Source organism: Elaeis guineensis, chromosome 12 (genome assembly GCF_000442705.2).
Source record: "Elaeis guineensis isolate ETL-2024a chromosome 12, EG11, whole genome shotgun sequence".
NCBI lineage: Eukaryota > Viridiplantae > Streptophyta > Magnoliopsida > Arecales > Arecaceae > Elaeis > Elaeis guineensis.
Genome location: NC_026004.2, coordinates 23,397,998 through 23,470,086, shown reverse-complemented (window position 1 = coordinate 23,470,086; position 72,089 = coordinate 23,397,998). Strand labels below are relative to the sequence as shown.

General features: G+C 38.1%; 1 protein-coding gene, 1 non-coding gene and 1 pseudogene across 2 annotated transcripts; all 3 read right to left on the bottom strand.

The window, feature by feature from the left end:
- Nucleotides 1-34,112: 34,112 nt before the first annotated feature.
- Nucleotides 34,113-34,218, bottom strand: LOC140853033 (small nucleolar RNA R71). Its single transcript, XR_012136111.1, has one exon. It is a non-coding gene; the product is annotated as a small nucleolar RNA R71 (small nucleolar RNA).
- A 10,846-nt stretch (nt 34,219-45,064) lies between these two features.
- Nucleotides 45,065-45,819, bottom strand: LOC105054666 (protein SMALL AUXIN UP-REGULATED RNA 51). The gene has a single exon (XM_010936239.3). The coding sequence runs from the start codon at nt 45,700-45,702 to the stop codon at nt 45,376-45,378; it is 327 nt and encodes a 108-aa protein (XP_010934541.1). The 5' UTR covers nt 45,703-45,819; the 3' UTR covers nt 45,065-45,375.
- A 5,356-nt stretch (nt 45,820-51,175) lies between these two features.
- On the bottom strand, nt 51,176-59,894 carry LOC105054667 (transcription initiation factor TFIID subunit 14b-like; annotated as a pseudogene).
- Nucleotides 59,895-72,089: the final 12,195 nt, after the last annotated feature.

Below are 72,089 nucleotides of genomic sequence, written 5' to 3'. Positions count from 1 at the left end.
ATAAATAAAGATCAAATTCTTACCTGATTATCAGCAGAATTAGAGATCAAATCTTCAAAAATATAAAACAAACATTCACGGAGATCTAAAAGTGCAGATCCTCTACTTCGCATACACGCGAGACAACGCAAGAAAGTGGAATGAACTCCGATTAAATCGCCTTCACAACCCAATCAAATGAGAGAGGAGAGGTGCTGGTGTGATGCCTCACACCAGCAAGGGGGACACCCAAGATGGATCCCACGCTAAGAAGAAAGGGACGGCCACAAGGGAGATGCCAAGGGAGAAGGAAGGGCTTCTCTCTTCTCACATCTCTCTCTCTTTCTCTCTTTTCTCAACCTAATTTGTTTGCTATGCATCCATAGATAGAGACCCTCTCTATTTATAGATGATTCTCATGACCCAATAAGTATAGGACTTTTAATTCAAACATACTTTGAATCAGTCCAATACTCATGAAAGAAGAATTCCTATATGAGATAGAATTGCTATTACATAACACAACCATATTGCACCCATTCCCACACCCACATGGGATGCCCACAATGAGCAAGATTTCAGGTATTGGTCGACCCATAAGAGAGAAAATTTTTAGTGCAAGTAGGATTCCTCATATCTCATCCAAAATGGATCCGATTCGAATTCAATTCGAAGCTGGTTCGAAACAATTTCGAAAGGCTGTCAATCCCAAACTTTTTAGGACTTTTGTACCAAGTCTAATTTAGATTTTTAGTTCCAATTAAGCTTAATTAATTCAGATCTAATCTAAAATTAATTAACACTTAAATCCAATCTTTTGTATGCTCTATGGATCATAGATCAGAAACTATTCATCCCTGGGATCAAATCTGAACCTCATGTGTAGTGCTAGCTAGACATAGTCAACTCTTCAATCCCGTTTGACCTATAACTTAATTCTCAATCAAATTAGCTTATATATTCAATCAAATCAAGTACTTCCAAATTGAATATATAAACATAGGTCAATACTTTCCTACGATGTCTAATTTGTATGTGTGACTCCGTAGGTTCAAACACTAAGTCGGTAGCACAGGAACCGATTTCTGTACTAATCGAGATACCATCTAGCAATGATTTTCGACGTCCAGATAGATCGAATTATCTTAAAAAAAATATTTCAGAACATCAGGACATGATTTTCGCATAATTCATCCTTTTGATCCTGAATGCTCTAGGATGGTCTCAGGTTAACTGTTAACTGAGATTGCTTCATCCACATTGTATTTCAACTTTAAATCCATCTCATGGATTATCCTGACCAAGACTTTACTAAATTAAAATACAACGATACATCAACTCCAATAATTTGGAAGGGTCAATCCCATCTTGATCCACATACAGACTTCGCAAGTACTTGACTGTACTCAATAGCCTTCTGTCACTGCATTAAAAATCCAAATAGTCTGATACTAAATCACAGTGAGTTGCTTGCAAATCACTATGGTGATCTCAGGTCTGAAGGATACTTATACCTATATGCTTCGCAAGCAGTTCTTGACAGCAAATCGTTCAGCAGATGAGCCACTTGTTCGGTAACGATGTACTCCTACATCTTACCTGTATGCTATACCAATGTCATCATACTCCTTGATTAAGAGGACAATCAACCCATATGGCATACAACGACCTCCACTCGATAAACGTCATCGTCCTACAATAACGTATCATTTGATCACGAATATATTGAAAAACTATACGATAAATTTTCTCTTTATCGTATACTAACATAGTTCTAAGGACTTTATAACAGCACAAGAGTTCAAGAAAGATATAACTTTGTGATAAAAAATATCAGAATAACTTTTATTCATTAATCAATAACTTATATAAAAAAAAATTTAATCATCACACTATTGATTTTAGGACACAATTTTCAACAACTCTCACTTGGACTAAAGCCAATCGAGGCAATATCTTATACCCATCTTTCATTTGAAGTCATCGAACTCTTTGATCCTGAGAGTTTTAGTGAAGGGGTCGGCTAGGTTCTCCTTTCCATCAATTTTCTAAAGCTCGACGTCATCTCAGTTTATGATCTCTCGCACCAGGTGATAGCGGTGCAGAATATGTTGCAGCATCTAATGCAGTATTATATTCTACTTCGCATACAAAATCGACCACAGTATGTTGCTTGAAACTCTTCCAGCAAACAGCTCCTCCATTCAGAGTAAATACGTAGCCCGACATGCTTCTGCTGTCATCACAATCTAACTAAAAATTGGAATCAGTATATCCCACAAGTTTCAGATCAGTGTCTCCATAGATAAGTCATTGATCTTTAGTATTTTTTAAATACCTAAGAATTACTTTTGCAATCTTTCAATGCTTCTCATTCAGATCAAACTAGTACCTACTCATTACCCCTAGTGAATAGGCCACATCCGGTCTCGTATACGTCATAGCGTACATGATAGATTTCACTATCGAAGCATATGGTATTCTGCTCGTACGCTCTCTCACCTCAGGAGTTGTCAGACAATCCTTCTTGAAAAGAGTAATTCTATGGTCTATTAAAAGATAGCCTTTCTTGAAATTATCCATATTGAACTACTTCAATAAGATATCGATGTACGTGGATTGGGACAATCCAAGCAACTTTCTTGATCTATCCCTATAGATCTTCATCTCTAGGATGTAGGATGCTTCTTCTAAGTTCTTCATAGAAAATTATGATGATAACCACAGCTTTACACTCTGCAAAGTTAAAATATCATTTTCTAATAACAATATGTCATCCACATATAATACAAGAAAGATGACTACAAATCGATAGCCCACTTATAGATACAAGACTTTTCTCCGTTGTTGCTCCTTGGATTGATTTTGATGATTACAAAGCATTTGAAGGGGTTACTAATGATTTTCGCTTGAAAAAGACTTTTTGCATTTCAGAGGCAAAATCGTAATTTTATCAAATCCTGATTTGAAAGCATCAAAAGCAAAAACAAAAGATTTGTGATCCATTGGAGAAAATTTTATAGTTTTTGGACATGTATTTTGAAAGATATTCGTGTTTGTAAACATGAGTCGACCTCCGCTATTTTTAGGCCAAAATTACAGAACCATTGTTTTCTGCTGTTTTCCATAGAGGTCGACCCCATAAGTCGACCCATGAGCATGAGTCGACCCCTGTGATGGGAAAGTTCCGCAACGGCCAGTTTTTAACCCGTTTTAAGTACATTTAATGCTCATTTAATGTGATCTAACGGCTCTATTTCAGCCCAGATTGCACTCCACCATTCCTTAAAGATATAAAAGGGACTAAAAGGTGGGAATCAAGCATAAGAGGGATTTTTGAAAAGATGATTTCAAGCATACTTTTCAGCCCTAAGCAAGAGCCCACTCAAAGCATTCAAGAAGCTTTTAATTCAAGTTCACCAACTCCTCAAGTGCTCATTCAAGTCTCCAACCACCTTGAGAAAATCGGAAAGAGCTTTCTTCTATTTGAGTAAAGTGTATTTAAAGCCTCATTTGCTCATTAAAAGAGCTTCTTTTGTATTTTCTGTGCTATAAATTGTAATACTCTTTTGAGTTATTATTTTTATTTTGGAAGGGTTCCAAAATATGGGAAGGTTGATCCGAACCTTGAATCGGATTGTATTGGGTTGACTTGTACTCGAAAAATAAGTGGACTAGCTTGGGATAGATAGAGTCGGAAGATCCGACGAGTGTATTCAAGTTGAATACAAGTTAGTGGATTGAAATTTTCAAGTAGGAGCTTGGAGAGTGGATATAGGTACAAGGTTGGCACCGAACCACTATAAATCATTTTGTTTGTGTTGTGCCTAATTGCTCTTCTTTAGAACTTTTTTATTCTCTTGCATTCTTGCATTTAACCATTAACCTTGAATCAACTATACTCTCCTTATTTATTTAGCTATTGTTAAATAATTTTCATAAGATATAAGTTAAGGTTAAAATTTTTAGAAACCCAATTCACCCCCCCCCCTCTTGGGTTGCATAGCTGGGTAACATCCGTTCCTAACGAAGCCATACATTTTAATTACCTTATCAAAATGCATGTTCTAACTCTTAGACGCCTGCTTAAATCCATAAATAGATCTATTCAGCTTGCACACTTTCAACTCATCTATATATGTGAACCCTTCAAGTTGTATCATATACACCTCTTCTTCCAGCTCTTCGTTATTTGACATCCATTTGTCAGATCTCATAATCTAAGTGTGAAGTGATAGCAAGCATAATCCAAATAGATTTGAGTATTATCACAAGAGAGAATATCTCATCATAGTCAATACCATAATGCTGACGGTAATCCTTGGCAACTAGACGAACTTTATAAGTCTCTACCTTTCCGTCTGCTCCTCTTTTTCTCTTGAAAATTTATTTACATCTTATGGATTTTATCCCTTCGAACAGATCAACTAGTGTTCATGCACCATTGATCTCCATGGATTCTATTTCGGACTTCATGGTCTCAAGCCATTTCTGAGAGTCGAGCCTTTGTATGGCCTCTATATAGGTGATCGGATCCTCATCGTTCTCATCAAGTTCGATGGGGTCACCGTTCTGGATTAAGAAATCATAGTATCTATCTGATTGATGCAGTACTCTATCGGATCTCCTTAATGGTGCTTCTACTGGCTTCGAATTTGATTCTCCAATCAAATCCAATTCTGTGTGTTAATCCTTTTACCTCATGAATTTCATCAAGTTCAATTTTATAGACATTATTTCCTTCACTAAGGATTTTTTTTTTCAAAAAGATTGTCCGACTGCTGACAAACATCTTTTATTCTGCAGTGAGGTAGAAGTAGTACACTTTAGTTTTCTTTGGGTACCCTACGAACAAGCATCTATCAAATTTCGATCCAAGCTTATCTATCTTTAAACGCTTGACATAAGCTGGACACCCCCAGACCCTAAGGTGTGAGAGCACTGGCTTACACCCAGTCCATATCTCATATGAAGTTTTATCGACAGATTTACTCGACACTTTATTCAAAACATAGCAGGCAGTTTTCCAAGTATATCTCCAAACAGAGATTGGTAGACTCACAAAATCCATCATGGATCGGATCATGTCTAACAAGGTTCGATTTCTTCTATCAGATATCCCGTTATGTTGTGGTGTCCCAGGAGAGATCCATTGTGAGAGAATCTCATTCTCTTCTAGATATGTCAGAAAGTCACTGTTGAGGTATTCACCTCTTCGGTCTGATCGAAGGGTCTTAATACTCTTGTCACTCTGTTTCTCTACTTCAGTATAGAATTGTTTGAACATTTCAAATGATTCTGACTTATGCTTCATAAGATATACATACTCATACCTTCATAGGTCATCTATAAACGTAATGAAGTAATAGTGTCCTCCTTTGATACTTATGTTTATAGGTCCGTATACATCAGTGTGTATTGGATCTAGGACATTGTTGGCTTTTTTATATTTTTTTTTTAAAAAGTGACTTAGTCATCTTACCAAGTAGATATGATTCACAGGTAGATAATGATTTACAATCATCTATCTCAAGAACACGTTCCTTGATCAACCTGACAATCCTATTCTTATTCACATGACCAAACCTATAATGTCAAAGGTAGGATTCATTGACATTATCTAATTTAGGATGCTTGCTGGATGTGTACATTACACTAACAGACCGTGATATTATGTATATGTCATATTTTAATTGTCTATGCATAATTACAGTATCATTTATAATGATATCACAAAAATCATCTTTTGTTATAAATTTGAAACCAAATTTGACCAAAAGGCCTACAGAGATGACATTCATAAAAAAAAAAGAGACAATAATGACAATCATCTAATATGACACTACTAGACTCGAAGATAAGCTGCAAATTTTTCAAGATCAGAATTGAAATAAAACTTCGATCTCCAACATTCAGGAACTGCTCGTCCTCATGAAATTTTCTACTTACTTGTAGTCTCTGTAATGAATTGCATATATTAATCAGACTTCTGATATCCAATATCCAGATAGTAGTATCACAAATAGAGAAATTATAAGGAGTTATCGTATAAGTACTTTGTGAAGCAACTGCTTGCTTCTTTCACTTGTTCTTAAGTCTGTTTGGGTCAAGGGTGGCTATGTAAGTAGGATAATTTCTTTTTCAATGATCTAGCTTCTTACAGAAGAAGTATTCTATCTGACTCTTATCAACTTTTGACATTTTGCCCTGCTTAGGATCGGCGGCACGGGATTTCTATATTTTTTCTTCTTTCTTCTCCTAAAGGATCGATGACCTACTGATGAATCTCCCACTAAATTTACTAACACCTTTTGGAGCTGATGATTCTTCTCAAAAGTCTACAGTAACCCTAGTAAACCATAGTAGTTCACCGTAGGCTTCATTATTCTATAATGATTGAGAAAGGGTAGGTAAGATTTCGGCAGCAAATTGAGGATAACATCCTTGCCTAATTGTTCATACAACGGAAAGCCAAGTTTGCTAAGACATTCAATCTGCTCAATCATGTATAATACATGATCGGTGACTGAAGTCCCCTCTCACATACGGGCATGAAATACTGCGTAGGAGATTTTCTGTCTCTCCACATCTTCTGGGATGTCAAAGGACTCATTCAATATTTGAATGATCTCCTCTAGTTACGCATCCTCGAACTTATAGCTAAGTTTATCATTTATAGCTACCCTCATCACACAACGTACAGTCATGCGGTCATTGAGCCACTTCACATAAGTGTCTCTCACGGTATGAGGAGTGTTGGCTGCAGGTTCTTCAGGTGTCTCATCCGTAAGGATATATAAAATCCTCTCGTACTCCAAGACAATCTTCAACTTTCGATACCAGCTATCGAAGTTGGATTCGGTGAGCTTGTCACTATCCAACAGCGTACGGAAGGATAGTATGTTGGTCATAACTGAAAGAAAAGCATAAGCCTATTAGTATATAAATTACTTTTAAATTTCAAAGACATGAACTTTAGTCTGAAGATCTTTCCATTATTTTTATGAATTGATAGCCTCTACCTCCAACTCAAATAATTACATTCATGTTTTAGAAGATACTAGAATCCATACAAACTGCATTCCAGTCCGAGTGTGGCTCAACCAATCCTAGTGTATCCATGGGTAGGTTCATAACCAATTATTTCTCTAAATAATTTCTAGCAATTAGGTTTTGCCCCAGGCATTCCTTCAACAGGCATATAGAGCCTCCACTAAGAATCCTGATTACGTCCAACCATTAACATGACAACACCAAGTGCATCCAACAAACGAATATTCAAGCTCGAGTGTGGCTCAGCCAACCTGAGCATTGATCTGAAGGTACATCATGATGGTCATATGATGAATGATAATTTTAATACGTACTAGACATCAGGCGTGTGGCGTCTCCCATGCCTATTTGGAATATTGGACTCATTATCATGCACCTTAATGGGAGGCTATGATCAAGTTATCTCATAACTATATCATTTTATGGATCTAATAATTTAAAAGATTTGATTTCATTGATCTGAGAATAAGAAAAGAAGATGACCTGCAAGCTGCAAATTCTCCCACTGACTTCACCAAGTCATGTAGGGGATTAGACACAGGCTGATTTAAAGATACCTAAATCAATCACGCTGATTCACCCTAATGGCATGGGTCTGCACGAATCAACTAGTGACCTAATCAAAATATAATCTACCATGTTGGCCAGGTAAGTGAGATCAGTGGGAGGGATGTACCCTTAACTCACCGTAAATGCATCTAAGTGAATAGCTCCCAATTAAAAATTACTTGAGCGAATCTACCAAACTTATCTTAGACACCAATTGGTTAATTAGTTTCGACTTAATCCATCAGAAGATTCAGGCTCAACCACGAAGCCATGATCATGATCCATTTATTAAGGTCAAACACACGGACTTAATCAAACTTCAACTATTGAGATTGGTTTAGAGAAATTCTGACCTAATCTAATTCAACACTTGATTAAATTTAAATAAGTTCTCCACTTGATCCATATGTATTTCTAATCTTAGGTCTAACCTATTATAAGGATCTGATTCAAGCTAACCCTTTATCCATCAATTTATGTGGTGTCTTAATGTCTTTAATTCTCAAATCTAAATCATTCAAAATTTAATTCAAAATTAAGTGTGTGAAACGTGTGTTTTAGTCTGTAGAACTATTCTACCAAGATTTCAGGTGAAGCATACTATATATTTTAATTTATAAAAATAAATTTTTATAATATATTTAATAATTAAATATGCATAGGTGTGATCTAAACTTCATATATATATCTCATGCATCATGACAGCTTTTAGATCAATACCAATTACACCTTATGTAACATGCTATTCAGATTTAAAATAATTTTATATCTAAATTTTATCTTATTATAATAAATCATAAATCACTTTAGATCTAATCTAAACATATTTATAATTAAAATAATATATAAAAATCTATTCACTTTTCTTCTTCATGAAACTGGATCACAACGACACCCCTATACATCATAAGAGAACCCATTGAATAAGCAGAAAAGAGATCAATCTCTTCGATCTCTTATGATCGGACAGTCTAGTGATCTCATCAATCCAAGTACTGGGCTACTAAGATCTAAAATCTAATTTCACATGTAATCGCATCAACATACAATTATTGATAAAATAATTTTATGTCATGAATATATCCTTGTTCTTATTAATCATATTCTTCATCTAATCTAATTAGATTTGATGCATCATATACATCATATTAGATCTAAAATAAATCTTATACTGATTATAAAATATTAATTTCAGATTTGATATCATATAAAAAATTAATTAGATGCAAACATAAATGCATAAGAAATAAATTTTTGATAAAATCTATTTTCGTATAGTGCTGAATTTCGATAAGATTCAGATCTAAATATCCATCAAAATGAATTCAATTCAGATCTGAAATAAGCCTCACTTTATAAAATAAAATTATATTAAAATTATATTAAAATAAATTAAAAATAAATTTTAATTCATGTTGTTATTCCATCAAAAATTCAGTAACAATAAAATTTTATTATAACAAACTTATAACAACCTTAATCAACAATTGATTAGGCTCATCTAATCTAATCAAAATTAGATCAAAAATTTTATATAAATAGATTTAAATTAGATTTAATATTTAACATAAAATTTTAATGACATATAATATATAATTAATCTAAAAAAATTCAGATCTGCATGCATGTATTTCAACTCTGCTCTGATACCAATTAAAGGGAAGAGAAACTGTTTCTCTTTGAATAGCCTAGGTTGTATCTAAAAATTTTTTATTAATCTACATGAATAAAGATCAAATCTTTAGCTTATTATCAGTAGAATCAGAGATCAAATCTTCAAAAATCTGAAACAAGCCTTCGCGGAGGCCTGAAAGTGCAAACCCCCTACTTCGCATACACGCCAGATAATACAGGAAAGCGGGATGAACTCCGATCAAATTGCCTTCACAATCCAATCAAATAAGAAAGGAGAGATGCTGGTGTGATGCCTCACACCAGTAATGGAGACACCTAAGATGGATCCCACATCAAGGAGAAAGGGGCGGCCACAAGGGAGATGCCAAGAGAGAAGGAAGGGCTTCTCTCTTCTCACGCCTCTCTCTCTCTCTCTTTCTCTCTTCTCTCAATCTAATTTGTTTGCTATGTATCCATTAGTAGAGACCCTCTCTATTTATAGATAATTTTTATGACCCAATAAGTATAGGACTCTTAATTCAAACATACTTTGAATCAGTCCAATATTCATGAAAGAAAGATTCCTACATGAGATAGAATTACCATTACATATGACAATCACATTGCATCCATTCTCACACCCACATGGGATACCCACAATGAGCAAGATTCTAAGTGTTGGTCAGCCTATAAGAGAGGAGATTTTTAGTGCAAGTAGGATTCCTCATATCTCATCGAAAATGGATCCGATTCGAATCTAATTCGAAGCTGGTTCGAAATAATTTCAAAACACTGTCAATCCCAAACTCTTTAGAAACTTTTGTACCAAGTCTAACTTGAATTTTTGAATCCAATTAAGTTTAATTAATTCAGATCTAATCTAAAATTAATTAGCACTTAAATTCAATCTTTTATTTGCTCCATGGATCATAGATTAGAAACTGTTCATTTTCGAAATCGAACTTGAACCTCATGTGTAGTGCTAGCTAGACATAGTCAACTCTTCAATCTTGTTTGACCTATAACTTAATTCTCAATCAAGTTAGCTTATATATTCAATCAAATCAAATATTTCTAAATTAGATATATAAACATAGGCCAATGCTTTCCTACGATATCTGACTTATGTGTGTGATTCCATAGGTTTAAATACTAAGCTGGTAACATAGAAACTAATTTCTGTACTAATCGAGATGCTATCTAGCAATGATTTCTGACGTCCAGATAGATCAAATTATCATAAAAAAATATTTTAGAACTCATGCACATGGTTACTATATAATTCATCTTTTTGATCTTAAATGCTCTAGGATGTTCTCAGGTTAACTATCAATCGAGATTGCTTCATCCATATTGTATTTCAACCTTTTAAATCTATGTCATGGATTATCCTAGTCAAGACTTTACTAAATTGAAATACAATGATATATCAACTCTAATAATTCAAAGGGATCAATCTCATCTTGATCCACACACAGATTTCGTAAGTACTTAACTGTACCTAGTAGCCTTCCGTTACTACATTAAAAAATCTAAATAGTCCGACACCAACGCACAGTGAGTTACTTGCAAGTCATTATGGTGATCTCAGATCTGAAGGATACTTATATCCATATACTTCACGAGCAATTCTTGACAATAGAATGCTCAGCAGGTGAGTCACTTGTTCAGTGACGATGTACTCCTACATCTCATCTGTATATCATACCAATGTCACTACACTCTTTGCTTAAGAGGACAACTAACCCATATGGTACACAACAATCTCCACTCAATAAACATCATCGTCCTATAATGACGTATCAATTGATCGCAAACATATTTAAGAACTATACGATAAATCCTCTCTTTATCATATACTAACATAGTTCTAAGGACTTCATCACAGCACAAGAGTTCAAAGAAGATGTAACTTTGTGATGAAAAATATTAGAATAATTTTTATTCATTAATCAATAACTCATATACAAAGAGAAACTCAATCGTCACATGATTGATTTTAGGACATAATTTCTAACAACATTTTCAGGTAGTGGCAGCAAAGAGCATCAGTATTATAAGTTGGGTAGACTTTAGGAACTTTGACTGCATCCAATCCATGCACAAGTACCTGAAGGTCGCCTAATTAAGGGGAGAGGATGCTCAAAGCCACGCACATGGATTTCCAAATTGTGGAGAAGAGGGGGCAATAAAAGAAGAGATGATCTACTATTTTTGATGATGTGCTGCATATAGCACAACCATCTAAAGATTTGCTAAACTTCTTTCCGATAGCATCCCTTGTATTCAATTTATGCTTCCAACGTAGCCATAGGAAGATTGAATTTTCAAAAGAATGTATAGACACCACAAGGTGATGTGAACCTATAGATGGTCCTAGAGGAATTGATAGAAAGAGATAGTGGAGAACTCGCCATTGTAAGAAACCTTCCAAACAAGCCAGTCTTTATCACTGCAAAGCATGATAGAGTTCAAAATACTTGAGACATGATCAAATTGGGTGCGTACCTTAGAGGAAGGATTTGGAGGTAGTTTGAGATGCCAAATTCTTGATCTATGATTGAAGTAACTTGCCATTGTGCCATTCTTGTTCCTACAAAGCTTGAATAGTCAGGAATAGAGTCTGGAGTGGGGTATCAGTGATCCAATTATTCTTTCAGAAGAGAGTGCAAAGACCATTGCCACAGCAGAAGTGAGTGCGATTCCAAAAGGCAAGTAAGCTTCGGATCACGTCTCGCCATAAGGAGGAGCACCTCCTAGGTGATCTCTAGGTATCACCAAGCCTGACTTTCTTGTAGTACGTCCACTAGACTTGCTTCTTCCACAAACCAAAGTCATTTGAGAGCAGTCTCCACACCCACTTACCAAGAAGAGAGGTATTGAGTTGGTGAATGTCTTTGACCCTGAGGCCACCCTACTCTTTCTTCAAGCAGACAGTGCTCCAACTAACCTTGTAGGATAAGTTGCTGGTAAAGGAGGATCCGATCTAGAGGAACGATCGTCTATAAGAGATGATTTTCTTTGCCACCCAAGTAGGCAATCTAAACAAAGACATGAAGTACAAACATAGTGAGATAAAGATAGCCAGGATGAGTCTATCTGTGTGTTGAAAATTATGTTCCAAAGTCAATCGTTAGTCTGTTGATAGCTGAGCTTATTATTATAATTATATATGAATTATTAAATTAATAAATATTATTTAATTTTTTCATCATTAGGTACATCTTATTTTGAACTCCTGTTATGTGATGAAGTCCTTAGGACTATTTGATTCGATATAAGAGGATATATCGTTTAGTCCTTAAACCTTAAGTTCATGACCAAATGATATACTATTATTAAGACGATAGCTATATCAAGTATAGGTTATTGTGTGCCATGTACATTGGTTGTCCTCTTAATCAAAAAGTATGGAGACACTGGCATAGCATATAAGTGAGACATATGAGTATATCTCATTGAACGTGACCAATTGTTAAGCACTCTACTTTCAAGAGTAGCTCACGAAGGATATGGATATAAGTGTCCCTCCAACTTAAGATCACCACAGTGACTTACAAGCAACTCACTATGCTTTGATGCCAGACTACCTGAATTTTTAATTCAATGATGAAAGATTTTTGAGTACAGTCAAATACTTATGAAATCGATGTGTGAGTCAAGATGGAATTGATCCTTCCGAATAAGTAGGAGTTAATGTATCAGTGTGTTTCAATAAAGTAAAATCTTGATCGAGATAATACATGTGATGGATTTTAAAAATTAAAATACAATATCGATGACCATACCAGGGTTGACAGTTAAATCCTAGGTCACCTTAAGTATTTGGGTCAAAGGAATGAATTATACGGTAATCATATGTCAATAGGTTCTTGAATGATGCTTTATAATCTTTCGACTTATCCGGACATCGGGTATTATTACTAGATGGTTACTTTGATTGGTATAGAAAGATTATTTTTATACTATCAACTTAGATTCGAATCTATAAGATCACACTCAAAAAAATTTTCTAACTGATCATATGACTGATCAATGATTAAGAATCATTCTAGGGCAAAATAGTCAATTTGATTGATGATTAACCCTATGCAAAAATTGTAATAAATCAATTCACTAATTACTGATGAATTGTAGGAGGATTGATTGGTAATTAGATTATTAATTAACTCAATTTGATTGAGTATTAAATTTTAGATCAAATCTAATTGAAGTAGATTCAATTTGGTTTGATCCGATTAGGTTATGAGATGATCTAATCGCTAAGGGTGTTCGATTCCTAATATGATCAGGACTTGAGATCGATTAATTTTTTATTTGATTAAAATTTAATTAAAACTATTTACTACCTAATTAGATTAAGTTTAATAATCTAATTGGGTTTAACCTAATTTGGTTGGGTTAAGAATCTAATTGGATGAGAAAATAATTCAAATTCAAATCTCTTGCACCTCCTTTCTCTGTGCCCTCTTATTCTTCATGTGAAAAATATTTTTATATAATTTTTTATTTTTAGAAGCCTTTTCCAAATTTTCATCTAATTTTTTTTGAATTAAAAATTGATTGATTTAAATTTGAGTTCAAATGTGTTTGAATTTGAATGAAAATCTAGAGTCCAAATTGAGTTGGACTCTCCTCTTCACACCACCACCTTTCTCCTTGCATAAAATATTTTTGCATAAGATTTTTTACACCATTCTAATGTTGGTCAGTCCCTCTCTGAGTTTATAAGATGAGAATAAAGTTTGGTTCAAAATTTAATTCAAATTTGATTTAAATTGGTGATAAGGATCAACCAACGTTTGAATTTGAACCAAAACTATCTCTTTCTTATTCTTGTCTTCCATAGGATGCCAACCTTAAAAGTGAATCAATTTTATGTAAGATTAAAAGTAATTTTTGATATGAGAAATCTGAGAATAGGGATGTAAAAAGTTGAGAGTGGGTTGAGCTTCCATGTATGAGAAACATAGGAAGTGTTCTTCCTCTCGAGCGTGAGCTGTGGGTTCTAGGGTTTCAACTCTAGATTTTATGAGAAGAAAATACAAGAGTGAGTCTTGTCTAATCTTTCACACCACCACCTCCTCGTAAAGCTTCATCTTTTGATCCAGAGAAGTTTGAGAGATCCGAAGAAAAGAGCTTGGATCAGCCATCCAGAGCCTTCGACGTGAGTTAGCACTCCCATAAAGGAAGATCCGATCAGGGCTTCGACTGGATGATCTGTAGAGACCGGACGATCTGTGCAGCTACTCGACATTAGTGAGAGCTTCGTACCATACCTACTAGCAGTAAAGATCATCGATCTACGAAAAGGTGATGAGTTCTAAACTCAACCAATATGATCTAAAGGTTATATCAGATTCAAGATATTGATGTGATCGATGTAGTTTTCTATTTTATATCATATTTTATATGTAAATTTTTTATATCATGATCTTTAATGATAATTTAGATCTGATCTAAAGCATGTTCAGAAGATTAAAATATTTAATTTTTTATTATTCCATTGTAAAATTTTAAAAATATATGCTTTAAACTATCCATTTTTTTTTCAGATGGTATCAGAGCAAGGTTTCTTATAACATAAATTTTTTGCATATAATCTGATTTTAATTATTTAGATTAGATCTAAATAATTAATTTTAAATCTGAGTAGTATAGTAATTTGATTGGATAGATCCTCATCGCCATCCAATCATAGGAGAAATTAAGATTTTACAATCCTATTTATCCATTCGATGGGATCTCCTATGGCGTATAGAGATGCTGTGCGATCTTTTCCATGATGATGAACAATGAAAAAAAAATTAAAATTTTATTTTAAATTTAAAATAATATAATTAGATCTGAAATTAGAGTCTTGATCATTAAATGATTAATTATAAAAAAATATTTTATAAAATTAAAAATTATTTTCAAACACCGAATCCGAACCAATGTCAGTTCAAAACTTAATTGAGAATTAAATGATCTAGATTTGAGAATCAAAGATCTAAGGCATTAATTTCATAATTCATGGATTAATGGGTTAGTTCGAGTCAAGTCCATTTAACTGGATTAGATCTAGGATTAGAAATCATTAATAATGGATCATATTAGTAATTGATCAAATCTAATTAAAAGTTAATTCTGATTGGATCAATTTTTTCTCTTGATCAATTTCAATAGTTGTAGTTGGTCAAGTCCATGTCTTTGATTAGATCAATATAGACATTGATCATAGCTCCAAGATCGAATCCAAGCCTATAAGTTGATCAAATTGAAAATAACTAACCAATTGGTGTCTAAGGTAAGTATGGCAGCTTTGATCGGTGGTTATTAATTGAAAGCTACTAGCATAGATTGAGTCTATATCGAGTTAATGGCATATCTCTCCCACCGATCTCACTTATCTCACCAACATGGTAAATCATATTTTGGTTAGATCACTTAATGATTGGAGTTGACCCATGCTAACTTGAAAATCAGTATGGCTGATTTAGGTGCCTCTAGTTCAACTTATCTTGAGTCCTCTTCAAGACTTGGTAAAGCTGGTGGGAGGATTTATGACTGGTTGGCTGGATCAGCTTTTGCTTAATCTTCTTTAATCTGACTTGGTGAAGTCAATGGGAGGATTAAGATTAACCAGTCAAGTCTTTTCTCTTCTCTCAATTCAACTAATTAAATCCTCTAAAATTATTATGTCCTTAAAAATAAAATAGTTATGGTAATAACTAGATCATAGCCTCCCATTAAGTTGGATGATAATGAGTCCAACAGTTTCGATGATCATTGGAGGCGCCACACGTCTGGTGCTCATCTGGCTGTTAGAATTATCATTCATAATATGTTGATTTAGTTGTGTCTTTCTGATAATGGTTAGATTGGCCAAGCCACACTCGAGTCTGATCACTCATTTGTTAGATGTACTAAATTCTGGCATGTTAATGGTTGAACCTAATCAGAACTTTCAGTGGAGGCACCACATGCCTGTTGAAGAGATATCTGAGATAAAATTGAATACTAAAAATTATTTGATGAAATAATTGGTTAAGAACCTACCCATGGGTGCACAAAGGTTAGCTGAGCCATACTCAGACCCATGTGCAGTCCATGTAGATTCTAGTACCCACTAAGAAATTAGTGTAATTTCTCGAATTGAAGGTAAAGGCTATCAATTAGAATAAAATAGTGGGAGAACCTTTAAACTAAAATTCATGTCTTTAGGCTTAATCAATTCATAGACTAATTGGGTTCTGATTTTTGTTTTACAGTTATGGCCACCACCTTGTCATTCCGATCACTATTAGATAGTGATAAACTGATGGGACTAAATTTTGATAGCTGGTATCGAAAGCTCAAAATTATCCTGGAGCACGAATGGATCTTGTATGTGTTGACAGATCCAGCATTCGAGGAGCTAGCTCCGAACGCACGTAGCACGATCAGAGATACTTATCAGAAGTGGCTCAACGATCGAACTACAATTCGTTGTATTATGCTGGCGGCAATGAGTTTAGCCATTGTTTCAAGAATACTCTACCACAGGATATGTTGCAAATGTTGAACAAGTCCTTTGGCACATCCGATGATGTTGAGAGGCACAAAATTAGTTATGCCATTTTCAACGCTCGAATGAGGGAAGAAGCATCAATCATTGATCATGTATTGTACATGATCGAGATGATTGAGCGCCTAAGCAAGCTCGACTTTTTCCTGCATGAGTAGTTGGAGAAAGATGCTATTCTGATCTCTCTGCCCAAGTCCTACCTCTCTTTCCTTACTCATTATCAAATGACAAAGCCTGCAGTCAACTACCATGATTTGCTGGAGTTACCGCAGAACTTTGAGAAGGATCACCAGTTCCACAAGAAGTCAGCGAATGTTGTTGGAGGGTCTTCTTCTGAACGTCGACCCTTTAAGAAAGAAAAGAAGAACAAGAAAAATGAAAAAAAGATGTAAAATACTGGGGCACCCAAGTCCTATCAGACCAAAAAATCCAAGTCCGACCAGAGTTAGACAGAATGCTTCTACTACAAGAAGCAGGGGCACTAAAAGAGGAATTATCCTCAATACATTGCCTCCCTGGATCTGAACAGGCTGAGAAAGAAGCAAGTTTTATTGGACAAGATAATTATATGATAACACCTTATAATTTCTCAATTTGCGATTCTACTATCTGGGTATTAGATACCGAAAGCTCTTTTAATATTTGTAATTCATTGCAGGGTCTGCAGATCAGTAGAAAATTTGAAAAAGATGAAAGGTTCCTTAATGTTGGAGATAGAAGATCAGTTTCAGTTCTAACATTAGAGACTATTAAGCTTGTATTCAAGTCTAATGTAATTGTTCTAAGTGAATGTCACTTTTGTCCATCTTTTTTATTTGAATATTATTTCTGTAGGCCTTTTGACCATGTACGATTATAAAATTTTAATAAAAAAAATAATTTTAATATCATTATGAATGATGTTAATATGATGAATGGACAGCTGAATAATGATATTTATATATTGTCACAATCTGTTAGTGTAATGTACATGTTCAGCAAACGTCCTAGAATTAGTGATGTCTCCAATATCTACCTTTGGCATTGTAGGTTAGGTCATGTTATCAAGAACAGAATAAATAAATTGACATAAAAGAAAATCTTCGAAGTCAGTGATTATGAATCACTCCCAACTTGTGAGTCCTGTCTTCTTGAAAAAATGACCAAGTCACCTTTTACTAAAAAAAGTAAGCGAGCCAGTGAAGTTCTAAGTCTGATACATACTGATGTATATAGATCGATGAATACTAGTATCAGAGATGGATATTATTATTTTATTATATTTATAGATGATCTATCGAGGTATGGGTATGTCTACTTAATGACATATAAGTCAGAATCATTTAAAATATTCAAACATTTTCGAAATGAAGTAGAAAAATAAACTGAAAAAAGTATTATAACTCTTTGATCCGATCGAGAAAAATACCTCTCCAGTGAGTTTCTGACATACTTAGAAGAGAATGAAATTCTCTCATAATGGATCTCTCCTGGAACACCACAGCATAATGGTATATCGAAAAGGAGGAATCGAACCCTGTTAGATATGGTTCGATCCATGATGGCCTTTACAAGTCTGCCGATCTTCTTTTGAAGATATGCACTCGAGTCATCTTGTTATATTTTAAATAAAGTTTCAAGTAAGTCTGTAAGTAAAACACCACATGAGATGTGGACAGGACGTAAGCCAGCACTCTCTCATCTTAGGATTTGGAGATATCCGACTTATGTCAAATATTTGAAAACTGACAAGCTTGGACCTAGGTCTGACAAGTATCTATTTGCAGGGTACATAAAAGAGATCAAGAAATATTACTTCTACCTTGCTGACGAACAGAAGATGTTCGTCAGCAATATGACAGTCTTTTTAGAAAAGGAGTTTCTTGGTGAAGGAACTAATACCTCAAAGATTAAACTTGATGAAGTTCGATCGGTAAAAGAACCGACACAATCTAGTAAACCCATAGAGTCGGATTTGATTAGATCAAATCTAGAACCTATTGTAGAAACATCTTTAAGGAGATCCGATAGAGTACCGCATCAACTAGATAGATACTATGATTTTTTAGTCCAAAATAGAGATCCAGTTGAACTTGATGAGAATAATAAGGATTCGATCACTTATATGGATACGATGCAGATGTCTGACTCCGATAAGTGGCTGAAAGCCATGAAATTCGAAATGGAGTCCATAAAAGTCAACAATGTATGGATATTGGTTGACCCACCTAAAGGGATAAAATTCATAGGGTATAAGTAGATCTTCAAAAAGAAAAATGGGGCAGATGAAAAGGTGGAGATCTATAAAATTCATCTGGTTGCCAAGGATTACTGTCAATATTATGGTATTATCTATGACGAGATATTTTCTCTTGTAGCAATACTCAAGTCCATTCAGATCATGCTTGCGATAGCAGCACATCTGGACTATGAAATCTAGCAAATGGATATGAAAATAGCCTTCCTAAATAAAGAGCTAGAAGAAGAGGTGTATATGATACAACTTGAAGATTTTATATCCACAGATAAGCCTAAAGTGTGCAAGCTTCAGAGGTCCATCTATGGACTTAAACAGGCATCTCGAAGTTGGAACATATATTTTGATAAAGTGATCAGCATATATGAATTCATTAAAAATAGAGAGAAACCCTGCATATACAAGTGGGTTAATAACTCTGTGATAGTATTTCTTATTTTGTATGTCGATGATATTTTCTTAATTGAGAATGACATCCCTGTATTACAGAGAACAAAAGTTTGGTTGTCATCACAGTTCTCCATGAAGGACTTGGGAGAAGCATCCTTCATCCTTGAGATGAAGATCTATAGAGATAGATCTAAAAGGTTGCTTAGATTATTCCAGTCGATGTACATTGATACTGTACTGAAAAGGTTCGGTATAAAGAATTTCAAGAAAGACTATCTTTCGATGGACCAAAAAATTTCTCTCTCGAAGAGTGATTGTCCGACAACTCCTCAAGAGAAAGAGCGTATGAGTAGAATTTCATATGCTTTGATAGTGAGATCTATTATGTACGCCATGATATGTACGTGATCAAATATGACATACTCACTAGGAGTAGTGAGCAGATACCAGTTTGATTCAGATGAGAATCACTGGAAGGTCGTAAAGATCATCATTAAATATTTGAGAAATACTTAGGATCAGTGGCTTATCTATGGAGAATCTGACTTAAAACTTATGAGATTTACAGACTCTAATTTTCAGTCGGATCATGACGACAGCAAGAGCATGTCGAAATATATTTATACCCTGAACGATGGAGCAATCTGCTGAAAAAATTTCAGACAGCACATTGTGGCCGACTCTACTTGCGAGGTGAAATATATCACGGTATCCAATGCTGCAAAGAAAGCTGTGTAGTTACGAAAATTCATCAATGAGCTCGGAGTGGCACCCTCTCTTGATGGTTCTGTTTTGTTGCACTGTGACATCACTAGCACTATTACTCAAGCAAAGTAATCGAAGTCACATCAACAGATCAAGCACATTCTGCATCGCTACCACCTGATCTGAAATATCATGGATCGAGGTGACGTCGAGCTTCAGAAGATTGATGAAAAGGAGAACCTGACCGATCCATTTACTAAAGCTCTCGGTATCAAAAAATTCAAAGACTACAAATCAAAGATGTGTATACGATACTATACCGATTAACTTTAGTCTCAGTGAAAGTTGTTGAAAATTGTGTTCCAAAGTTAATCGTCAGCCTATTAACGGTTGAGCTTATTATTATAATTATATTTAAATTATTAAATTAATAAATATTATTTAATTTTTTCATCACTGTGTACATCTTATTTTGAACTCCTGTTATGTGATGAAGTCCTTAGAACTATTTGATTCAATATAAGAGGATATATCATTTAGTCCTTAAATCTTAAGTTCATGATCCAATGATATACTATTATTAAGACGATAGCTATATCAAGTATAGGTCGTTGTGTGCCATGTACGTTGGTTGTCCTCTTAATCAAGGAGTGTGGAGACACTGACATGGCATGCAAGTGAAACGTTGGAGCACATCTCACTGAACGTGATCAATTGCTGAGCACTATGCTGTTAGGAGTAGCTCATGAAGGATATGGGTATAAGTGTCCCTCCAATTGCTGAGCACTCTACTGTTAAGAGTAGCTCGTGAAGGATATAGGAATAAGTGTCCCTCCAATCTGAGATCATCATGGTGACTTGCAAGCAACTCACTGTGTTTTGGTGTCAGACTACCTGAATTTCTAATTCAGTGATGAAAGATTTCTGAGCACAGTCAAGTATTTACGAAGTTGGTGTATGAGTCTAGATGGAATTGACCCCTCTGAATAAGTAGGAGTTAATGTATCAGTGTGTTTCAATTCAGTAAAACCTTGGCCAGAGTAATCAATGTAATGGATTTTAAAAATTGAAATACAATATGGATGACCATACCAGGATTGACAGTTAAACTCTAGATCACCTTGAGCATTTGGATCAAAAGAATGAATTATACGATAGCCATATGCCAATAGGTTCTTGAATGATGCTTTGCAATCTTTCGACCTATCCAAACGTCAGGTATTATTGCTAGATGGTCACTTTAATTGGTATAGAAAGATTATTTTTATACTACCAGCTTAGGTTCGAACCTATGGGGTCACACTCAAAAAAAATTTTTGATTGATCATATGACTGATCAATGATTAAGAATCATACTACGGTAAAATAGTCAATTTGATTGATGATTAATCCTATGCAAAAGTTTCAATAAATCAATTCGCTAATTGCTGATGAATTATAGGATGATTGATTAGTAATTAGATTACTAATTAACTCAATTTGATTGAACATTGAGTTTTGGATCAAATCTAATTGAATTGGATTCAATTTGATTTGATCCCATTAGATTATGAGATGACCTAATTGCTAAGGGTGTTCGATTCCTGATATGATCAGGACTTGAGTTTGATTAATTTTTGATTTGATTAAAATTTAATTGAAACTATTTACTCCTAATTAGATTAGGTTTAGTGATCCAATTGGGTTTAACCTAATTTGGTTGGGTTAAGAATCTAATTGGATGAAAAAAATAATTCAAATTTGAATCTCTTACACCTCCTTTCTCTTTGCCCTCTTATTCTTCACGTGAGAAAAATTTTTTTATAATTTTTCTCATCTCAGAAGCCTTTTTCATATCTTTATCTGATTTTTTTTAAATTAAAAATTTATTAATTTAAATTTGAGTTCAAATAGATTTGAATTTGAATAAAAATCTAGAGTCCAAATTGAGTTGGACTCTCCTCTTCACACTGCCACCTTTCTCTGTGCATAAAGTATTTTTATGTGAGATTTTTTGCACCATTCTAATGTTGGTCAATCTCTCTCTGAGTTCATAAGATGAGGATAAAGTTTTGTTTAAAATTTAATTCAAATTTGATTTGAATTGATGATAAGGATCAACTAATATTTGAATTTGAACCAAAACTATTTTTTTCTTATCCTTATCTTCCATGGGACGCCAACCTTAAAAGTGAATCAGATTTGTGTGAGATTAAGAGTGATTTTTGGTGTGAGAAATCTGAGAGTAGGGACGTAAAAAGTTGAGAGTGGGTTAGACTTCTGTGCATGAGAAATAGAGGAAGTGTTCTTCCTCTCGGACGTGAGCTGTGGGTTCTAGGGTTTCAACTCTAGGTTTTATGAAAAGAAAATACAAGAGTGAGTCTTGTCCAATTTTCTACACCACCACCTTCTCATAAAGCTTCATCTTCTGATCCAGAAGAGTCCGAGATATCTGAAGAAAAGAGCTTGGATCAGCCATCCAGAGCCTTCAACGTGAGCTAGCACTCCCACAAAGGAAGATTCGATCAGGACTTCAAGTGGATGATCTGTAGAGGTCGGACGACCTGTGCGGCTGTTCGGCATTAGCAAGAGCTTTGTAACATACCTACCAACAACAAAAATCATCAACCTACGAAAAGGTGATAAGTTTTGAACTCAACCAATATGATCTAAAGGTTAGATCAGATTCAAGACATCAATGTGATCGATGTAGTTTTTTATTTTATATCATATTTTATATATAAATTTTTTATATCATAGATCTTTAATAGTAGTTTATATCTAATCTAAAGTATATTTAGAAGATTAAAATATTTAATCTTTTATTATTTCACTGTAAAATTTTAAAAGTACATGCTTGGAACTATCCATTTTTTTTTCAGATCATATCAGAGCAAGATTTTTTATGACAAAAACTTTTTGCATATAATCTGATTTTAATTATTTAGATTAGATCTAAATAATTAATTTTAAATCTGAGTAGTATAGTAAACTGATTGGATAGATCCTCATAGCCATCTGATTATAGAAAAAATCAAGATTTCACAATCCTATTTATCCATTCGATGGGATCTCCTATGGCATGTTGAGGTGCTGCGTGGTCTTTTCCATGATGATGAACAATGAAAAAAATTTAAATTTTATTTTAAATTTAAAATAATGTATATTAGATCTAAAATTAGAGTCTTGATCATTAGATGATTAATTATAAAAAATATTTTATAAAATTAAAAATTATTTTTAAAGATCGAATCTAAATCTATGTCAATCTAAAACTTAATTGAGAATTAAGTGATCTAGATTTGAGAATCAAAGATCTAAGGCATTAATTTTATAATTCATGGGTTAATGGGTTAGCTAGAGTCAAGTTCATTTAACTAGGTTAGATCTAGGATTAGAAATCATTAATAATAGATCATATTAGTAATTAATCAAATCTAATTAAAAGTTAATTCTGATTGGATCAATTTCTTCTCTTGATCAATTTCAATAGTTGTAGTTGGTCAAGTCCATGTCTTTGATTAGATCAATATGGACTTTGATCGTAGCTCCATGATCGAATCCAAGTCTATAAGTTGATCAAATAGAAAATTAATGACTAACCAGTTATTGTCTAAGGTACGTATGGTAGCTTTGATCGGTGATTATTAATTGGAAGCTACTCATATAGATTGAGTCTATATCGAGTTAATAGCATATCTCTCCCACCGATCTCACTTATCTGGCCAATATGGTAAATCATGTTTTAGTTAGATCACTTAATGATTGGAGTTGACCCATGCTAGCTAGAAAATCAGTATGACTAATTTAGGTGCCCCAAGTTCAACTTATCTTGAGTTCTCTTCATGACTTGGTGAAGTCAGTAGGAGGATTTATGACTGGTTGGCTGGACCAGCTTTTGCCTAATCTTCTTTAATCTGACTTGATGAAGTCAGTGGGAGGATTAAGATTAACTGATCAAGTCTTTTCTCTTCTCTCAATCAACTAATTAAATCTTCTAAAATTATTAGGTCCCTAAAAATAAAATAGTTATAGTGATAACTAGATCATAGCCTCCCATTAAGTTAGGTGATAATGAGTTTAACAGTTTAGATGATCATTGGAGGTGCCACACGCCTAGTGCTTATTTGGCTATCGGAATTATCATTCATAATATATTGATTTAATTGTGTCTTTCTGATAATGGTCAGGTTGGCCGAGCTACACTTGGATCTAATCACTCGTTTGTTAGATGCACTAAATTCTGGCATGTTAATGGTTAGACCTAATCAAAATTTTCAGTGGAGGTGCCATACGCCTGCTGAAGAGGTGTTTGGGGCAAAATTAAATACTAAAAATTATTTGATGAAATAATTGGTTAAGAACCTATCCATAGGTGCATAAGGGTTATCCAAGCCACACTCGGGCCCATGTGCAGTCCATGTGGATTCTAATATCCACTAAAAAATTAGTATAATTTTTTGAATTGAAAGTAGAGGCTATCAATTCGAATAAAATAGTAGAAGAACTTTTAGACTAAAATCTATATCTTTAGGCTTAATCAATTCATATGGTAATTGGGTTTTGATTTTTTTTTTACAATTATGGCCACCACCTTATCTCTCCGATCACTATTAGATAGTGATAAACTGATGGGACCAAATTTTGATAGCTGGTATCGAAAGCTCAAAATTATCCTGGAGTACGAACAAATCTTATATGTGTTGACAAATCCAGCATCCGAGAAGCCAGCTCTGAATGTACGTAGCACGGTCAGGACACTTATCAGAAGTGGCTCAATGATCAAACTACAGTTCGTTGTATTATGCTGACGGTAATGAGTTCAGCTGTCGTTTCGAGAATGCTCTACCACAGGACATGTTGTAAATGTTGAACGAGTTCTTTGGTATACCCGACGATGTTGAGAGGCACAAGTCTAGTTGTGTCATCTTTAATGTTCGAATGAGAAAAGGAGCATCAGTCACTGATCATGTATTGTACATGATCAAGATGATTGAGCACCTAAGCAAGCTCGACTTTTTTCTGTATGAGCAGTTAGGAAAAGATGCTATTTTGAACTCTCTGCCCAAGTCCTACCTTCCTTTTCTTACTTATTTTCGAATGACAAAGCCTGTAGTCAACTACCACGATTTGTTGAGATTGCTGCAGAACTTTGAGAAGGATCACCAACTCTACAAAGAGTCGGTAAATATTATTGGAGGATCTTCTTCTGGACGTCGACCCTTTAAGAAAGGAAAGAAAAACAAGAAGAATAAGAAAAATATGCAAAGTGCTGGGGCACCCAAGCCCTATCAGATCAAGAAATTCATATCTGACCAGAGTCAGACAGAATACTTCTACTGCAAGAAGCAGGGGCACTGGAAGAAGAATTATCCTCAATACATTGCCTCCTAGATCCAAACATACCGAGAAAGAAGCAAGTTGTTGCTGGACAAGATAATTATATGATAACACCTTGTAATTTCTTAATTTATGATTCTACTACCTGGGTATTAGATACCGAAAGTCTTTTTAATATTTACAATTCATTGCAGAATCTGCAGATCAGTAGGAGATTTGAAGAAAGTGAAAGGTTCCTAAATATTGGAGATGGTAGACTAGTTTCAGTTCTAGCATTAGAGACTATTAAGCTTGTATTCAAGTCTAATGTAATTATTCTAAGTGAATGTCACTTTTGTCCTTCTTTTTTATTGAATATTATTTCTGTAGGCCTTTTGGCCATATACAGTTATAAAATTTTAATAAAAAAATAATTTTAATATCATTATGAATAGTATTAATGTGATAAATGGATAGCTGAACAATGATATTTACATATTGTTACAATCTATTAGTGTAATATACACATCCAGCAAACATCTTAGAATTAGTGATGTCTCTGATATCTACCTTTGGCATTATAGGTTAGGTCATATTACTAAGAACAGAATAAACAGATTGACACAAGAGAGAATCCTCGAAGTCAGTGATTATGAATCACCCCCAACCTGTGAGTCCTGTCTTATTGGAAAAATAATCAAGTCATCTTTTATTGAAAAAGATGAGCGAGCCAGTGAAGTTTTAGGTATGATATATACTGATATATCTGGACCAATGAACACTAGTATCAGAGGGAATATTATTATTTCGTTACATTTACAGATGACTTATCGAGATATGGACACATCTACTTAATGACACATAAGTCAGAATCGTTTGAAATATTCAAACGATTCTATAATAAAGTAAAGAAACAAACTGAAAAGAGTATTAAAACTCTTTGATCCGATCGAGGAGGAGAATATCTCTTCAATAAATTTCTGACATACTTAGAAGAAAATGAAAACTCTCATAATGGTGTATCGAAAAGGAGGAATCGAACCCTATTAGACATGGTTCAGTCTATGATAGGCTTTGCAAGTCTGTCGATCTTTTTTTGGAGATATGCACTCGAGTTAGCTTGTTATATTTTAAATAAAATTTTGAGTAAGTCTGTAAGTAAAACACCATATGAGATGAGGACAGGATGTAAGCCAGCACTCTCTCACCTTAGGATTTGGGGATGTCCGACTTTTATCAAACGTTTAAAAACTGACAAGCTTGGACCTAAGTCTGACAGGTATCTATTTGTAGGATACCCAAAAGAGATCAAGGGATATTGCTTCTATCTTGCTGACGAACAGAAGGTGTTCATTAGCAATATGACAGTCTTTTTAGAAAAGAAATTTCTTGGTGAAGGAACTAATGCCTCAAAGATTGAACTTGATGAAATTTGATTGGTAGAAAAACTGACACAATCTAGTAAACCCATAGAGTTGGACTTGATTAGATCAAATTCAGAATCTATTATAGAAACATCTTTAAGAAGATCCGATAGAGTACCACGTCAATCGGATAGATACTATAATTTTTTAGTTTGGGATAGAGATCCATTGAACTCGATGAGAACAATGAGGATCTGATCACCTATATAGATGCGATGCAGAGGTCTGACTCCGATAAGTGGCTGAAAGCCATAAAATTCGAAATGGAGTCCATGAAAGTTAATAATATATGGACATTGGTTGACCCACCTGAAGGGATAAAATCCATAGGGTATAAGTGGATCTTCAAAAGGAAGAGGGGTGCAGACGGAAAGATGGAGACTTATAAAATCCATCTGGTTGTCAAGGATTACCGTCAGCATTATGGTATTGACTATGATGAGATATTTTTTCCTATGGCAATGCTCAAATCCATTCAGATCATGCTTGCGATAGCAGTACATCTGAACTATGAAATCTGGCAAATGGATGTGAAAACAGTCTTCCTAAATGGAGAGCTAGAAGAAGAGGTGTATATGATATAACTTGAAGGTTTTATATCCACAGATGAGTCTAAGGTGTGTAAGCTTCAGAGGTCCATCTATGAACTTAAGCAGACATCTCAAAGTTGGAACATGTGTTTTGATAAAGTGATCATAACATTTGGCTTCATTAAGAATGGAGAGAAACCCTACATATACAAGTGGGTTAATAACTCTATGATAGTATTTTTTTATTTTGTATGTCGATGATATTTTCTTAATCGAGAATGACATCCCTACATTACAGAAAATAAAAATTTGATTGTCATCACAGTTCTTTATGAAGGACTTGGGAGAAGCATCCTTCATCCTTGGGATGAAGATCTATAGAGATAAATCTATAAAAAAAAATTTGGATTCTCCCAGTTGACGTACATTGATACTGTACTGAAAAAATTTAGCATGAAGAATTTCAAGAAAGACTATCATTTGATAGGCCAAAGAATTTCTCTCTCGAAAAGTGATTGTCCGACAACTCCTCAAGAAAGAGAGCGTATGAGTAGAATTTCATATGCTTCGACAGTGAGATCTATTATGTACGCCATGACATGTAAGCGATCGGACGTGGCATACTCACTAGGAGTAATGAGTAGATACCAGTCCGATCCAGGTGAGAATCACTGAAAGATCGTAAAGACCATCCTTAAGTATTGAAAAAATACTAAGGATCAGTGGCTTATCTATGGAGAATCTGACTTAAAATTTATGGGGTTTACAGACTTCAATTTTTAGTTGGATCATGATGACAGCAAGAGTGTGTTGGGATATATTTATATCCTGAATGATGGAGTAATCTGCTAAAAAAATTTCAAGCAGTACACTGTGGCCGACTCTACTTACGAGGCAGAATATATCGCAACATTCGATGCTGCAAAAAAAGCTATATGGTTACAAAAGTTCATCAATGAGCTCGAAGTGGCATCCTCTCTTGATGGCCCCATCTTGTTGTACTGCGACAGTACCGGCACTATTGCTCAAGCAAAGAAATCGAAGTCACATCAGCAGACCCAGCACATTCTAAACCACTACCACTTGGTCTGGGAGATCATGGATCGAGGTGACGTCAAGCTTCAGAAGACCAAAGTGACGTCAAGCTTTAGAAAATTAATGGAAAAAAAAATCTGACCGACCTATTTACTAAAACCTTCGGTCTCAAGGAGTTCGAAGACTACAAATCAAATATGGGTATATGATACTGTACCGATTGGCTTTAGTCCAAGTAAGAGTTGTTGAAAATTGTGTCTCAAAGTCAATCGTCAGTCTGTTGACAGTTGAGCTTATTATTATAATTATATATAAATTATTAAATTAATAAATATTATTTAATTTTTTCATCACTGTATACATCTTATTTTGAACTCCTGTTATGTGATGAAGTTCTTAGGACTATTTGATTCAATATAGAAGGATATATCGTTTAGTCCTTAAACTTTAAGTTCAGGATCAAATGATATACTATTATTAGGACAATAGCTATATCAAGTATAGATCGTTGTATGCCATGTATGTTGGTTGTCCTCTTAACCAAGGAGTATGGAGATACTGGCATGGTATGCAAATGAGACGTAGGAGTACATCTCACTGAACGTGATCAATTACTGAGCACTCTGCTATCAAGAGTAGCTCGTGAAGGATATGGGTATAAGTGTCCCTCCGATCTGAATCACCACGGTGATTTGCAAGCAACTCACTATGCTTTGGTGCCGAACTACCTAAATTGCTAATTCAGTAATGAAAGGTTTCTGAGTACAGTCAAGTACTTACGAAGTCGGTGTGTAAGTCAAGATAGAATTGATCCCTCTGAATAAGTAGGAGTTAATGTATCGATGTGTTTCAATTCAATAAAATCTTGATCGAGATAATCCATACGATGGATTTTAAAAATTAAAATATAATATGGATGACCATACCAGAGTTGACAGTTAAACCCTAGGTCACCTTGAGCATTTGGGTCAAAGAGATGAATTATACGATAACCATGTGCCAATAGGTTCTTAAATGATGCTTTACAATCTTTCGACCTATCCGGACGTCGGATATTATTACTAAATGGTCACTTTGATTAGTATAGAAAGATTATTCTTATACTACTGACTTAAGTTCGAACCTATGGGATCACACTCAAAAGAAGTTTCTGACTGATCATATGACTGATCAACGATTAAGAATCATTCTAGGATAAAACAGTCAATTCGATTAATGGTTAATCCTATGCAAAAGTTTTAATAAATCAATTTGCTAATTATTGGTGAATTGTAGGAGGATTGATTAGTAATTAGATTACTAATTAACTCAATTTAATTAAGCATTGAGTTTCGGATCAAATCTAATTGAATTGGATTCAATTTGATTTGATCCGATTAGATTATGAGATGACTTAATCTCTAAGGATGTTCGATTCCTGATATGATCAAGACTTAAGCTCAATTAATTTTTTATTTGATTAGTATTTAATCAAAGTTATTTGCTACCTAATTAGATTAGATTTAGTGGTCCAATTGGGTTTAACCTAATTTGATTAGGTTAAAAATCTAATTAGATGAAAAAATAATTCGAATTCAAATCCCTTGCTCCTCCTTTCTTTGTGTCCTCTTATTCTTCATGTGAGAAATATTTGTATGTAATTTTTTTCATACCCAGAAGCCTTTTCTACATTTTCATCTGATTCCTTTTGAATTAGAAATTGATTGGTTTAAATTTGAGTTCAAATGGATTTGAATTTGAATAAAAATCTAGAGTCCAAATTGAGTTGGACTCTCCTCTTCACGCCACCACCTTTCTCCATGCATAAAATATTTTTATGTGAGATTTTTTGCACCATTCTGATGTTGGTCAACCCCTCTCTAAGTTCATAAGATGAGGATAAAGTTTGATTCAAAATTTAATTCAAATTTGATTTGAATTAGTGATAAAGATCAACCAACATTTGAATTTGAACCGAAACTACCTCTTTTTTATCCTTATCTTTCATGGGACGCCAACCTTAAAAAGGGATCAGTTTTGTATGAGATTAAGAATGATTTTTGGCATGAGAAACCTAAGAGTAGGGACGTGAAAAGTTGAAAGTGGGTTGGACTTTCGTGCGTGAGAAACAGAGAAAGTGTTCTTCCTCTCGAGCGTGAGCTATGGATTCTAGGGTTTCAACTCTAGGTTTTGTGAGAAGAAAATACAAGAATGAGTCTTGTCAAATCTCTCCACCATCACTTTTTCGGAAATCTTCATATTCTGATCCAGAGGAGTCTGAGAGATCCGAAGAAAGGAGTTTGGATCAGCCATCCAAAGCCTTCGACACGAGCTAGCACTCCCACAAAAGAAGATTCGATCAGGACTTTAAGTGGATGATCTGTAGAGGTCGGACGACCTGTGCGGCTACTTGGTATCAGCAAAAGCTTTGTACCATGCCTACCAGCAGTGGAGATCATCGACTCACGAAAAGATGATGAGTTCTGAACTCAACCAATATGATCTAAAGGTTAGATCATATTCAGGGCATCAATGTGATCGATGCAGTTTTCTATTTTATATCATATTTTATATGTAAATTTTCATGTTATAGATCTTTAATGGTAGTTTAGATCTGATCTAAGACATGTTTAGAAGATTAAAGTATTTAATTTTTTATTATTTTACTATAAAACTTTAAAAATATATGTTTTGAACTACCTATTTTTTCTTCACTGTGAAGGAGAAAAACTTGGATTTTCATGTGGCAAATCGGGATTTAACCCTTGAGAGGAAAGCATTTTAGTCTAATCTTGATAGCCTCCAACCGCCCAATGGAAGCCCAAGATAATTAAAAGGAAGGGGGAGGTGGAGTAGTTGAGCCAAGTAGCACACTCACCTAGAAAATTTGATCCAATTTATGAGATAGAACTCTTTTGATAGTTGATGCATGATAAACACTTAATTTAAGTATTTTAAATTAAGAAATTATATTTAATTTATCTTATTTATTAAGAATTTGATGTTTCTTTCTATGTTTTACAGGAAAGGTGATCGCCGATACAAAGAGTCCGATTCATAGATCAAAAAGATTCAAGTTTGAAGAAAATTGGACTTAAAATAAAATTAAAATAAAAGAAAGATGCATCCGGTATTATAGAAAATAAAGATACTATGCAAGGAATCCAAAAAGGATATAGATGTCATTATGAAGGAACTTTTGTTTCTTTTTGGAATATATAAAAAAAAAAGGGAAAAGGGTTTCACGTGAATTTTTTTGGTTCCTGGGCGTGCGTGAATCCTTTGGCGCGTGATATGAATTCAAAAGAAAAAAGATGGCGCGTGTGAATTCAAATGAAGAACCAGGCGCGCGTGAACGCGCGTGAACACGCGGGGGCGGACGCAGGGACGGATGCGGGACGCGGCACGGACACGGGCAGAACGCGGGCAGGATGCGGGTAGGCGCGCACCGCAGACACAGTGGCGAGCAAATTAAATTTTTATTTGGAAATATTTCAAGTGGAAAGATTTGTATTTTTTTTTAGTCCCACATCGGAAAACCATGTAAAACTCCTCCCCCCTAATATCTATAAAAAGGCTTTTGTACTCCCATTAGAGGGGGGAGCCCAGAAATTCTTCTAGAGCCTTGCATAGAGGAATAGAAAGGGATTACTTCATGAGCAGCTAGGCTAGCAGTCTCGGGAGTGGAGAAGAAATTTTGTAACGACACAGAGATGGTTTATTGTTCTAAACTTTCCTGTATTTCCTTATATGCAATAAAGATTATGCTTTTTATTTAAATTATCATGAGTTCTTTATTTGCTCCCTATCATATGCTTTTATTTATGCTTTCTTGTTAGATTAATATTAGGAACAACTTTTACTTTCCGGAGACGCGTCGTGATCTACGGATACGGGACGTGCCGAGGAAAGAAGAGTTGGTTACCTAGTACTTTCCGGAGACGCGCCGTGATCTACGGGTACGGAGCGTGCCGAGGAAAGACAGATATTTTTCCTAAGATTAATCACATCTATTTAGTTAAAAAAGAGATACAACTCTGCTAGTGCAAATTAATTCAAAACTCCCGAGCTCTTTATTTTTTAATTACCTCAATTTTACGATAATTTATTTTCTAAATCAAAAACAACGCTTCTTTCTTTTAACTTGCAATCTCAACTTAGCCCAAGGTCCCTGAGGATACGATCTCGACTCATCCTACCTACGTAGTAAGTAGAGTTATTTTTGGTGCTATCAACGACTACGCATCAAATTTTGGCGCCGTTGCCGGGGATCTTGGCACGGTTGAATTAAAAAAAAAAAAAAAATTTAAAAAAAAAAAAAATACTTTTCAATTTTTATTTCTCGTTTTAAATTTTTTTTTTTTTTCAGTACTTTCTAGCTAGATAATCTTATTTGCATAATTACAGAATTACCTTGCATAACTAATTTACTATTTAGAATTTTGCTGCTTAGAATAATTTGCTACTTTTCATAGCCCAGTAATTTATTGCTTTTTAGACTTAATCACTTAAATTTATTTTCTTGCAAAATTAAAAAAAAATTAAATTAAAAAAAATAAAAAGATAAAATTATATTAAAAAAAAAAAAAAAAAACCACTGACATTTCATAACACTTAACTAAAATAGCGTAACCTCAAATATAAAAATTTCTAACTTGATTGGACACCTTGTTTATTTGCATTGCATCTCCATAATTAATCTTAAGGGCAATAACCCATTAACCAGATAAGGTGGGGATTTGATCACCCTTCCTTGGCCCACAAATCACTCCCTTGCATTTGCATAACCTAGACCTTAATTTAAAATCAACTAGACGTCAGCCCTAGAATTTCGAGCTCAATAGGATAAGAAAGCTCTAGAGTTGAACCGAGTGCGGATTGGTTAATTGCTCAGTGTCTAAGGCAAGTGATTAAAGAAAGTGGTTTTCAATTGGTTCCGTTGACTGACCTGGCCAACTTAGTTGGTGTCTAAGGAAAGCAACGAGCAGGGAACCTCCCACATCTTACGCTTACCTGGCTGAGTCAATTAGTCAGTCTTGAGCTTGGAGTGCTCAAAAGCAATCTTGAAAGTTAGGAGCTGTCTAGATCTAAGTTAACCTTAGGATAGAGAGTCTATGATTGTTTAAGTTGATTGCAATTAACATCTAAACATTAATTAATTTCTTCCTTTTCATAGATTTAAGATTCTTAGGTTCTTTTCTTTAGATTTTCTTCATTCTTTTCTCACTTTATTATAAAAATATATTAAAAAAAAAAAAAAAATTCTGTGTGTGCTCTATAGTATAATTGTAAGGTATATGCTTGGCCGTAGATCGTTACGACCAGAAATCCAACCTTTTGATCCAGAAATAGAAAGAACCTTTAGAGCCAACAGACATAAAAAGATGGATCGAAATCAGGAGAATGATCCACCCAAGCAATTGAAGGAGTACTTTACTCCTTCCACATATACCTACTCTCCTTGTATTCAAGTACCCCCTGTGGAGGCCACTCAATATGAAATTAAGTCCAGTATAATCCAAATGTTACCTTCATTTTATGGACTTAGTAATGAAGACCCTTATAAACATCTTGAAGAATTTCTTGAGATATGCTCAACTGTAAAAATTCACAACTTCTCCGATGATGCTCTTAGGTTGAAATTATTCCCTTTTTCACTTAAGGACAAAGCCAAATACTGGCTACATACTTTGGATTCCATGACTATATCAACCTGGGACCAGCTGCAAGGAGAGTTTCTCAAGAAATATTTTCCCATAGGAAAAACTAATCAAATAAGGAAAGCCATAACTAGTTTTTCTCAATTAGATGGAGAAATGTTTCATGAAACATGGGAGAGATTAAAAGACCTTATTAGAAAATGCCCCCACCATGCTGTACCCAAGTGGCAGTTAATCCAATATTTTTATGATGGGCTCTCTGAAAGACATCGACACATGGTCGATGCATCATGCGGTGGGACATTTATGCTGAAAAGTGAGGATGAGGCATGGCAACTGTTTGAAATTTTAAGTGAAAATTCATTACATCATATGTCTGCCTCTATTAGAGATAAACCCATGTTAAACTCAAAAAGAGGTGGAATATATGAAGTAGGAAATGCCATAGATATCCATCAAAAGGTAGATGAACTGTCCCAAAAATTAGATCGTCTTCTAAACACTGGACAATCCTCAATTCCACCTAATCCAATCCAAGAAGTTTGTGCATTGTGTGCAAGTCCGAACCATTTTGTTAGTGAATGCCCAGCCGCACCCCAATTTCCTGAGTTTGTGCACGAGCAGGTTCAGCAAGTCCAACAAGCTCGCAGACCAGGAAACGATCCATATTCGAACACTTATAACCCCGGCTGGAGAAACCATCCAAATTTTTCTTGGAGACCACAACCAGTGGTTGGTCCTGCCACACCTCGACCTCAATATCAAGACTCAACATATAGGCATGGACCATACCATCAATTTCAAAATGCTCCTCAACCATCTACTACTGGTCACAGTTCTGCTTTTGAGGAAAAAGTCCTGAAAGCACTAGAAAGATTAGAAGTCAACACTCAGACCCTTAACTCCCACACACAATCCATTGCTAAGCTAGAGACCCAAATAGGTCAACTAGCAACTGCATTCAGTAGGAGGGAAGGAGGAAAATTACCTAGCCAACCAGAGAGCAACCCAAGAGGGCAATTTGTGATTGAGAGTTCTAATACCCCAGAAGCTTTTTCTGAACATGCCAAATCAATCATGACTCTGAGAAGTGGGAAGGTCATTGAACACACTAGTAAAACCAATGAGACCGACCCTAAATCTCTAACCGAATCCAAATCACCCAAGAACAAGGAGGACCTAAAAATAGAGAAGGAACCAACTGCACCGGAATCATCTTACTTGCCTAAAGCCCCATTTCCGGATGCCCTGAAAGCCCCTATTCCTGCAGATAAGAAGGGAGGAAAACTCGATGAGATGTTGGAATTATTTAAGCAAGTCCAAATTAATCTTCCCCTTCTAGACGCAATCAAACAGGTCCCTGCTTATGCCAAATTTTTGAAGGATTTGTGCACCCAAAAACGTAAATCTAGATCATAAATCCCAAAGAAAGTACATCTCACTGAACAGGCTAGTTCTGTCTTCCAGCATGCCACTCCTCCAAAGCTTAAGGACCCAGGAGCCCCCATCATTTCCTGTGTTATAGGAGATTATCACATTGAAAAAGCTCTTTTGGATTTAGGGGCAAGTGTGAATCTTTTACCTAGTTCGGTGTATGAACTTTTTGGATTTGGAGAACTGAAACCCACATCAGTCACACTGCAGTTAGCCGACAGATCAATTAAGGAACCACGTGGAATGCTTGAGGATGTCTTGGTCAAGGTAGATGAGTTTTACTTTCCAGTTGATTTTCTGGTTCTCGATATGGAATTAAGTGGCAACCCCAGACAAATTCCCATTATCTTAGGACGACCCTTCCTAGCTACGGCAAATGCATGCATTAATTGTAGGACAGGAGTCATGGACGTATCGTTTGGGAATAAGAAACTAAGATTGAATGTGTTTGGTGCTTCCCAAGGACCATCAATGGATAGTTGCTTCGAAGTAGATACACTAGAAGATATTATAGAAGATGCAACACCCATAATTCTAGCACCAGACCCCTCAGATACTTGCTTGGCTCACTCTGGAGTGTGTGACTTTGAGGAATATAGGAAAGAAGTTAACATCTTGTTAGATACACCACATGATAAAACCACTCCTCCATGGACAATCAAGTATGAGCCATTGCCCACATTAGCCAGTACACCAATAGTCCCATCTTTAGAATCACCACCTACGTTAGAATTGAAACCTCTTCCTGCCACGCTTAAGTATGTATTTCTAGGACTCAATGACACCCTCCTGGCAATCATTGCATCAGACTTGACCCCTAATCAGGAAGCACAATTGGTTGGTATTCTGAAGGAACATAAAGAGGCTATCGGTTGGTCCATTGCCGATTTAAAAGGAATTGACCCCTCCATTTGCATGCATCATATTCATTTTGAGGAAAATGCCACACCCCATCGAGATATGCAGAGGAGATTGAACCCAAACATGCGTGAAGTAGTAAAGAAAGAGGTGGTAAAGTGGTTAGATGCTGGAATCATCTACCCCATATCCGATAGTAAATGGATCAGTCCCACTCAAGTAGTACCTAAAAAATCTGGTATTACTGTGGTGGAGAACGAAGAAGGTGAACTACTTCCAACTCGCATATCATCTGGATGGCGAGTATGCATAGATTATAGAAAACTGAATGCCGTTACTAGGAAGGATCATTTTCCATTGCCCTTCATCGATCAAATCCTAGAACGGTTAGCAGGACAAAGTTTCTACTGTTTTCTTGATGGTTATTCAGGGTACAATCAAGTACCTGTATTTCCGGATGATCAAGAAAAGACGACCTTCACTTGCCCCTATGGCACCTTCGCTTTTCGGCGTATGCCATTTGGGCTTTGCAATGCACCTGCTACATTTCAACAGTGCATACTGGCCATTTTTTCGGATATGGTGGACAAATGTCTTGAAGTTTTTATGGATGATTTTTCTGTGTTTGGAACCACCTTTGAGGATTGTCTCCATAATCTTTCAAAAGTTCTTAAACGGTGTATGGAGACAAATCTTGTCCTAAGTTGGGAAAAGAGCCATTTCATGGTGCGAAAAAAAATTGTATTATGACATATTATTTCTGAAAAAGGGATCGAGGTAGATAAAGCCAAAGTTGAGGTCATTTCAAAACTACCACCCCCTACTTCGGTCCGACAAATACGATCTTTCTTAGGTCATGCCGGATTTTATAGACGCTTCATCAAAGACTTTAGCAAGATTTCAAGACCCTTGTGCAATCTGTTGGCCAAGGATACACCTTTTGTCTTTGATGAAGATTGTTTGAAAGCATTCAACACATTACGAACAGCCCTGACAACAGCACCCATAATAAAACCCCCTGACTGGTCCATTCCATTTGAGATTATGTGTGATGCCTCTGACTTTGCAATAGGTGCCGTCTTAGGCCAAAAAATCAATAAGGAGCCACATGTGATCTATTATGCTAGCAAGACTCCTTCCGATGCCCAATTAAACTACACCACAACAGAAAAAGAGCTACTAGCAGTAGTGTTTGCCCTTGAAAAATTTCGTTCATATCTGTTAGGGTCTAAGGTTCTAGTTTACTCTGATCATGCGGCTCTGAAACATCTCCTCTCAAAAAAGATACTAAACCGCGTTTGATCAGATGGATCCTTCTTTTACAAGAATTTGATCTGGAAATTCGAGATAAGAAGGGTTCTGAGAATGTGGTAGCTGATCACATCTCCAGGATCTTAGTTGAACACACGATAGGCATAGATGAGGTCAAAGAAAAATTTCCTGACGAACAACTTTTCGCAATCTCCTCTAGCCATCCTCCATGGTTTGCCCATATTGTCAATTACTTGTCAACAGGACAAGTACCTTCTCACTGGACAAAACAAGAAAAGGATCGATTTTTCTCACAAATTAAACATTATTTCTGGGAAGAACCTGAACTATTCAAATACTGTCCTGACCAAGTTATTCGCCGTTGTGTCCCCGAGAGTGAATTCCAAAGCATTCTCACTTTTTGCCATTCTTCGGCATGTGGGGGACATTTTAGTGGAAGAAAAACTGCAGCAAAAGTACTGCAGAGTGGGTTTTATTGGCCAACGCTTTTCAAGGATGCACATGAATTTGGCCGAAGTTGTCTGCGATGTCAGCAAACAGAAAATTTATCCAAGAAGGATATGATGCCGCTGACCCCCATTTTAGTAGTAGAAATCTTCGATGTTTGGGGGATTGATTTCATGGGACCTTTTCCAGCCTCATTTGGATTTGAATATATTCTGGTGGCAGTTGATTACGTATCAAAATGGGTGGAGGCAATAGCTACACGGACTAATGATAATAAAATTGTAATTAGTTTTATCCAACGAAACATCATTAGTCGATTTGGCTTCCCAAGGGTGATCATTAGTGATGGGGGGACTCATTTTACGAATAAACACTTTGAAGCACTTATGAAAAAATATAATATTTCACACAAAGTGGCCACACCATATCACCCCCAAACTAATGGTCAGGTAGAGGTGTCAAATAGGGAGATTAAACATATCCTAGAAAAGACGGTTAGGCCCGATAGAAAGGATTGGTCTCTTCGCTTAGACGATGCATTATGGGCTTACCGTACTGCTTTTAAAACACCCATAGGAATGTCTCCCTATCGACTTGTATTCGGAAAAGCTTGTCATTTGCCGGTGGAATTGGAACATCGTGCATTTTGGGCCATACGGCAATTTAACTTTGATATGAAAAATGCAGGTTCTAATAGGAGACTCCAATTAAATGAACTTGAAGAGCTACGCAATGAAGCATATGAGAGTGTCAAAATTTATAAGGCTCGAACTAAAGCATATCATGATAAATTTATTGCACGAAAAATGTTCGAGCCTAATCAAAAAGTTTGGCTCTTCAATTCTAGGTTGCGTCTGTTTCCTGGAAAACTTCGCTCACGTTGGGACGGACCTTTCATTGTAACTCAGGTATTTCCTCATGGAGCTATCGAACTCAAAAACCCTAAACAGGGGAACACTTTTAAAGTGAACGGTCAACGATTGAAACCTTACATAGATGGAATTAGTGATGGAGAATTAATTGAAACTGTTGATTTAGTGGATCCAAAACTGCCATAATACTCAATTCAGTCTGGCTGAAGACGTAAAACTTAGCGCTTGTTGGGAGGCAACCCAATGATTTCATTTTTTTTTTTTACTTTATCGCAGCTGCAGGAATTTAGAACAAGAGCCTATTAATCAATGAAGCTATCTTCAACTTTCGAAGCAAAAATTATCTCAGGTGCACTCTCTCCTTTTATTTTCTTTGCTTTTCTACTCCATTGAGGACAATGTAGATTAAGTTGGGGGGAGGGAAAATTAATCAAATCCTCGAGTATGGTATCCTCGAGTATGGTCAGAAATAATTAGTTTTGTGTATTCAAATTTTATTTTGATTAAGAGTCAATTAGGCATCCTAATAAATGAATGATTAACGGTCAAGATAATTTGAGAGATACTGAGGAATAAATTATTAAGAAAACCCAATGAATGGTAGGGTTTGAACTAGACCAAATTTTAGGAGTGATTCTACAACCCTCTTCTTACTGATCTCAATAAAGAATCTGCTTCATGAAAAATTGGGTGGAAAGATCGAGGTATGCAAAACTTCTCCTTAAAAAAAAAAAAAAAAAAAAAAAAAAAAAAAAAAAACAGAGAGAGAAAAACAACATTGGTCTCCTACTGAGTAACCGGGCCCTTTCGCCTAAGTAAGCGTTGTGGTTCGCGTAAAAAGGTAGGCAATGTTATATATATATATATATATATAAAAAAAAAGGGGGGGGACTAAATTGCAAGAAGATAATAAACCTCTTTTCCATTAAGTTAGAGGATTTAAAGAGTAAAGTGGGGAGTTGGTGAAAGAAAAGCTCTGAAATTTTTTTTTAGTTAAAACTCAGCCACTAATTGGGTCAAATTGATAATCCAATGAAATATCTCTTTAATGGTCTGACCAAGTAACATCTACCTTTTGGGATGCCTAATCTACTTTTTATTCAAAATCAAGTCGGTACACAATGCTGATATATCTATTTTACTCGAGGACGAGCAAAATGCAAGTTGGGGGGTGTGATAAACACTTAATTTAAGTATTTTAAATTAAGAAATTATATTTAATTTATCTTATTTATTAAGAATTTGATGTTTCTTTCTATGTTTTACAGGAAAGGTGATCGCCGATACAAAGAGTCCGATTCATAGATCAAAAAGATTCAAGTTTGAAGAAAATTGGACTTAAAATAAAATTAAAATAAAAGAAAGACGCATCCGGTATTATAGAAAATAAAGATACTATGCAAGGAATCCAAAAAGGATATAGATGTCATTATGAAGGAACTTTTGTTTCTTTTTGGAATATATAAAAAAAAAAGGGAAAAGGGTTTCACGTGAATTTTTTTGGTTCCTGGGCGTGCGTGAATCCTTTGGCGCGTGATATGAATTCAAAAGAAAAAAGATGGCGCGTGTGAATTCAAATGAAGAACCAGGCGCGCGTGAACGCGCGTGAACACGCGGGGGCGGACGCAGGGACGGATGCGGGACGCGGCACGGACACGGGCAGAATGCGGGCAGGATGCGGGTAGGCGCGCACCGCAGACACAGTGGCGAGCAAATTAAATTTTTATTTGGAAATATTTCAAGTGGAAAGATTTGTATTTTTTTTTAGTCCCACATCGAAAAACCATGTAAAACTCCTCCCCTCTAATATCTATAAAAAGGCTTTTGTACTCCCATTAGAGGGGGGAGCCCAGAAATTCTTCTAGAGCCTTGCATAGAGGAATAGAAAGGGATTACTTCATGAGCAGCTAGGCTAGCAGTCTCGGGAGTGGAGAAGAAATTTTGTAACGACACAGAGATGGTTTATTGTTCTAAACTTTCCTGTATTTCCTTATATGCAATAAAGATTATGCTTTTTATTTAAATTATCATGAGTTCTTTATTTGCTCCCTATCATATGCTTTTATTTATGCTTTCTTGTTAGATTAATATTAGGAACAACTTTTACTTTCCGGAGACGCGTCGTGATCTACGGATACGGGGCGTGCCGAGGAAAGAAGAGTTGGTTACCTAGTACTTTCCGGAGACGCGCCGTGATCTACGGGTACGGAGCGTGCCGAGGAAAGACAGGTATTTTTCCTAAGATTAATCACATCTATTTAGTTAAAAAAGAGATACAACTCTGCTAGTGCAAATTAATTCAAAACTCCCGAGCTCTTTGTTTTTTAATTACCTCAATTTTACGATAATTTATTTTCTAAATCAAAAACAACGCTTCTTTCTTTTAACTTGCAATCTCAACTTAGCCCAAGGTCCCTGAGGATACGATCTCGACTCATCCTACCTACGTAGTAAGTAGAGTTATTTTTGGTGCTATCAACGACTACGCATCAATGCATAAGCCAGAGATCTGTTCAAAACAATAAAAAATGAGTTTCAGAGTGGCAATATTTTTCTTGCTAGTACGAAAAGAAGATTAGGGTATTATCAACATATTGAATGATTTTTGTGCCGTCAAGAAGCCAAGGATTTTCAAGCCCTTCAAAAACCCCTTCCAAGGAGGCCTTGTTAAGCATCCGACATAGGAGGTTAATAGCTAAGATAAATAAGAAAAAGGATAGAGGATCGTCTTGCTTGACACCATGGCGATAGAAGATCCAATCTCCCAATTGGCCATTTGCGTGCACAGCCACTTTTTTAGAAGAGCAAAGGAGATTGCGAATCCAACTAACTTATTTCTCAGGAAAACCATGCAAGGACAGAACTTTAATAATGTAGGCAGAAATAAGCTGATCGGAAGAGAATAATTGAAACTACTGCAAATATAGGCCTAACTCTAAGTAGATGCACCTTCAATCTAGGATGGACCAAATAAACTCTCTATGTGACGTATGCAGATTTTCAATTAAAAAAACTCGGTGAAATCTCTGCCAAACTTGAATAACATAGGATCTCTTGGAGGGATGGAGCTATGAAAGTAAATTATTAGGAAAGACATGAGCCAATGGCATGTTAAATTGTTGGATTTAAGCGTGGGATGTCTTCCACCGAATTTTTTATTTCATTAAAGGTTGCAATTTCTGAAAAAATAATAATATTAAAAAAAGAAAAAAAAAAAAGCAAAATGACATCAAGCTTGCGTGCCTTGTCAATGAGTTGATAGGTCCTCCCTGCTTTTACATCAAAAAGCTAGCATGCGGTGCCTAAAGTTTGAATTTTATTATCTCAATATATATTGCCTTCTGATTCATAATGGATTAGATTTATATGTGCACTGTTTTTGCTTGTTTATCCTAATGTTTATAATGTGTGGAAAAATAAGACTGCAACTATGTTAATATTACAACGCACTAATGCACTTGAATGACTTGATAGGAGATAAGTATGGCCCGTTAAGATAACTATAGAAAAAAGACTGAGAATAAAAGAGTTCAAAGGTCAATGTCAACAAAGTATGGACGTAATTGCGCCATTATAGGCTATAATGGTGATGGCTTGAAATGGCCAGGTTCCTAGGAGGTCATGAGACGCAACAAAACAACAATCTGCTATTAGAAAAAGAGGAAAACCTACTTTTTATTATTAGATTTTTTTTCTGTTCTTTTGTTTTTTATGCTCTTTTTATTTTATTTTTATTCATTTAATATTACTTTTGTTTGTGTTAAATTAATTTTATATTTTATTTTCTGCATTCTAATCAATTTAGTTTGAGTTCTTTCCACTTCCGCGCCCACATGCTAGTTGTTAATATTGTAAAGAATAACACTCATTTCTTTTTACCTAGGTCAGTTTTTTGACTGGATTTTCATTAAAAAAAAAAAAAAAAGAAAGAAAGAAAAAGCAGAATAGTGGTTATGAATTGTTACGACGGAGTAATATGGTAATGGATAAAACTTTCATGATCGAATCGAACATGGAAGGAATTATGATCGGACTGTCATTGCCTGTCACATCTCCAAAACACACCGCGTGTACTTATGCGCACATTAAAATACTAAAAAAATAAGAATAAATAAACTCTCGAAATATCTAAACATTTGATAAACATCACATAACTCTTTAGGATTTATCTATTCTTATTTTCTTAGTATTTTAACGCGTGCACAGCGTGCTTCGGAGATGTGGCAGACGGTGATGGTCCGACTATAATTTCTTTCATGGTTGCTCTGACTATAGAAATTTTATCTGACTTATTTGATGATATGATTTAGGGAAGACCTAAGCCAGAGATTTATCATATATGGGGGTGTGTGTTCTCTTAACAGTGAGATGATTAAGGATGGGCGATTACAATAGAATATATGATGTACTTTAAATGTCTACTGTATAAGCGTATAGCATGAAGGTGAATTCTCTGAAATTGTAATAGTATTTTGGTACTAAAATATTATGGGGTGCCTATTTTGTGCCGTGTGCAGAGAGAATTAGTGTGATCAGTTCTGGAATTGGTGCAATACATGGGAGTGGCTGAATGCTGATATTGCCAAGCCTGCATAATAAACACCGAGGAAACTGCTAGTGTCTACTAATGTGCTGAGAGAATCTAAATGATCGATCGACCGGATATTATTTGGAGAAGATTCCAGATGATTTTTGTTATTTTGCAACAGCTGTTGTGATAAGAGATTCTTTTTGAGTGAGATGATGGAGAAGCTTCCTAGAGCTAAAGCATTTTGTTTCAAGGAGTTGGGTTCGTCAGTGAAGACTTCTGTGGTTGAGAGCAAAAGAAGCTGGAGGTGTCCTCCCAATGGAACAAAAAAGAAGAGCTAGATGGGGCTACCTTAGCCTTCAATATGCCTTGCCGTCCAAAAAGAAAAGGAAGCAGGGAGGACAGTATTGATTATCTCAGTGAGTGGCGAAGAGAAAGCAGCAGCCTTCAACTTTTGACATGTAATGGCACATAAAGAAAGATTCTGTGTGATCTCTAGGCTCAAGTCGTTGTTGCTACGACGTACAGGATGGTATGATTATTAGTTTAACTAATGTTTCAATGTTGCAGATATTCCCACATAATGAAAATATATATAATAGTCCAGTTCAATATTTTGGATTGGATTTTTTCAGAGAACAAAACAGCAGTTCATATAGCAGCAATCATTAAAAGAAAAAAATAATGAAAAACAATAACATCATTATTTCGATTGTACGTCACTTTCACTGAACTAGAAGTAATTTTTCAGGTGAGATGGACATTTAAATTTAAAGAATATTGCTTTCTTCAAATAAATCAAATAATGGCTAGCTGCTCTTTTCGTTATATAAGAGCTAAATAATAGAAATTATTTTTAAAATCCTGTAACGAATACATAATATCACGAAATGCTTCCAAAAACATTTTAGCAACCATTAGGAACATTATAACGATCGAAATTTAATACCATGACCTTAACTGTCTGATAAAGTAATTGTTTTACGTCATGCAAGATTGATCAATATTCATCATCATCAGGGAAGTAGAAGCATATAGTTGTCCAAACAATTTTTTGAGCGACAGAGTTTCTTTTACTTTATAGTCATTTTTATTGTACATTTTTTTTATCTGACAAAGGCAAAGAAATAGAGTTTATTTCGGATAAAATTTTGTTATATAGTTGATGCTGGTGGCTTTGGTGCAGGCAAGGAGAATAAGGTAGGGCTTAGAAGTCAAAAGAAGTCATCATTATTCTGTTTTGATTCTTAGATGCTGAAGAGTAAGCCTCGGCTCCAGTTGCCGCACAAGTATCCAAACTATGAAAATGACACCACATCCGACGCTAGTCCTTGTCCAAACCCACCACGCCGACCCACCCCCACCTCTCTCTCTCTCTCTCTCTCCAAGCATAGATGTGATAAAAATTACAGTTGAGCTATTACTATAGTTCTGAAAATATTTAAATCCAATTACAAGGTCCAAGCATGGTTTCTGTTCAATTATATTTTCATATGTTTTCAATTATATACAACACAACGAATTTCTTTGTACTTATCTTCGAATCATACTCCTATTGCTGGATTGCTCTACATTCACCTAACAAACTACAAATTATTGGGCCTAACCTCATCTATAATGGAGATGAGACTGATAAGATGCACTACCAACTGTGTCCCAAAAAACCTCCATATTTGAAGAAACCAATCATAAACTCAAAACAAAGATAAATCAGTGCAAGAGACAAAGATGGTTTACACATGAATAGGGTGACTCAAGTCAGTCCCTCTCTTTCTCAAATATATACTAATAATCGGATACTACAGGGCGCAAATTAACGAGCACGCCACTCTAATGTCTACATATCCAACCCATGCAATTTCTCATGAGCTTGGTATCAGAAATCATTACAAAATCCATCAAACCAACCAGCAGCAGCAGCAGCAGAAGAAGAAGAAGAAGAAGTAGAAGAAGCCTCAGCTTCTCATCGAAGCGAAGATGTCAGCGACCGGAAGACTACCTCCTCGCATGGGATGGTGAGGCCCATGTGGTGGCGAAAGCCGAACTCCTCCTCAGCCTGGCGAAGGAGGCGCTGGAACTCAGGATGACTGAGATAAGATATAGGAACAATGAACCTGCTCCTGTTCTCCCCCACGTACACCGCAAAGTGGCCCTTCGGCACATCGTCCGGCAGCCCCTCCTCCTCTCCACCACCACCCAACCCCTGCTTCCTCCCAAGGCTGGAACACCTCTTCAGTATCTGCTTCAATACCATCGTTTGGGAAAGCTTGTTGTGCTTCCTAAGAGTCATTATCTTTTACCTTTTCTCCTTGTGAGGTTTTTTTTGATAGATAAGAGAGGTGGACTGAAAGGAGAGGAAGGAGGAGATACAGAGTGAGAATGTGAGTGGTGGGAGGGTGGGGAGGGTGTGAGTGGGGTATTTATGGGAAGGGGGAGAGGGGCAGGAGCATGTGGGTGGGGTGAGAGGGGGGAGGACAAGAGAGGACTAGTGGGTTTGGGGGTTGGGCTGGGGCCAAGGACATGCTGGACCTGGCTCTCTGGTGGCCTTGTTAACCTTCCCAAGGACAGGCATGACCCTCACTTTTTCATGTACATGTGTAGATCCAGTTGCAAGTTGCGACCCCCCCCCCCCCATCATTTTGTGCCTTGACATTGAAATCTGGACGTGGGGGAGTCCAAATTTGTAGGTGGAGTAATAATTTGCTAAGTGTGGTTTTGTTGCATATGAATTTAGGATTAGGTTGCAGTTGCATGCCTACAATCATAACTAATCATAATGTCCTGTATGTATGTACTGTGTCATCGAGCATCGGATGGCTCATGCAAGTCGCGACGCAACACGTGTGATGCACCATGGTTGTATCTGCTGGTAGATAATGCTGAGCTAAATATTTTTCGAATTTTACTACCCACAATTCTAATTTTTATTTTGCCCTCTGTTCGATTAAATTTTGTTCTCGCCTTCAATTTCACAGTTAATCGTAAAAGATCAATGGTACCCAAGGCAGAAATTTTACATAAAAATTGTTACATAAGGGAGGGATAGATTAATTTTCTCTCTATTTCTTCTCTCGTTAGCAAGCTAGTATGAGATGTCCGTTGCTGGTGATAGAAGAACCAGTGCAGTGGTTACACATGAAACAAAATCATAAATGCTGTATAAAATAATACTTCTCTTAGTTGTACAACAAAGAAGAAAAGAAAAGCACTCTCTTTCTTCCATCCGCCTGAAATATTATCTTTAATGAACTCTGGATGACAAGTTTGTCTTCTTATTTGCTTTTCCTTTTTTCCTTTTTGTTCTTTTCCTCACCTCTGAAATTGGATTGTTTGGTCCAGCATTTCGGTGCAATACAGATCACAGATGGCTTCTTTAAATAATTGTTGACATCACCTAGTGGACAGTCACATGAATGGCTAGAATAGGCTAAATGCCTTGTTGTTGTGGGGAGAAAAACCTAATAATCTCTAGTTTCCAGATGTTAACACATCTTGAAGGCTGTATCCTTGATAATAACAATAACAACAATGGTTAGTGCTCACTGCTGCTTTGCCTCCCCCAATTTTGACTACTGACTGGTCCCATCATTTAAAAAGTCCTCTTTTCTTGACACTAGTAAAGCAAAAGAATAAAGAGTCATACCCTTCATAAACTAATACAGATCTGCTTTGGGTAAAATCAAACAACCAGTAGCTTGATAGGTATTACAATATGACTAGACTCCCACTTCAAAATGAACCTAACTTCGCCTCTCCCAAAAAGGTGGTGACTCCTTACTTTCCACTGTCAAGGATAGACATTTTAATAGTGTCACTGCAAAGTTTTAATTCCCATAAAGCCTCCATAAATTTCCCGTGAGTAGTTTCTTTCCCACCATACTTTTAACCAAGGCAGTTTTCTGTTGGTCCTTTCCTAGACCATGGATGAGAAAGAAGAGAGAGAGTACAATTATATTTTTGCAGTTAAAGTCACGGATGATGAAGGGTGGTGGGCCGTACTGGGGTACTGGACAGTACCACCAGAATTTGGGGGGGTGGGGGGTGGGGGGCGGAGAGAGAGATGGAGCAGAAGCCATGTGGTGTCTTCTGCTCTTGTCTCGTTTAAACTCCATTACCATATGGTTACTGGGTGGTAAAATGAGTTTAACCTAGTGGAGTAACTTTGAAACAAAGAAATTTCAAAAAAAAATAAAAAATAAAAATAAATTTACTCCATCGCTCTTAAAGAATAATTTATCCATGCTAAAGCAGATTAAAGAGACAAAAAAAAAAAAGAAAGAAGCCATGCATGCAACATGTGTGCAGTTTGGGATATTTCACCACTTTATATGCGATAACCCCAATCAAACAGGATTTTGAAGCCTGATTTAGTGTCCTTTTTGGCTTAATCTGTTTCATTTCCTAGTAATCTTAATCTGTTTCATTTCCTAGTAATCTAAGTGTTTTGTGAGTGTACTATAGGTTGCAAATGCTCTCCCACAACCTAGTATTGAGACTGGATATTTTAGTTCTTTATCTTTTATTGTTGGAATGTTGGCAAGAGCAAACCTTACACTTTGTTACTTTTTCTAGTGCTTTACTTACTGGAAGTGGTTTTCAGACTGGACTAGATAAGAAAAGGAAAAGGTGTACATGACATAAAGGGCAGGAATGAAGCAAGCATTGCATGTAAAGTATTTGTCCTTCCAGGTACCAGCCAGATGGACACATATGAGCTGCTAATGGAGCCTGGATATGAATCACCTTTAACCATTATCTTCCATTTTTTTATTGGCCAAATCACATTCCATCCACCCATGCGATGTCTCACTTTAGCTTGGCTACAAAGGCAAGCATGATGACAACAACTAGTAGATGGGATGATTTGGCTATTGACCATCTCACTGATAAATTTTATCATGGCCAGTTGGATTTTAGCTTTATCTACCAAATTTTACTTTCCCTTTCCCATGTAGAAGTTAAAAGGTCATTCTTCGATCCTATTGATAATTAAGGCGAGATCAACTTTACCAAGGCTTTTACACCTTTTATCTTACTTTATTTTATATGTCTTATTCATTACATAATAATAGGCTGGATCCTTTTAGGTTATCTATTAGTTTTGCCCCGAAGAACAAACTTACCAGATACACATTAATCATTGCTTATGCCCAAAGCTATATGGTCTACAAGTCAAAAATTCATCACATACTGAAATCACAATATTTATAATAATTTGTGCTTTCTAGGGTTTTCAAGGTCTGCTAGATTAATAGTAAAAAATAATATATTTCAACTCAGATGTTTGCTGAAATATAGAGAATTAAGGCATCTAGAGGCCCTTAAACAGTCTATTCTCCTTTATCAATTGCTAGTCAAAGCAGCTGCATCTGAAAATGAAATAGGATAGTTGATCCAGCATCCAAACAAATTCTCAACAAATGCAAATTAACCAATATTAACTAATTATTGTTAAGAATAATACGATCCATCTCAATTTAACAACAATTTATCATGTCACAAACGACCTAAGTTTCTACATACAAAAGAAGCAAGACGACAAAATCAATACCACAATCAAAGCATCTTGAATTCAAGAATTGTAATGTATAATGCCGTCACTCCTAGCTCTATAAAATTTTCCAATCAACTGTTTGGCTTCTGCTGCTTCCTTTCCTGATTATGCATGTACATTTATATCTTCATTATTCTGCTGAAACTTGAAAAGGAGTAAATTTATTCAACTGAAAAAGGATAAGGAGCCGGTTTCCATGATGATTAATAGACTCGACGACTCCTCTCTGGACATGTTTCTTTCTTTTTTCTCCTCGAGATTAAAAATGCAAATGGGATATATCCAATAAAAGGAAGTGTGCATTTATGCATTTCTATGCAATCACCAGGAAGAAAAGTTCAATCTCTATGAGTCAGAATCTAAACTTAGCTGTCCCAAGCAGCATGTGCACCCCACGAGTGTCAGAACTAGTCATTGAAGGCTGAGATGCTCCAAACTACTATAATTTATCATTCTACCTCAGGGGAAAAAAATAAGACACCATATATCTTACACATTGGTAAGCCATGTGCCATGACCCTGCCAAGAATACAAATGGTCAGGTTATTCAATGTCATGCTATTTAATCAGGCAGCCTAAAGCTTTCTTCATCCTTTCCATATCGAGGTAGTACACATGTACGACTGCTTCAGGCTTATGAGTGTCAAACAAAAAAAAAAAAAAAAAAAATCCATGTAAGACCAATGAAGGCAATGTGGTAGTTTGGAGCATGACTTTCCTAGAGCTTCAATGTAGCTTATAGTCCAATCGAGTCATAGATGAAAGAAAAGTGGATTTCCATTCAAAACTATGGTGCTCGATTTAAAAGCAGATAAGGTGCAATTCTTTTCAGAATTCCGCATGTAAACTCTCCAATGTGACTGCTACAACAACATAAAAGTAGGCAGTGCAAGGAAGAGAAAGAATCACAAGTGGTTTGCAATGATCAAAAGAGAGCAATTACCATGGTAATGGGGTGTGATGGTGACCCCTCTCTCTGTTCTGCACATGTAGGCCACGTTAGACTTGCCCTAGGATCCTTGCAAGGACAACAGAGGAAGGCCCCAATAAGATCACAGCAGACCAACTCCTTTCCCTTAAAATCTGCCAGGACATAACAAGCACCTCAGGTTGAAAGCCATCTTCCTGTTTTCTTCCCTAAAATACCATGGTGGGATTCTTAAGGACCACTATTCTTGACACTGATAGGAAGCCTAATCATGAGATCACGGTGATAGATAGCTACTTAGCACAGAGGTGACCACTTGGAAGATAGTAATGCAAAGCCACAGGGATCAATTGGACATGTAAACATCATCCCGTAGTAATTAAGTACAGACAGTTGAGACAGGAAAATTTTTCATATAGCAGGAAAGAACAAACTGAGCAGACAGTGATTCAGGTAACAAGGTAACATGTGAAGTAGATGCTTCAGGTATATGCTGAAAAGAAGACGAATATTTATCTTTAGCATGTACTGATGGATCTGGATCTGTTATAGTGAACAAAAAAAAAAAAAAAAGAAAAAGAAAAAAGAGGTGGAGTTGTCTGCATCACAAAGGAGGCCCATGGAAAAGTTTGTAAATGTGAGATATTGAAATCTCAGACCTGGGTACCTCAACATGTTTCTCGATCTGTTGGAAGATGACAAGAACTTCCTACAGCTGTTATGTCTTTGACAATGCATCAGTGCCACAAGTAATAGACATAAAGTTTTGGAAGAGTAGCAATAACATGGTATAAGGTTCCAAAAATTCTCTAACTAAATATCAATGTGACTTAACAACATCTTGTATCATTCTTCTCGTGCAAATAATAGATTTGATGTATGAAGTTTCCCAAATAAGACTATATTCAACCGTGAATCTTCTTTTCTGAGAGTACCTGGACAAATATCGAGGAGATGTTTGCATGAAGTTAATGCTAATACCATCTAGACATCTAGTTCTCACTGTTCCCCAGCTGATGTATGTACCAAGTCAATGCTGTTAACTTTCACTTCTACCCATTTGCTAGTTTACATTGTTCTGTTAGATGTAGAACTTTGCAGTTCTAAGCCTACGGGCATAAAGATATCAAATATGTGAATGAATGCTCTTTCCTTTCACTTTTGTGGTGCACTGAGAATGTAAAGGCACCAAAATCCATCTAGGCATGCTGGAAACAAGATCATTTAGCAGTCCAAACATTTACAGATTTAATTCTTATAAAGCTCGATAACCCATCTAGGTATCTTGGAAAAAATTTATCCTCAATTTGATTATGCCTGATTGTTACAAGGCCATGATTTAAATACATGAATTTTGAAGGAAAAAAACTTCAATCTGCCAACTATGAAACTTCTTGGAATATATGTTCCCAACGCTTATACGCCCCTCTCCCCCCCCACCCCCACAAAAAAAAACACAACATTGTAAATGCGTCTGCTCTAATAAAATTGATTACAACTCGGAAGAAACAGGAAAAGAAAAATATGACCAGGGGAATTAAATCCCTCTAGCATGGATTTACATATAATCCAGTTTCACTTTTTGCTCATGGGAGGACCTGGCAAAATTTACTGACCAGAAGAAGCTTTCGACTGCTGAGGGAGGCCATCAATCATGCTCAACTGTCTCCTGAGCTTAGCTATGTGGGCCTGCACCTGTGTCAGAGAATAATTGGCAAAAGTCATTCCATTTTCAAGGATGGAGATTAATTCAGCATCTTGCACTTCCTGAAACACTAAACCATCATAAGGATATTTACAGGAACTCATCCATCTTTATTCTTGCATTTTCATAGGACTAGAATGTGCCGTGTTTGTGTTCAGAATATCATGGAGACCTTCATCTTCTCTTTCCTCCTGAGTCGATGGGAAATGGGTGGGTAATATCTAAACACATTTTCTCCTCAAGTCCTGATGTCTTCCACCAGAAGAGAACAATGCATCCAAAACCACACGAGGGCATAGAGAAGTATGCTGCATATCCTATGTATTCCCTACACATATCATATACATGTCTGTATATTTATATGAATTTTCATATCTTTATCTATATGTATGTGTATATATAAAGACAAGTCCATAGTTCTTCTAACTGCATTTTCCCATCAAGTTACTAGCTGAAGACCTTTCTTTAAGTGGGCGCCGCATGTGTTCTTTCGGATGGTGCTGCCAACAAAGTAAGGGAGGTGAATGCCAACCAGCCTTAGATCAGATGGTTGGCATCCCACTCCACTTACCAGAAGTCTAGTTTTAAAATCCTGGTGTCGACATTCCAACCATATTTTTCTTTGAAAAAAAAAAAAAAAAGAAGGTAAGGAAAAAACAAAGAGGCAAATGGCCACCTCCATCCTCCTCCATTCATGAAAAGAAAGCATGGACAGCTATGATCACTTGTTGGACTTATCTTGGAAGCATGAATGGTTGTAATTGCCTCCCTAGAGACAAGTACAGCTGAGACTCCAGAAATCTCAGCAGAAAACAAGGATAGCTCATGGATAGAGATGTGACCAAATGTTTAAAAAGAGGAGGATGTAGTTGAGAACAACTGAATTAATCCCAGACATTGAATGATGAAACAAGCAAGATAAGCAAGGACTGAGAAGCTGCAGGAAAGATGCAACTTCCCTGCTGTTTCTGCCTATGTTATGAAAATGACTAGTCGAATACCGCAAGCGAAGATTTGGGACCAGCAACTTTGGTTCGTTGTTCAGAATTCAATGACTTGATGACCAGATTTGACAGAAGCTCTTGAAGAGAGCTTGTCGACATGTCAATTAGACTAGACAAGAGCCCATGACTAAGCTGGAAACATACAGTGTGCTCATGCTAGTTGACCTTGATTGTGGAGAAAGATCTACCAATAGGCATTGTTAGACATATGGTTGGAAATGAGATAGAGACCAACAGATCTTGTTTCCTCTGCTTGCCATATCTTGAAAGTCTCCACAGATCACCACCACTCCCAAATTATAGTCCAGAATCCAGGATAAGAGAGTCTAGCTACAATCAACAAAAGAAAAAAAAAAAGGATTGAAAGTGAAAAGAGGATTCTAGCTACATAGGAAGTCAAGCCACCAAAGATTTTCCCTTTTAAATAGTAGAGATAACCATTCAGTAAGAACAATGAAAATTCTCAGAAAATTCATTAGTCATAAAAACGTAAAGTGAATTTCTCAGTGATTAAAAACATGCTACGCAGCAAAATAATTATGAAGAAAGAATCCTAATGATACAGCAGTGGACTTTCCTATAAATATATTAAGGGTGAGAAAAGAGTAGATTGTCCCATATTATGGGATGGCTCACAGGCCAATTATGGATGTAAACAGATCTGCGATGCCAAGTCTATCAAACCCAACCCCACGCAACAAAAAAAAAAAAAAGGAAGAAATGAAACCAAATACCCCTCACCGATGCTCTAGCAATGAGTTTGCCATACTTCAACAGTCTCCTTTGATTTTACCCTACTACACTTTGACCACCCATTTACCATCTACCATCATGATTGCCCTCTCTGTCAATTCCACTATCCAACCACCACAATGCTGCTCCATTTACTCCCCTTTGTCATTCTCTAAAAATCCCCGTCTCTCTAACACACATTTCCTCACCACCATGATAGTGTAGCTGTTCACCATAACCTGAGTCCCTCTCAAAGATCAAACCAGTGCAAGTTAGGTTACGAAAACATTTTTCTGACATTAGACAGATGTAGCTTGATATGTATGAATGTGTTGCACTATTCTAAGGACATTAATCTATGATACACCAAGCCCAGGACTGTCTTTGCAAGGTACAAAAGCCGAAATGAAAGAAATGATGGAAACCCAACCATTGGCAGGCTTTACTCCGGGCATTGGATAAAACCCAGCATACAGTTATTTGTATCCAGAAAAGAAGGGAAAAGAAAGAGAAGAAAAGAAAAGGAAAAAAAAACAAAAACCCATTACACTATTTCAGCATGCTTGATCTATTCTAACTCTGATATTTACATGGTGGCTATGATATTACCATATTAGGTGCAGTCATCTCTAATTTTGCACTAAATTTTATTAGCCTACAATTTTGCCACCCAAAGCATGCCCGGGATCCAGGATATTTGTCATAACCAATGCATCCAACACAAGTTACGGTACAAAATACAAACCTTGTTTGTTAAGAATATGCCCATTGATGAGTAAACTTTCCAGACACGCGCACACACACACACACACACACACACACACACACACACACACACAAAAAGAAGAAGAAGAAGATAGTAGTTGCGAACAAATCCCAAATTCAAGTCTCATTTGCCAATCGAAGATAAGCCATGACTTATTTATACATCCTTATCTGTCTGCAACAGATGTCAGAGAAGAGGATTGCTCTTTAAGCCCATGGTCCAGTGACTTGATGATCACGTTTTATCAGCCCAGACAAAAAGCGATCATTTTTTCCTCTCTTTTAACAAGTCTACCCAGTTCCCAGCCTTATTCCTTTCTCAATCTCTTCTACAAAGGGGATGGATAAGGTAGTTGGATGAGGGGCTTACACATGGTGACACATATATTTCCACCTGTCAACCATCGGTCCAAGTTTCACCCACCATCTCTTCAGTTAATCACCTCAGTCAGATGAGAAGAGATGACAGCTGGGTCGAACTAGTTGAAGCTAGTCTAGATTATGTCCAAGTTGCTATGGGTGGGAATCTGGCCCATGCTTGGTTACATGTAGGTCTGAGTACATAACAGCAGCCTACAACAAAAACTCATGAGCAAGTCAGCTTTATAACAGCAAATTTCTGAAAACTAGTTTTACTTCATCTATTAGCAAATACGTGTGATCAATTATAACTGCAAACCAAGATAACATATTCATGAGCATAAAATCAATTTAATAGGAAGTTGATGGAGGAATATCTACAATTGCTAGGACTCTTCTGACAGTTATCTTAGCACACAGGTAGCTGATGCAAATTGTTTCATCTTGTATTCCGACCAAGGATTGTGTGTTCCACATGACATATTTCCCGATAACCAGACTCAACAAGGCTTATCCAATCAACTAAATTCTGGTCTAAATCCCGTTTATAATTTGTCTGTTGATCATGGGAGGGGTGTTTTTTAAATCCTATAACGCAGCACTCAACAAACCTCTTATAGACTAAAATAAGAAACACACAATCTAACATTCATTTGCCAACAGCTCTATTCCTAATGCAAATGCACTATCCAGAATTTAGAGAACATGAAGTAACAACATTGTTTTATTCATTATTAAGATTTTTAATCCTGTATTCATCTGAGAAAACAAGGACCTGTTTCCAGCATGTTGTAGAACTGGTCTCAATTGTTAGGATCATAGACACATAACACTGTTATTGATGTCATGATCATGATTTTAGGGTTTAATTTCTCCAGTGCACAGACATTTCAGATGAGGGTATGTGTATAGAGATGCAGAATAAACGCTACTACAGCTGTATGAACCAAAGTCATCTATGCATCATGTTTCTAAAAGAATAATTTGTATGCAAATTTTTTTAAACAAAAAAAAGATTTAGTTCTTACCTGCTGATGAGAGCAGCTGCAAGTTTCAATAGCTCGTCTGCCTCAGAGAAATTCATGAACCACTGACTTAGTGAGTGATCTTTGGTATCACCTTTTTCCTTTTCATTCACATGTTCAACAGGACCTATAAAAATTAAGAAGGCAGTTAATTTCTTGAGAACTTTATCACAAAGTGGAAAAAGAAAGCAAAATTATACCTGGTGGTGGTAAGTTTAGACCAGCAGGTAGCCTTGGAACAATTGCAGCTGGATGATTTTGGACATGGAGAAAAAAAATGCCTCGGTAGGCTCAGAAAAGACTATTTCATCATATACTTCCACAACAACAGGCCTTTTTGTAGACTGGGGTCCATTATCATCCTCAGGATCCAACTTTAGTTAGTGATATCTCAAAAAGTATTAGCGCAAGTTGCATGTAAGCATGAAAAACAAACAAATGAAAACATTTGACAAAATTTGATGATCTTTGCAAGAAATTTACAGATCCAGCTGCTTGTCACAAACATCACTGTGGAAAAAGAGGGTAATAGCTATTTCAAATTCTCCCCATCCAGATTCTGACAATTCATAAGGTGCTGATTCAACAACCCTTGTTGGATCGTTGAAACTAGGATGCAGTTGAAAGACAGCATGCTTGACTATCATACTCGAATCCTCATTTGTCGTGCTGTGAACATAAACAGTCCATTTGTGGGAATTGTACCCTAATAATAAACTTACATGATGTTAGCTTACAAATAGTTATTTGACTTAAGATGAAGATGATGTAGCACATTATACATCACAATATACAGCTTCCCATAATGAGAACTACACCCAAAGCAAGAGTTAGCAAACTGCAAGGCTTATTCGCTTGCCTTTTTACCAAACCAGAATGAAATTGTTCCATATACAACTGGAAAGCGGATCTCCACGTCCTTGAGTCTTCTAGTCTGATTGTAAAAACAATGCAATCTTATCATAAAGACCATGTCAAATTGAATGAAAAAACTACAAATGAAGGGGGCACTAGCGGATATATCATGGTTCTTTCACAATCATATAAGATAAAAGGTTAAACAGACTTTCTTTTTGGAGCATGTTAGAAGGCAACTAAATATCTAATATTAAACTCTTTTAACAAAAGATCTCTCATCTAAATCGCATTGTATTTCCTCTACATCCCAGTTTGTAATAGAAGGCTTACACAAGATTATAGAACTTGATGAGGACATCCGTATTCAATCTCATGCTGCTCAATGAAAATTAAAAAAAAAACTAATTTAGGAATTATTGAACTCTTTTCAATCACCCTTGTTGTCTTGGTGGCTCAGGGCTCTTCCCCTTCATCACCTTGTCAACTGTTCAAAGATTGGCATCCTCTTCCTCTTCAAGGACCAGATACTTTGCATCAATAGTTACTTTAGGGAAATTTCAAGGGGTGCGCATTGAATAGCAAGGACAAAGTGGGTATGTCCCAAGTAGGCGGCCACCAGGACATCTTGGTTAGCATGTAGGCCTTTGTTTAAGCACCCAAGTACCCCTAGGGCTTGAGTAGCCACTTTAATTGCTACCTACCACTTAAGGGCATTATTGTAATATGTGTGTGTTTTACATGATGCCAACCTATCCTTCTCTTGCACACACACTGTCCACAGTAAAACATTTGAAATAGAGAACACAAGGATTGTGAAAATAAAAGCTGGGAGTGTATGCACCTAGACTTATATGAAACATTCGTTTGTACCTACATGTTTTTGATACCATCATAAATAATAAATTAGATAGAGAAGTAGGAGAAGTACATAAATTAAAAGTTTGGGTCGATTTATCCAAAAATTTTCTAGTTAATGAGATCATAATCATCCATCACATACTCCTTTTCTATCAAAGCTCACATGTACCTGCAATCCATCCGGTTAGGATCATTAACTTATCCATGTGAAAGTCACATTTGTTTTAATATCAAGAAAACCATCAAAGTCCCCCTCTATGAATCGCAAAAGCAATAAGAACAAGTGGTATACCCTATTTCTTCATGGATAAACGAAATCAACTTACACCATGCATAGACCCAAAAGAACAGTAAAAGAATTTTGGAAAATCACTTACTCAGATCTGCAGAAACATTTGGATCAACATGTGGTTATTAATTTTGTTGCCACCTACCGATAAGCAGCAATCATTTTCAAGTTCGTGCTCATATATGGTTACAAGAAGCCTAAATCTCCAAAGAAGAATAAAAATTAAAAAAAAAAAGAATCTCAAGGAACAAAGAAAGAGGAAATCAATTTACAGAGGGAAAGAAGTAAGAAATGTTGGTCAGACATCAATCATCCATGTAAATTATTGACAAGAAATTCATCTTCTGTTAAAAGAGATGAGTATAGATCAGGAAGTTGGCATGGTTATATCATTAGCAGCCAACAATTTCTACTTATGGTATCACACTTAGTAAAGTTTGTGTCACTATGATTGTCATAGTAGTTCTTATTATTATCTTCATCATTGCTATTCCTATAATTAGTATTGCTGTTCTTATTAATATCATAATATGAGCACATTTAATTGCATAAAGCCATTTTGATCATGTAAGTCCACATACCACATGTTCTTTATTATATTTAAAAAAATGAAACCTCATATGTAGATTACTTTTTCCCTTCTTAAATATAAAATCGCAACATACATTGATGCTTCTTAAATGCTCTCAAGTTCTTTGTTTAAATTATTTTTCCTTTTTCTTAATATGTTTCATAGTTTAAGCCATATCTACTTCAATAGCTGCTCCAATTTCAAGCTAATTAAGTCAAAATTAGATATCACATGAACATATATATAAATTTGCCACTGAAACTATCCAAATAAAATAGGAGATCGCATGTAATTCTACCTCTATGTTTTTTGTTTCTTCTTTTGTTTAAATTGGTTGTAAAAGATATGCAATTAAAAAAAATGTTAATAATGGGTTCAATATTACATGCATTCCATCAATAATTCTTTGCATATAATCAATGACATTAACTAAAGTCAATCATGAATCAAAAAAAAAAAAGTGAGAGTCAATTAACTAGCATCTATATGTAGTCAAGAGACATAAGGGAAAAAAAGGGCAGCCTAATGCACAAAGCTGCCTCCAGGTCACAATAGAGCAATCTTACCATTGCATCAAAGCTCACATTCTCAGGAGACATAAGAAAGAGAGACTAAAATTCTTTCATACAACTTGAAAAGCAAGTTAGGGGGTGCTTGATTCGTGACCGGAATCGGAATGGATTGAAATCGGAATCTGAATGACCAAATCTTTTGAAGCATTTGATTCACGACCAGAATCGAAATCGGAATCGGAATGAGAATGAAAATTTGAATCCATAGGAAAGAATGGGAATTGAGTTTTAGATAGATTGGGCCACTGCCATTCTACCCCGAAATCGGAATCAGAATGGGACTCCCCACAACCAAGCAGCTGGAATGGGAGTCACCCATTCCAATTCCCATTCCAGACCTCCATTCCCTATTGTTTCTTCTAATTTGTTGGCATTTCCGAAGACTTGAACTTCAAAGTAAAACTCCTTCAAGATTTAACATCTATTAAGCTAATAATACAACTTTACCTAGATACAGTACCATAACTCACTGCCCTCCTATTGAGGCAAGCATCAATACATAATTATCAGTGCTGAACTCGCTCGAATGTATATGTTTCTAGTTGAATCTCTTGTTTGCTTAAAATATTCAACTTCACATCTTCATTGATAGAATTTGGACTACAAAGTGGTATCTTATGATTTATCCCATGTCTTATGTTTTGGAGAAATAAAAGGGAGAATTGGAGGGAGGGGAGACCTTCCAGTCGGCGGCGTCATCGGAAACCCTAGCGGCCTTGAAAAGTTGGCATCGGGCTGCTGCTGCTGCTGCTGCTGCTCGCCGGCGTGCTTCTTCGGCGCTGCCGGTGCTGTCTGCGGCATCGAAGACAGACCAACGCCAGGAGAAGAGTAATCGATTCCAAGGGGGGAAAAAAAAAAAACAATGAAAAGAAGAAGACGAACCTGAAATCTTTCTTTTACTTCGGGTCGGTTAAATTTGAAACGGAAATCATAAAACCCAGCTTCAACCTGGAACCGTGACGGTTCGACCGCTCTAACCGCCCGGTCTGCTGCTCAGATGAGAAACGGTGGGAAGCCTAGGGTCAACCAGATCCGGTATGATTCGGGAAGAACTTGGGGTTGGGTGAACTGTGACTTAACCCAATCTGGCCATGGAGGTGAGGGACTACTTTGCCGAATTCTGTCGAGAATGATCGGGACATAGGGCTGGAAGTGGAACAAGCCAGGCTAGATTATACCCCCATCCGAGCTTGATCTGAAATTTTTTTCGAGCTTCAAGCCGGGCTTAGACCCGAAATTTTCTAAAAGATCCAGGCCCAAGCCCGGGCCCGAGCCCGGATTCGAGTCCGACCCGAACCCAATTGGGCCAGCCCACAACCCACACCATCTCTTAAAAAATTCAAAAAAAAATCCTAAGCCCTAATCTATTCTGACAGCCGGCCACGACACCGCCACCGCCGCCACTTGTTGGATCGCCTCCAAGTGCGGCGACCATGCTGAGGCCGATCGATGGTAGTGCTCCAAGATCTTCTGCGATCATGTTGGAATCCAGAATGAGGATCTCGACAAGCACCACCTCCTGGAGAAATTGGAGGACCTCGCGGAGGCCGTGACGAGGGAGAAGGAGGTGGCTGAGCTTCGCAGCGAACGTGAGATCTGCTGCAGCAGAGGCCGGATCCTTTCTCTTCTTGAACCCTCCCACTAGGGCCCCCGGCTTGTTGATCTTCTCGTTGGCGCAAATGGATCCTTCTCCTCAGGGGCCTCCTCAACCTGGTCCTTCTGCTGCTTATCGATAGGGAGGGAAGCAATGACGAGGGCGACGGTCACAATCTCGTCCCCAGCAGTGAGGGTCTCCGATGGGAGCTCAAAGAAGGCCTTGGAGAAAGAGTCAAGGTGGGCACGACGGTCGAGGGAGAAGGCCTCAACGCCATCAGAGAAGATGAAGATGGCGATGGCCTAAACCCGACGAGCATCGTCGGAGAAGATGAAGAAAGCAATGGCCGGTGGATGAACGAGGACCACAGTCCACGGTCAGGGGGGCTAGGGTATCAAATGGGGAAGTTTAGAAGATAGAAGGTGGAGTCGGAACTATCAAACAGAAACGGACGCACGGGATAACTCATAAAAATTAAGAAAAGCGGCATGGAATCAGGCTCGAGCTAACTCATAAAAGTAAATGGGCTGAACTTCGGGTTGGGCTCGAGCCGGGCAAAAGATTTGTCCGAACCTAGCCTGAAAGCAAAATGGATCCTATTTTTTTGACCTGAGCCTGGCCTAAATAGCTTTGGGCCAAGTCTGAAATCCGACCCGAAGCTGGTCTGGCCCGATGGGCCTTAGGTCGGCCCAAGCCCACCTCCAGCCCTACCGGAACACAAAATTTTGGGTAATTTATGGTTTTAGTCCTCTATGGATAGACGGTGTTTTTAACTCATCCTTGGACTTCAAAAACTCCTAATTAGGTCCTTAGAGTTTTATTTGTATTTTAACATTATCCTTCTAGTTACTTTTGGCCAATTTTCGATACCAAAAAGTTGCATATGATGCATACATGACATTCACTTTCCTGCCAGCAACACTGTTGGAATATGGGTGATGATATGGCAAGAAAAAGAATGCCAAAGTATAATAATATATAGAGAGAGAAAGGTGGAAGGCTATGTAGTTGCAGGCTCGACTGGAAGAAGGTGATGACAAGCTCGATTGGAAGAAGGTGATGGCAGGCTTAACAATAGAAGGAGGGCAAGGACTCAACATCATGATGAAGACGGAGCAGGCTTAACGCTATATCGAAGGTAGATCGAAAGGAGGATGCTTGCTCAAGGAGGAGGCAGGAGGGCTGGGTTGTTACAAGGGCAAAAGATTTGGTCATCGCCAAGGGTGGAGGAGGAGGAGGAGGAGAAGGGGTGGATGGGGGTCTGGGTCTTAAGAATAGAGGAGGAAGACGAGGAGGAGAAGGTTGGATGCTGAAGATAAAGAAGAGGCTAAGGAGGAGGAAGGATGGCAAATAGGTGCTAATCAGATGTTCCTGAGCATTCTTATGTCAGAAAATGGTCTGAACCGACTGAAAAGGCTATATTAAATTACACTTGAAAATCAAGAGATATAATTATAGATTTTTAAATTATAATAACTATATAAAAATATTTATGAAACTCAGAGAGTTAAAAATATAATTTAAGATATATAGATAATGATGTAGCATATAGATATTGAAATGCCATTTAACGGTTGGACACTTTTGGATCGAAAATTCCACTATGATATGTATTTTGCACTGTGTCATTACTTATATACTACGTCATCATCTATATACCGTATCATTGAAAAAAAAAAAAAAAAATTTCATTATGCTATATCATCATCCATATGTTAACAATGATGCTAGTAAGAAAAAGAATACCACGTGTATTATGTGCAACTTTTCGACACCAAAAATTGGCCAAAACTAATGAGAAAAATGACATTAAAACACAAGTGAAACTCTAAGGATCTAATTAGAGGTTTCTGAAATTCAAGGTGATATGTTTTTGAGAGCATATATTATGATGATATGAGAAGAAAAATGTACAGCTTGGGCTGTAAAAATCAGAAGAATTGTTTATTTACTTAAAAAAACCTGGTTGATTATTTCATTAATGTATAAGCAATCTTCCCTGTCTTGGGATGTAAATTCTATACCTTCCACATACCCTTTTGACAGTTCACTCTTTTAAGACTCCAAAGGTCAGTCAAATGAAATGCAGAGAATGAGCAAAGAAATATAAAGCACTATAGAATGAATTAATGAAGATAACAATGAAGGACAGCAAAAAAAAAAAAAAAAAAAAGAATGCATGTAATTAGTGCGCACTGAGCATCAAAGTCCTCTGTTCAGGGAATAGTGAGGTCTTCATTCTGATGCCTATTTCTCCCTCTACTCTTCTTGGCATGTATTGGGAAAAAGACCCTCCAATTTGGACGTTTGGAACCACTAGCCACATAAACAACAAAATGACTTTTGTAACACCTTTGGTTACTATGTAAGATTGGTTTTTTTCCTGATTTAGCCAAGTTCTCAATTGGCATAACCTCATTCCCATGCATGTCTTAGTATTTTAGGCAAAGACGACTGCTAAGGATCATACATATGTGCACAGAAACTTCAGTGATAGCTTATAATGCTCAGCCATTCATGTTTTCTAAGTTGGAAATATGTACCCCCATCCCTTCCATTCCAAATCAAATTTCCCCAGAGATGAAGGCCCAACTAATTATAATCTTCAACCGCCTCCCTTGTAACGTAATAGCCACTTTTCTTCTGGATATTTTAATATTTTCTGCCCTTAAAGACCAACTTGCAGTGAAAGACTAGATCTAGATTTTAGAGAAGATAAGCTGGATTTGAAGCCATGGTCATTTATTTCATATTTTAGGGGGGTCTGCATATAAATTTGTGTGATAATCCAAATCTCAAAGCAGCCAAAGAGATAAAAAAAAAAAAAAAAAAAAAAAAAGAGAAACATTGAAGACTCCCACTGGGAGTCTTCTTCCGCGCGACCTCATCAGAGAAGAAGTTAAATCCGAGAAGGATTCGGCCTCTCCTCCACTCTATAAAATCTCCCCTCCCTCCTCCAAAGCCACCTACGGTGAACACCGACAATTTTCCTCCCTCTTTTCTCCGTTGAAGCCACGGCCTCCGATTATTATATTCGTTGGAAAACTGAGGCCGGAGACGCCATCGGAGCTCAGGTAAGGCTCCAACCTTTCTTCTCTCTCTCTTCCCTTTCTCCTGTGGCCCCAGATCTTACTGCCGGCTGCCGACTTTGCCGGAAATCGAGAAAAAAAGGATGCCCTATTTTTCAAATGATTTTTTTCATAATTTCACGCTGGCCGAACCTCGCCGTCGGCCATCTCTAACTCCACTACCGTCGGTCACCGCTGTCGAACCACCGATCGTGCCGCCGCACCTCACTAGAGCACAAGCCACCAAGGCACCCCCCTTCCTCGTGTCCCTCCTCTGTTTGGTCAAGAAAAGAAAGAAGAAGAAGAAAAGAAAAGAAAGAAAAAAAAAAGAGAAAAAAGGATTTTCTCTCTCCTATCTCTCTATCCTCTCTCTCTTTCTCTCTCTATCGTACCCATGGACCCTATTATGAATCTGATATGATCTTTTCAAAAAAATCTGAATTCGCTTTAATATCTATGCAGTTTGTCGATCCAAGTCTGGCTCTTACCATATATTTATAAATCTGATCACCATTAATCCCTATGGAGTTACCATGACATGATGCTTGATGATCTTGATCATAAATTTTTCTTTTGAAAAATATGAAGAATTTCTCCACTTTCTCTCTCTCTACTTTCTCTCTCTTCATCCACTTTCTCTCTCTAAAAAGATCTATGGATCTTGTACTGAGTCATGTCTTTCTCTTCAATGGCCCATGTACGAACATAAGATGATGTTCCCAAAAAAATCTGAAATTGCTTTGATATTCGTGCAAGATGTCGGACCCCACCCCAATCATGTCAAATACCCTCGAAACCTACTATTGATGAACCTGTTGATTGATTTTGGTCTTGATTCCACTTCATACTTCATGATTCTTTGATCGAATCACCTACATCTGATTCTTGGTTAGAAAGATTGTTAATGTGGCTTGAATTTTGGATATCTTTTATGGGCTCGAACTATGACCCAATCTGAAAAGCCCGCGTTGCGACCTGAATGAAATATTTTGGGAGGTCTGTAGTGGTAGCGGAGGGCATGGGCCGATAGGCCCATGCCCGAAGCCCACCATTGACCTCATTGGGGGGTGCGGGGGGATGCGACGTTCGATCATCGACTGCTCAGCTTCATGGATGCTTTTGCCGGATATAACCAGATCCAGATGGTGCTCGAGGACGAAGAGCATATGGCCTTCGTGACCGCCAAGGGCCTTTATTGTTACAGAGTGATGCCCTTCGGTCTGAAGAATGTCAGAGCCACCTATTAGTGACTCGTCAATAAGGTCTTCAAAGCTCAAATCGGGTGCAACATGGAGGTGTACGTGGACAACATGCTAGTGAAGAGCGCACAGGCTTCAGATCATGTCCAAGACTTGGAAGAAACTTTTTGCATACTTCGACGACATCGGATGAAGCTAAATTCGACCAAATGCACCTTCGAGGTAACTTCGGAGAAGTTCTTCGGATTTCTCGTTTCTCAATGCAAAATTGAGACCAACCCCGAGAAGATAAAGACGATTATCGACATGCGGCACTCGAACACCAAAAAGAAAGTACAGCAGCTCAATGGAAAGATCATCGCACTCAGTCGATTCATTTCTCGGTCAGCTGAGAGATGCCTCCCGTTCTTCAAAATCCTGAGGCAAACAAAGGACTTCTCTTGATCGAATGAGTGCCAGCAGGCCTTCGAAGATTTGAAAAAATATCTGACTTCTCCACCCCTGCTTGTAAAGCCCGAGGTCGGAGAAATATTGTATCTTTACTTGGCTACCGCCCCAAAGGTGGTTAGTTCGATACTCGTCCGGAAGAACGAGAGCTGAACTCACCAACCCATATATTATACCAGCAAAGTGCTCCACGAAGCCAAAACTCGGTACTCAAGAGCGGAGAAGATGATATTTGCCTTGGTCATATCAGTGCAACGACTCCGTCCGTATTTTCAAGCGCACGCCATCGTGGTCCTCACCGACCAACCCCTGAGGGCGATCCTGCATCGCCCCGACATATCAGGACGACTGACGAAATGGACGGTGAAGCTGAGCGAGTTCGACATCCAGTACCGACCGCGACCTGCTTTGAAAGCCCAAGTCCTAACCGACTTCATTGCAGAATGTCCGACAACCGACCAAATATCGGAAGACGGGAGCTCCAAAGAAGCTGCGACCTCTGAATATAACTTCGGGTCAACCTAGGTATTACACATAGATGGAGCTTCCAATGCTCAAAGGAGCGGGGCCGGGTTTCTGCTTACCAACTCGAAGGGAATAGTTACTGAGTACGCCCTCCGATTCAACTTCAAAGCCTCTAATAATCAAGCCAAGTATGAAGTACTTCTCGCTGGCTTGAGAGTGGTGAAGGAGCTCGGGATCGACAGCCTCAGAGTCTTCTCTGACTCCCAGCTGATTGTGGGGCAAGTCAGAGGTAAATTCGAAGCGCGGGATCCGACCATGGCGAAATACTTCCAGAAGGTGAGAAATCTCATGGCGCACCTCAAGTATTTTGAGATCTCCCACATTCCCAGGATGGAGAATGCTCAGGCCGACGCACTCTCCAGGCTTGCGACATCCGCCTACGGTGCTTTGGGTCGGACACTCGTAGAGAGTCTCGAGCAACCGAGCATCGATAAAGCTGAGGAGGTGCTACAATTGACGACCGAGCTAAGCTGGATGGATCCGATCGTTCAGTATCTGGCTGACGGAACCAGCCCCGAAGACCCCACGGAAGCCAAGCAACTTCGATGGATGGCCTCCCAATATGTAATGATGGACAGGCGACTCTACAAAAGGTCGTTCTCCCTTCTTTTGCTAAAGTGCCTGGGACCGACGAACGCAGACTACGCACTCAGAGAGGTATATGAAGGGATCTGTGGAAGTCACCTGGAGGACAAATCCCTGACCTACAAAATCCTACGGCAAGGTTACTACTGGCCCACTTTGAAAAAAGATGCGACTGATTTGGTTCGGAGGTGTGGGCCATGTCAAAAGTACGCCAACATACAACACCGGCCCACCAACCAGCTGACTTTCATTGTCATCCCGTGGCCCTTCGCTCAATAGAGAATCGACATACTCGGTCCTTTTCCTCCAGCGTCTGGCCAAAAGAAGTTCATAGTCATCACAATCGACTACTTCACCAAGTGGGTGGAGGCCGAACCCCTGGCGCAAATAATCGAGCATAAGATGGAAGACTTTATCCAGAAGTCCATCATCTCCAGATTCAGACTGCCACACACTATCATCACCGACAATGGACGACAGTTCGACAACCATGACTTCAAAGAGTTCTGTGCAAGATTTCATATCACGCACAAACTAACCTCGATCGGACATCCACAGTCCAACGAGAAAGTCGAAGTAACCAACCGAACCATTCTGCATGGATTGAAGACTCGACTGAACAAAGCCAGAGGCCTCTGGGTTGAGGAATTGCACTCGATCTTATGGGCGTACCGAACGATGCCCCGTGTTCCGACCGAAGAATCTCCTTTCAATTTGTCCTATGGGACGGAGGTAATGGTCCCACTTGAGATCGGGCTACCATCGACTAGAGTTGAGCAGTACTGTGAACCAGGCAACTTTGAGTGTCAGAGAGCTGACTTGGACCTCCTACCCAAGCTTCGATGCGAGGCTCAACTCCGCATGGCTTCCTACCGACAAAGAGTGGTCCGATACTATAATTTTTTCAGACCTGAAGACCTGATTTTAAAAAAGGCGAAAGTCTCGAAGCCTCAGGATCAAGAGAAACTGTCCCCAAACTGGGAAGGACCCTACAAGATAGCGGACACCTGCAGGCCGGGTGCCTACCGACTTGAGACCCTGGAAGGGACGACCATTCCCCAGACTTGGAATGCCGACAACCTGAAATTATACCATCAGTGAATTCTGTATGCCCTTGTTCGGAATACAACTCAATTTCAAAGCCCCAGAGTCTACAAAGTTCGACTCTCTGCCGAGGGTCGGCCCTCGCCAGAAGTATGAGCCCTGACGCCCCGACTTGGGCCCAACGTTTCATTGGGAACCTATGGCCCGATCGTCGATGATACATCAAACTCTTACGAGAACCGTTCTGTCTACACTAACGGAAGGCCAGCACTGACGATGAAACCTCTCTAAGTTGAAGCCGCGCTTCTTCCACAGTCGACTCTCGATCAACGCGGCTGACTAACTTGCCGACTTAGCTTCAACTAAGAAGGACAAAATGCCAAGACAACCACGATCGCACTTGCGACATACCGACTTGGTCACGATCGATTGAAGGATATTCGGCTTGCCACCATTTATTATACATCCCGACGTATATGCCCGACCAAGGATCGGACAATGGATATTCGACTTGTCATCGTTATCCTAACCAAATACGTCGGACACTACTCGACTATCAGATTCTACGGAATAATCATGTCAACGAGCTACGTTCAGAGATTGATTGATGCTCAACTCGACGTGCACGCCCGACCAAGGTCTGGGCGACGGACTCTCGACCTGCAGTCGACCTGCAGTCAACACCCAAGCTAACTGCATCGAACGACTCTCGACCATCGGATCCTACACAACCTGTATGACAGTCAGAACGTCGGTCTGCGATCGGGGCTTGCTCTGTCCTTAGCTGGCATACGCTACTGACTATCTTGATTAACTACGCTGGATCCTACCAAACGTCCTAACGAGGTATGTCGGAGCTACGACCTATACACTCGGGGACGTCTCGGCAAGACATACACTTTGAACCACATGCAAGAGAATATTCGAAAAGTCTTCGATTTTATTTAGTTGAAGTTAGACTTACAAAATTGGGCCGAAGCCCGATTACAAGTATCAAAGGCGAAATAAAAACAAAATAAAAACGACGAAGCAGACACTCTGACTACTCATCGGAATCGACTTCCTGCATCGGGAAGAGTTCGGGAGCGATCGGTGTACTCGCTTGGGTTAGAGTGGGATCGGAGGTTGGAGCCACCTCACCTTCGGTAGCTCATTCCATCGGCCCAGGGACGACCTCCTCCGCAGCCGTCTGATCCTCCGATATTGGGTCGGCTTCCTCCTCTGCGGCTTGATCCTCCGACCCCGGAGGGATGATGCTGCTCAGGTTGAGTTTCGGATGCAGCCGCTGAATTGCATCCCGAGCATCCTCGTACCCCACTTGGTAGGAGGCGAAGCCGCTCTCGAGAAGCTCCTCCCGGTACTCGTCCGAGCCGCGGAAGTCCTACACCACCCAGCTTAACGCCTCTTTAGCCGACTCTGCCTCCGCCATCACTATGTCAGCGTCGGCTTGGGTGGAGGATAGGTTCTCCTCGACCTTAGCCAGATTTTTTAGACTGACCCGAAGTTGTTCGCGCTCGACCTCGAGCTCACTAATGCAACCATCCCGCTCACGCCGCAGCCGATGAGCGAAACGGGTCTTGCGCTTGACCTGCTCGCGGGCCGACTGAAGTTCGGCCTCCAAGGCAGCCAGACCGTCGGTGAATCGAAAAATCTCTTCCTCGAGCCTGGCTTCGCGATCGACCGACAGCTTCAGCTGTTCCACCAGCATCGCCTTCTCGGCTTCAGTGATTTTTGCCCTATCCTTCCAGGCCGTCTGAATGTCGCCGAACCTTCGATACCCGACCTCCAACTTGGACATGGTGTAGATCAACTGCAAGTAGAAGGCCGGTCGTCAAAAAAATAAAATGATGAAAATAATAATGGAGAGGAAAGAAAAAGAAGAACTCACCCCGATCATGGTTGGGTAGAAGGAAGAGAGTATCTCGATCATCTGCCGACTCTTCAAGAGCTCCCGATCGACCAGGAGAATGGTTGCCTGACACAACCTCCTGGCCAAATTGTGGTTGGCCAGGGCCAACGCTCCCTTGAGAACCCGAACGTCGGACGACGCGATGCGATCCGCCGACCTTGTGTCGTCCACCGGCACCATCGGAGCCTTCCCCCGATCAGTCGCCCAGGCCCGGAGATCGAAGAAGGTTGGAAAGCTTGAACTCGACTGAGTTCCTCCCGAGGGCGCGATGGGAGCCGCCGCAGGTCGTTCGGGCTCATGTGCTTCGATCCGAACCTCTTTCACAGGCGGGGCCATCGATACTCCTTCGACTGCCCCCTCCGTCGCCCCTTCCTCAGACGGTGCCTCAGGTGGCACCGCCGGCATCGATAAGGCGATAACTGGTTCAAAGCCCGATGCTCGTTCGGTGTCAGGCTGCACAGCCGCCATCGCAACGGCAGTCGGGGATGATGTCTGGGGCCTCTTGGGTGGCCGCGAAGGTCCGACCTCGGGCGTCGGTCTCTTTCTCGCCGCGTGCTGCCGAATATCGGTATCTGTTAGCCTTACTCTCAGTAGCATGCCTGCAATTTCAACGAAAGATTAGCACAAGTCCGAAGATGGATGAAAAAGTCAAAAGACGATCGATAGACCGAATTGTACCTAAGCGGAGAACCGAACTTAGGCCGGCGTCATAGAGAGCTTGCTCGGTGACAAGCTCTCTCTACTTCGGCACCGACATATCCTTCAGTCGGTGAAAGTCCTCTCGATCTTCTGCCTCCACCCGACTATTTTCGTTTGGCTGAGTTCGAGGATCATCCCAGCAAGAAGGAAACCCCTAGGGTAACAAAGAAGAAGTGAAGAAAAATTGATTCTTCCACCCGTGGATCAACGATGGAAGATCGGTAATGAATGAAAGGCCCTTCTGGAGATTGAAGAACCACCAACCTCGAGCTTTCGGATGGGGTCAGAGGATGAAGAATGCCCGAAAGAGAGAGATGCAGGAAAAGGTCGGCAAAAGCCGACACAACAAAGCGAAGCTGATTATTAATCAGACTGAGTTCGGTGCTAGTTGCGCCGGACAAAGTCCGTAATAATCCAAGACATTCCGGACGAACTCCGGAATCAGAAAGCGAAGACCTGCTCGAAGGTCCTCAACATAAAAGGCCACCTAGCCTGGAGGTGGGTTGTTAACCCGACCCTTAGCCCCAGGGGAGAAAAGTCAGAACTGCTCCAGGATACCATATTGTTCCCTAAGTCGTTCGACGTTCGGCCCCGAAAGTGAAGAAGCCTCCACCTTCGGGGTTGACCGAAAATCATCGGTCGGGTTCTCCGACTGACTTCCTCGAGGAGAGGTTCTAGCCATAACGCTAGCCCCAAGAAAAGAGAATAAAAAGGAGAATGCAAAGGGAGCAAAAATGCAAAGGGATAAGAATGAAAAGCTTCGAGAAGAGCTTTCAAAGAAGGAGGACGGAAACAACTACCTGGGACTGGGAGACAACTCGACAGGACCTCAGCGCCAGAAACAAGGTAGTAAAAAGTGAAGCTTTGGATATGAGTGGCCGCATATATACAAGGCCCTTCGACGGTCGAGATGAAAGCATGCCGAACGAGGGTTTCTCAGATGTTGACACGTTGCAGCGCCTGGGCCCTTCCTTGGTCCGACAGTTCGACGCACCTACCCCAGATCAAGCCACGTCGTCTCCATCCGCGCGAACGGTTCTGGCCCAATAGCCCCTTGACACGTGACGGAAAAACCGCATCTCGAAATTAATTAACCGATGGCGGTTTGCATTCCCGATGAGACGTCTGACACCGGATCGTCTGTTGGTACAGTCGTCAGAGTCAGGGCATGACGTGATGAAAAATCACTCCTTTCGCCCGAGGCCGTCGCCCACATGGTAATGCGGGCCAACACGACATCAAACTCAGGAGCGGGGGGGCAACTGTTGGGATATACCGGCTGATCCCTATATACCGATTTATCCTCGGAACGGTCCGACCGACGCCCGACTCTACCCATCGGGCAGACAAACGACTCCGACAATGACTGCCAACGATATCCGACTAAAGGTATGCCGGCCAAACAGATCAATATTATTTCCAACCGGTCGAACAGTCGAACCCATATCACCGACTCGCTGTCGGGGGTGACAGCCGACGTCCGACTTCCACAAGGCACCAGATCAACTGACGGTGTTTTCAAGTCATCACCCGATGTCCCGGCAACCAAATACCGACATACAGTTGGCCAGTCCGTCCAAACGCCGTACAACTACTATGGACTGTTGTCCTGCCAAGGACATGCTGTACGACCGCCATAGGGCATTGTCCTGCAAAGGACATGGATTAATTCCAATAACTTGACAACCCACGATGATTTGATAGCCCCCGACGATTTGACAAACTTTCAGTTGTCTACACCATTAATGGTGGGACCATGCCGTATTCTACTATAAAACGGGGTTAGACAATAGTTTTGGTAAGCTTTTTCTCTCTCGCTGAGCTCCTGATTTTTTCACTGTTGCCCAGTCTCCTCTCTGACTTAAGCATCGGAGGGTCTCCGCCGGAGGCATCTTCGGTCAGTGAGGACTTTCTTTGCAGGTGCGCGTCTTCGACGATCAAGTGACGAAGGAATTGGCCACAACAAGTATCATACCTGAATCATCCTTTGTTCCAAGACCTGCTCCATGAAGCTGAAGAAGAATATGGATTCGACCAGCTGATGGGCTGTTTAAGAGTTCCATGCAGTGAAGATGCCTTCAAAACTCTCATTTCTCATATGAATGGCTCATGAGATAATAATAACAAGCTGGGTGATCACTAACCACGTCCATGTAGCCACAGAATGCAACATGTCGAGTTTTCTGTGATGTTTGATGCTGTAAACAATTTTGATGTAATGGCAATATATATAATCAGAAGAACTCAGATTAGTTACTTTTCCATGTGAAATAATTCTTCAGTCTGAAACAGTTAAGTCTCATCAATATTTTTTTCTTCTATTATTGATAAAATAAATATTTTCTTCTGAAAAGTAGAGGATCATTTTATTAGATCACAAGGGCAT

Coding starts and splice junctions, on each gene's coding strand:
- LOC105054666 (XM_010936239.3), bottom strand. CDS start 45,702: ATGACTCTTAGGAAGCACAACAAGCTTTCCCAAACGATGGTATTGAAG.